This window comes from Moschus berezovskii, chromosome 11 (assembly GCF_049115385.1).
Source record: "Moschus berezovskii isolate FMDL1 chromosome 11, NW_MosBer_1.0, whole genome shotgun sequence".
Lineage (NCBI taxonomy): Eukaryota > Metazoa > Chordata > Mammalia > Artiodactyla > Moschidae > Moschus > Moschus berezovskii.
Window position 1 is genome coordinate 101,211,165 of NC_142470.1, and position 68,355 is coordinate 101,279,519.

The 68,355-nt window shown below is 43.5% G+C and overlaps 1 protein-coding gene across 2 annotated transcripts; it reads right to left on the reverse strand.

The window, feature by feature from the left end:
• Window positions 1-12,268: 12,268 nt before the first annotated feature.
• On the reverse strand, window positions 12,269-60,120 carry TMEM182 (transmembrane protein 182). Of its 2 annotated transcripts, XM_055399758.2 has the most exons (5): window positions 59,792-60,117; window positions 59,456-59,555; window positions 57,708-57,806; window positions 29,914-30,051; window positions 12,269-14,391 (listed from the first exon to the last, which is right to left on the reverse strand). In XM_055399758.2, exons 1-5 carry the CDS (start codon window positions 59,921-59,923, stop codon window positions 14,171-14,173), a joined length of 690 nt encoding a protein of 229 aa, XP_055255733.1. In that variant the 5' UTR covers window positions 59,924-60,117; the 3' UTR covers window positions 12,269-14,170. The 2 variants fall into 2 exon arrangements, with proteins under 2 accessions (XP_055255733.1, XP_088697720.1); XM_088841594.1 differs by lacking the exon at window positions 29,914-30,051 and having other exon boundaries at window positions 59,792-60,120.
• Window positions 60,121-68,355: the final 8,235 nt, after the last annotated feature.

A 68,355-nucleotide genomic window follows, 5' to 3' on the forward strand; every position in this document is an offset into this window, starting at 1 on the left:
GCCTGTCAGGACCAGTTCTCTTACTGTCCCTAAACAGCCATGACCTCCAGGGGGCCCTTCAGAGATCTGGAGTCCATGTCCTTGTAAAAGGGGTCATGGAGGCACACAGCAGCACTCACAAGATGGACTATTTCACATTCTCAGGGAGCTCTTTGGAACACACTCATCATTTATGGGGCCGTGGGCAAATGATGCTTTCTTCTCTGAGCCACTGCTTCCTTCTCTGTGAGGTGGGAAGATGACATCATAGCACTTACTTAATAGGAACTTTGTAAGGATGAAATGAGAGCCTCATTTAGTCCAGTGTCTGCTGCATAGTCAGCCCTCAGAAGCTTCCGGCAGCTTGAGACACCGCTGCACACATGTTTGAAAGTCCAAAGTCCAGAGTGCTGACAACTCCAAGTGCTGGAGAGGATGAGAGCCACGAGAACCCTCCTTCTTGCTGGGGGAGGTATGCAAAGTAGAGCCTGGAGAGGCTTCCCTGGTGGCTCAGTGGTAAAGAATCTCCCTGAGAATGCAGGAGCCACGGGTTCAATCCCTGGGTTGGGAAGATCCCTTAGAGAAGGAAACGGCGACCCACTCCAGTATTCTTCCCATGGAAAGAGGAGCCTGGGGGGGCTACAGTCCATGAGATTACAAAAGAGTCAGACCTAACTTAGTGACTAAACAACAACAATGCAAAGTAAAAGACACTGTGGCTGATACTATGACTGTTTCTTCAAAGGTGAACATTCTCTCACCATACCATCCAGCAACGGCATTCCTTGGTATTTACTCACAGGAGTTGAAAACTTACAGTAACTAAGGAGGACCTGGGCTTCCTGGGTGGCTCAGACAATAAGGAATCTGCCTGCAATGCAGGAGACCCAGGTTCTATCCCTGGGTTGCGAAGATCCCCTGCAGAAGGGCATGGCAACCCACTCCAGTATTCTTGCCTGGAGAATGCCATGGACAGAGAAGCCTAGCGGGGCTGCAATCTGTGGGGCTCCTAAGAGTCAGACATGACTGAGCAACAACAAATCAACAACAAATCAACTAAGCAACAACAAGTCAAGGTGAGAAGACTTAAAAAAAAAAAACCTGCGGTACATCCCACAACAGAATATTATTCAGTGCTAAAAAGAAACTAGCTATCAAGAAAAGATATAGAAGAAACTTAAATGGGTATTGCTAAGTGAAAGAAGCAAATCTGAAAAGGCTTATTGTTGTTCAGTCACTCAGTCATGTCTGACTCTGCGACCCCATGGACTGCAGGCTTCCCTGTCCTTCACCATCTCCCGGAGCTTGCTCAAACCCATGTCCATTGAGTAGGTGATGCCATCCAATCATCTCATCTTCTGTCATCCCTTTCTCCTCCTGCCTTCAGTCTTTGCCAGCATCAGGGTCTTTTCTAATGGGTTGACTCTTCGCATCAGATGGCCAGAGGATTGGAGCTTTAGCTTCAGCATGAAAGTCTGCATGCTGTATAATTGCAACTATGCAACAATGTGACACTCTGGAAAAGGTAAAACTAAGGAGACAGGAAGATGGGTGATTGCCAGGAGTTAAGGGGAGACGGAGATGATCAGGCAGAACACAGGATATTCAGGGCAGTGGCCGGACTCTGTGTGGTACTATAATGGTGGGTCCACAGCATTGCACGTACATCCAGACTCACAGAATGCACAGCGTGAAGCGTGAACTCTAACGCAATCATAGTAATAATGACATGTCAGTGCAGGCTCATCAATTATACCAAGTGTGCCTTTTCAGTGGGGGGGACCCTGTGGGGATCGGGGTGTGAGCTGAGGTTCTGTGGGAAATTTCTGCAGCCATTGTTCAGTATTGCTATGAACCTAAAACTGTTCTTAACAAATTAATCTACTAAAATTTTTTTAGCTGTGGTTATTATATAAAATTGCTCTAGCTTTAGAGTCTGGCCTTCTATGTAGCCAGTACATATGTGTAGGGTGAAGTTCACGTTTATGGAGTATGTGTCATCCTGGCTTCTGGTGGTGAATTTGCAGAGATGCCAGAATTTTTTACTTCTGCGATGAGCATTTCCACTGCACTTCGCCCTGACGCTGGCTTTTCCTGAGCTGTGATCATTTTGCGCCTTTCCCACCCCCTATAATTTCTTTGTGCGCTGCTGATGACTATTATTATCTTTAATTTCTGAAGGAGGAAACATGCACAATAGGTCCTCATCTAGGAGGTGTTATTTGGGCATAAATAACGCCTCAGGTGAAACAGGTGGGGCACAACTTGCATCTTGGCATAAAATTAGAAGTAAACCCCAGGAATATTTTATTCCTGAAATAACAACGAACAAGTGGAAAAGCCAGTGTTATTAACTAACGTTACTTGGCTTTCACAATTACTTGGTAACAAATTCGGAGTAGAAGCCACCTGCTTATGGGCTGGACTGTTGTGGACTGGCGGCAGCCCCAGGCTCTTCGGCTGGAGTGTCCAGGCAGGTCAGTGGACTAAGCACCAGAGAGCCTGGGTCCCATCAGTGACGCGGCACTGCCATGGCATTATAACCCTGGCAAGTACCTGAAATTTCCTCAGCATCAGTTCATCAGTGTTTTAGTTTTGGTTTTTTTCTTTTTTTAATTTGTGGAGTGATGATAAGACTCTCTGATTTTTACACCTCACCAGATTGAGAAGAAAAAAGACAAATGTTAACACATGCAGATAAAAGAAACAACTCCTGAGGTGTCACTAGGGCAGTGCTTCTTCCTTCAAGCAGGCTCTCGTGCCTAAAGCTCATCAACAGATGACCCTTCGGCCCCAGAGTTAAGAGCACAGCAAAGTGGGGTCAGGGCTTGACTCGCCAGTGACCACAAAGAGCCATAGCCTTATCAGAGATGTGTTTAGACGTATATCCATCATGCTGGCCACAAATCACAGAGCACTGACACGGAAAACAGAGGTCCAACCAATGATTCAAGGCACCGAATACTTGTCACAGCACATACATGCAGTGTACACACTGTGTCTTCTAGACTAGCAGTTAACACAGGGTTAGCTCGGTTGCTTTGCTAACTCAGGACCCCGTCACAGAAAGGTGTTGCTGACTTAGCAGATCCCACTCTGATTAAGTTACATCACCTAATGGGACATTAACGTCCTGCACCTCAGGATACAAGGTACCGAGAAGAAGGACAAGGACACCAAGATAGGTGTCCATCATCTCTGTGACATTCTTTCCGCAAAGCCTTGGCTCCAGTTCATCAGGATATCAGACAAAATCAAAATAACAGACACCTGAAAAGATAACTGGTAGGCACACTTCAAAACTGTCAAGGTCATCACTGACAGGGAAAGACTGAGGAAAGGTCACAGGTGGGAGGAGGCCAGGAGACCCTGCAACTAAATGCAGTGTGGGCTGCTGCCCCGGGTCCTGGTACACGGACAGACCCTGGCGGGGAGGCTGGTGAATCCGAAAGAGCGTGCAGTCTTGGAGGTCTTGATTTTGCTGTGATTGTTCAGTCGCTCGGTCATGTCTGACTCTTTGCACCCCCTTGGACTGCAGCACACCAGGCTTCCCTGTCCTTCACTGTCTCCCAGAGTTTGTTCAAACTCATGTCCATCAATTCGGTGATGCCATCCAACCATCACATCCTCTGTCGTCCCCTTCTCCTCCCGCCCTCAATCTTTTCCAGCATCAGGATCTTTTCCAGTGAATTGGGTCTTCGCCTCAGGTGGCCAAAGTATTGGAGTTTCAGCTTCAGCATCAGTCCTTCCAATGAATATTCAGGGTTGGTTTCCTTTAGGATTAACTTGTTTGATCTCCTTGCTGTCCAAGGGACTCTCAAGAGTCTTCTCCAACATCACAGTCCAAAAGCATCAATTCTTTAGCACTCAGCCTTCTTTATGGTCCAACTCTCACATCTGTACATGACTACTGGAAAAACCATGGCTTTGACTACAAAGACCTTTGTTAGCAAAGCGGTATGTCTGCTTTTTATAGCACAGCTAATTTCTCAAGAGTGGCCCTGTGCTTTCTCTGTCTACAGTTAAAACTGCTCTGTAAGTTCAAATTTATTTACAAATAGAAAGTTCTGAAAATATCCTAGTGCTCAGTATCCCAGGCCCCATGCATGACAATTCCGAGGAGATTCTGGAGCCTGGATTGCCTGTGGTGGGGGAAGGGAATGATAGCTACCCAGCTTAGCTCGATGCAAAGGGTCAAAATGAACATGGCTGTTATCTCAGTTAATACAAAGAGTATATTCATAACTAGTTTATGCCAGACTGTGAACAAATAACTGAGGGATTATTTGATAAGCTCCTGCCAGCAGCCCTCTTATTTACTAACACACCGCCCCTCTTCCCACCTCCCACCTGCCTGGAAAAGAGAAAATCTTCCTTGAGATCATCATCTGTCCCGATTCTCAAGTTGACTCTTTTCTCCTTACATCTTTCTCATGAAGGATGCCACGAGGGGCTCGGAATAATGACAACTGCTGTCATAATTAAGCTCTGGGATGGATTTCAAAGACTCCAGGAGGACCCAGCAGGTCATCCAAGCCCATTTCCCTGCCAGTGCATAAGGGCTGTGCAGGATTTGGCAGATCCGTCCCCAGGCTGTAAAAATCCTAAACTAGTCAAAAAATTACCACCGTGTACAAATGATGATAAAAAGTTTACTTTATTCCTGGATGATTCTAGAGGGAAGGGACTGGGGGCAGGGGGAGTAAGTCATGAATAGCTTCCTGAAAACAACTGCTGTTCTATTTGGAGTACATTTTCCAAGGTGAAAATGTGGTTGTTTTCCATTCAGTGTGATAGCGAGGGCTTATTGTTATGCAAGAGTTGCCTCTGCATCAGATAAATTAAAATTTAGCACTGACCCCCAGCTGTCCCTCAAACGATATTATAAATGCGTCTGTCCTAGTTCCAACTTCTTCTGGCTTATACTGAAGTGCTGGACTTGAACACAGTTGTGTATGAGGCTGCCGTTGGCTCAGACATCTTAGCAACAATGTCAACATCGCCTAGGAATGAATGCTGCAGCAAAACCCGGTAAGGGCCACCACTTGCTCAAGTGCCTGTCTGTTGTCAAGTTGAGTGGGCCTTTTCCAGTGAAAATTGTGAAATGTACTCACAGGCATATAAATCCAGCAGAAAAGGGCAACAACATCTATGATGTCAGTGAAAGCAGGAAGTATTTTCAGGGGCTAGAACTTGGAGGAAGATTGAGGAGAACTGTTAAACTGAAGAGCTAATTCAGAAATTGATTATGTACGAAGTGGAAACCTGGCAGCATAAACGACGAAGGCAGGTGAAGCCCAGTGAAAAAGTGACCGCGTGTCTATCCCAACCACTCTTCCATGCTGGGCATAGGGACACAGGAGCACGGAAACACTAAATATGTCCACGTTTTCCATTTTTCTTGAGTTTTCTCTACTTGGCACATACATTCACCTTAATACATACAAAACATAAGAAAATGTAGGTGTGTAGCCTATGGGGAAAAAATCCCCATAGCAAAAACCATGCCTTTCCTTCCAAGTACCGTGTGAGTTGGGCACATCATGTCTGTCATAAGTCACGGTGGAAACTTACAAAAGAGGCCTATCCCAAGGGACTTCCCTGGTGGTCCAGTGGATAAGAATCTGCCTGCCAATTCAGGGGACACAGGTTCCATCCCTGGTCTGGGAAGATTCCACATGCTGCAGGGCAACTAAGCTCCTGTGTCACAACTACTGAGCCCATGCTCTGCAACTGCTGAAGCCCGCACACCTAGAGCCTGTGCTCTGCAACAAGAGAAGCCGCTGCAATGAGAAGTTCGGGCACTGCAAGTAGAGAGAAGCCCCCACTCACCACAACTAGAGAAAGCCCAAGTGCACCAATGAAGATCCAGCACAGACAAAATTAAAGTAATTATTTTTTAAGTCTTAAAGAAAAAAAAAAGCAGCATATCCAAAAAACCACAGTTCTGTGTTTAAAATTCTTAACCACTCATTTTTTAGCACTTCCCCAGTGGCTCAGATGGTAAAGAATCCACCTGCAATGCAGGAAACCTGGGTTCGATCCCTGGGTCAGGAAGATTCCTTGGAGAAGGAAATGGCAACCCACTCAAGTATTCTTGCCCTGGAAATCCCATGGACAAAGAAGCCTGATGGGCTACAGTCCATGGGGTCACACAGAGTCAGACACGGTTGAGCGACTAACACTTTCACTTTTTTAAGAATATTTACTTATTTGGCTGCACTGATTCTTAGTTGCAGCATGGTTGGGATCTAGTTCCTCAACCAGGGATGCCCTCTGTACTGGGAGTGTGGAGTCTGAGCCACTGGACCACCAGGGAAGTGCCTTTATCATTCTTCTTTTAACACGACTGTATGGAAAATGTATGCAGATGAGCTCCTGTTTAGAAAGGGTTAGTTAGCTGGTTGAAACTGAGGATGCACTGTTCCCAAGCTCCAGGGTTGTAAACAATAGCTTCCATCGCAGGGTGGCTCACGAAAGCCTCCGCATCAGAGCTGGGATCCTGGACTTGTCTACCTCTATACACAGAATGCTCTAAACCTCAGAGCCAGTCATTCACACACCACCAGGGCTTAATGCCAGCAATCCAGCACTTTCAAATTTCGAATCCTGGGTCTGTAGGATAAAAAGGTCATTTGTATGAATGGATGTCAAGAGTTTGTTGTTTATGACGTCTGAGGGTCATGGCATTAAAAATAATCAGTACAGTTTCAGACCTATGAAATTAGCAACAGTAATAAGACACCTATACGACTATAACAATGAACGGGGGACAGATTAAAAATCAAATACTCTGCAGAAGACATAGACCCTTAGGCGTGTGTGCTCAGCTGCGTCTGACTCTTTGCAACCCCAAGGACTGTAGCCCACCAGGCTCCTCTGTCCGTGAGATTTCCCAGGCTAGAACACTGGAGTGGGTTGCCATGCCCTCCTCCAGCCATGAGAGCAGCAAGCGAGCTTCTCTCCCACAAATACTAGTGAAACCATGTAACCTGGATTGGACTTGAACCCACAATCTTTAACTGAGAGCATATACCCAATCTCAGGACTTAATGAAGCTCAGGGTCTTGATGTCTCATCACAGAAAGAATTCAGTGAGAGACAAAGTTGAAGGCAAGAAGCAGATTTATTTAGAGAGAAACACACTCCACGGACAGTGTGGGCCACCTCAGAAGGTGAGAGCAGCCCCAGGGTGCGGGGTTGTCAATTTTAATAGGGGTGGTTATTATCTCATAGGCTTATGAGTGCGAGAAGTATTCGAACTGTTTTTGGGAAAGGATGGGGATTTCCAGGAACTGGGTCACCACCCACTTTATGAACTTTATAGTCGGCTTTGGAAATACTCTCCTGGTGGCTCAGATGGTAAAGAATCTGCCTGCAATGTTGGAGACCTGGGTTTGATCCTTGGTTTGGGAAGATCCCTTGGAGAAGGGAATGGCAACCTACTCCAGTGTTCTTGCCTGGTGAATTCCATGAACAGAGGAGCCTGGTGGGGTACAGTCCATGGGGTTGCAAAGAGTCGGACACAGCTGAGTGACTACTTACACCAACTAACCAACTTGGAACTGTCATGGAGTCTGTGGGTGTGTCGTTTAGCTTGCTAATGTGTTCAGTTCAGTTCAGTTCAGTTGCTCAGTCATGTCCGACTCTCCGCGACCCCATGAATCACAGCATGCCAGGCCTCCCTGTCCATCACCAACTCCCGGAGTTCACTCAAACTCATGTCCACAGAGTCAGTGATGCCATCCAGCCATCTCATTCTCGGTCGTCCCCTTCTCCTCCCGCCCCCAACCTTTCCCAGCATCAAAGTCTTTTCCAGTGAGTCAACTCGTCGCATGAGGTGGCCAAAGTATTGTAGTTTCAGCTTTAGCATCAGTCCTTCCAATGAACACCCAGGATCGATCTCCCTCAGAATGGACTGGATGGATCTCCTTGCGGTACAAGGGATTCTCAATAAGTCTTCTCCAACACCACAGTTCAAAAGCATCAATTCTTCTGCGATCAGCTTTCTTCACAGTCCAACTCTCACATCCATACATGTGTTACAATGAGCTAAACTGAGGCTCAAGGTTGACTTGTCTGCCATATTGGACATATTTGGTTCTAATCAACTTCTGTCACGTCCTCGGGCTGTGTCACCCTTTCAAAGGTTATGCCCTGCCCGTTTCACTGGCAGTGTTACCATTTCTTTCCACTAGGGGCCACTTTCTACCATGAGCGGCCTGAGAGGTTAACACCCTTTGATCACCTTTGGGCGGGAACTGGATTTCTCCTTTCTGATTAACAGCTGCACAGAGTGGTGTCTCCTAACCAAATCACATTCCAAAATATTTTTATTTGTCTCATCCTCAAACCACTGGTCACCGCTACCCTGTGTCTGTATCAGCCAAATCTTTTCGAAGTGGTTTGTCTTTCTTGGCCATTCTGTGAAATACACTGCATGATAACGAAGGTGAGGCTTCACACTGCTCCTCTAATGCTCAACACTCCGCCACACACTTCCAAATCTTGTCTGAGGCTTCTCAGGCTGGGGGAAAATGGTTTCTTTTCAAGAAACAAGCTTCCAAGATCCCATGATGCACAAAGCACTTCAGTTTGAAAAGAGAAGAGGAAAGCCAAATAAAAAGGGCTCAGGCTGGAAAGTCTTGAAGCTGAGGGATTCTCTGAAATCATTCACAGATGCTGGATCTACCCTTGACAGGTCACTTCATCCCATTTAGCACTTTTTATCTTTGAGTTCCAAAGCTCTTAAGCAAATGGAGAAGGGAGGAAAGCTAACGTTTCTGATGATACAGTTTATCAGACTGACAATCAAACAGAAGTTCCCCTGTGGTGCAAGTAAGACATGGTTTGAGAAAGAAATAATGCAAAAGAAAGGAAAAAGGGGATCGCAGAGATCACACCTTCACATTTAAGTTCAGAGAAGAAGACCTGAAGTTGATGTCTGTTTAGATCAGTTGTGCCCCAGTTGGAACATGGGTGCCCAGACCTGCAGTGCAGTAACATGAGCTATGCTTTAAATAGCTGCCAAATAGCCGTGTGGGGGTTGGCAGCAGGCTAGGGTTGCGAGGAGACTGATCTGATTCAAAGTGAAGTCACATAACAAGGGGGCAAGTAGGGCTGATGTGCAGGAGAGCCATTTTTCATTATCATTCTGTATATATATATATATATATATAGGCACTAATTCAATTTGTATATATATGTGTGTGTGTGTATTTTTTTCTCCTTTGGTTAGCCAACCAGATATGTAAATGTACCCCAGGAACTTCTGAAATAACTTCTCTTCTTTGGCAGTCCTATTTTCTCTGTTGCTGTTGTTTAGTCACTAAGCTGTGTCCGAATCTTTTGCAACCCATAGACAGTAGCCCGCCAGGCTCTTCTGTCCATGGAATTGTCCAGCTAAGAATACTGGAGTGGGTTGCCACTTTCTACTCCAGGGGACCTTCCCGATCCAGGGATCAAACCTGTATCTCTTGTGTCTCCTGCAGTGGCAGGCTGATTCTTTACCAGCTGAGCCACCGGGGAAGCCCCAACATGAGCAATGGCCTCTAAAGATAAGGCCAGAAGGACACTTCTGTAAGGTGGCATCTGCTTTCTAACTACTGGGCTTTCTAGTTTGCACTCAGGGTGGCATAAACTTCAGATTCCTACAGCCTCACACAGATTTTAGGTCACTGATGTCACCGAGCATGCCCTGGGATCCCTGACCTCTGAACTGCCCTGTTTAATTCCTGGAGCCCAAAGCCTGCAGCAGAGGGGCTGGTCGGTGGAAGATTTGAAAGTAGCTCACTTTGTGCTTCTTGATTCATGCAACAAATCCTACATGTAACCCTAATCATTCACAGATATTTTTCTGTTTTCATTCAGATATGTCCAAGGTATTTTCCTTCTACCATTAGGGAGAAGCCAAGAGATGTCATAGGAAGAGCACGGAGTTCAAACGCCTAGAGAACCATCTCCAATCCTTCCTCACTGTGTGGCTCTAGGTGGCTTCCATGCCTTCTCGATTAATTTCAGTCCCTCAGCTCCCCAAGGGAGTGACACCACCAAATGGCGTCACCATTTGGAATGGGTAGTGGTACCCATGAAGTACTCAAAAATCGGAGTCCACCTGTTGTTAATCTTGTCTGGACTTTCATCCAGTGGAAGTCTAGAAAGTATTAATACAGTTTGCAATTGTCCACAATTATTGAATTCAATAACTTAGGGTATGTGCTCAGTTGCTCAGCTGTGTCCAACTCTCTGAGACCCCACAGACTGTAGCCCACCAGGCTCCTCTGTCCACGGGATTTCCCCTGCAAGAATACTGGAGTGAGTTGTCATTTTCTCCTTCAGGGGAGCTTCCTGACCCAGGGATCATACCCACCTCTTGCATCTCCTACATTGGCAGGCGGATTCTTTACCACTGAGCCACCTGGGAAGCCCATAACCTAGGGTGGACATTCCTTGTTATTTCTCCATTTTAAAATATGTCCACATGAAGAACAGCAAAGTGACTCAGAAACAGCAGGACCTCCAGAATCAGAGACTCTAACACAGACCAGACGGCCCATGTCTGAGATGCATGGGTTTGGCTGCTATTTATTGAGAGTGTAGATAATCTCTGAAATATCTAATGACACAAAATTGTTCAAGCTGTCATAGTAAGTAAAAATCTAAGTTTACAAAGCACTTTCCTTTATGCCTCTAAGTTATCTAATGTCCCCAGGTGGCCCTGCAAATGGAGGAGAAACAGAAGAGAGGTGGGTGGGTTTGATCCCTGGGTGGGGAAGATGCCCTGGAGCAGGGCATGGCAACTCACTCCCGTATTCTTGCCTGGAGAGTCCCTTGGACAGAGGAGCCTGGCGGGTGGTCACAAAGAGCTGGACGTGACTGAGCGACTGAGAACTTTAAGTGACCTACTAGAACTATTTATGTGCTCCTTGACTCTGGTGATGGAATTATGGATGGAATTTATTTCTTTCTATTCTTTTATACTTTCTGAATGGTTTAATGAATATGCATAACTCTTGTAAAGAAAATCAATTTGGAGAAGTAAACAAATTTTAATGTCTTTTTTTTTTCTGTCTTATTGTGTCTGTGAATAGGAAGTAACAGACCTTAGAAATCATATTTTTCTGGAGGTTGGGTAAGTGGTAAACGGTAGGCTTTAGGGTTCACCATTTTATGACTAAAACAGCAACATTATGAAGCTCCTGCATTAATTAGAAACGCCATGCTATCACGTGGACAGGCAAAAGCATTAGAAATCATAAACTGTGCTGATAATGCTATCGACCAATCGATCAAAACCTAAGCATCTACAAGCATATGATGTGGCCCTATTCCCAGCAGCCTCGAGATGGCCTGCCAATTGTATGAGTAGTCAGTCAGGTCAAGTGGAGAGAGACTAGCAGGAAAAAAAACAAAACACAAAAACAAACTTATAAACGTAACACAAACACACACACACAAGTTGATAATCGATAATTACCAAGCATTGACACCTCTTCCATCATATAAATATACTCTTATAAGTGGATTTAATCTTCAAATTCAGTAAATACATTCCATAGATTAGTCATAAAAGCAGTCAGTGTCCAGTAACAGGACACTTAACAGTATTAGCGAACAGCATACCTTCAACCCCAAATTAAACATCATTCAGCATCTTTGTAGGGTTTTCCCAGCAGTTTCCTGTGTTCCCTGTCTCAGGACTGAACTAAACTGCTTGGGCAAAGAGGAGGAGAGAACACAGTCTCCACCAGAGTCCAAGGTCACACCTCACTTTCCTCTTACCTCACTTTTTCTACAAGTGTCACCAAAAAGCTATCTTATTTATTGAACTGAAATTTCAAGATGCAAAATCAGTCCTCTTAAAAAAGATTTTTAAAACTTTGAAAGATTTGGAAATAAATCAATACACTAAATAGAGAAATAAAACAAAGCATACTATACCAAATCAGATATAAGACTGTTACAAGACTGTATCTCTGTTATTTTTAAGTGTATTTTACTCGTTGACATAGTAAATACAATTCACCTTTCCTCCATGGATTGTTGCTTAAACAGATCAGGCAATATGCTTGAATTAATGTGATCGATGCATTACAACTATTACTTCCAAAGTATGGATCTGTGTAAAAGTGTCATGTACATCAGATATTCAGCCAGTTATCCTAAGATAAATATATGGTAGTCACACAAATACTAGAAAGTAAGACTAACCATCTGAAAACTACAAATATTCAAACCTTTACTGAAAAAAACAACAAAACAGCTTGCACATGAAATTCGAATGACTAGAAAAAGGCTCCATCCCAAAGTTCTACCAAAAGGAACTGTTTTTACAGATGCCATGAGTTAATCAAATACATCTAGCATCATCTGGAAAACTTAATAGCATGCCACAACTTAATATCATAGTCAACATGCATAACAGAACCCATAATTATTTTTGCAATAATCAGGCCAAAAGCAAAGAAATAAATGAAGCAATATAAAAATGAAACAGAAGAACACAAAGGAAAGTACCAGGAAAATGTGTATGATAAAATTGAAACCGCCTGAGAAACCAGTGAAGGCCCTGAAGTCTTTTCTTTCTTTTTTTAACAGGAAGGTCCAGTCGGTAGTTCAGTTCAGTTCAGTTCAGTTCAGTTCAGTAGGGAGCCCCTAAAACGCTCTGTGATCCGCACACACCTCAGACCTTCATTCTTCCCCCAGAGCACCCTCCCAGTAAACCAGGTTTAAAGGAAAGTACAAGATGTGCATAGAAGACACAATCTCGGGACTGGGGTAAGGCACCTGGGGACCAGCGCCTCTGCCCCACACCAGGCCCGGCTTCTAAGCGGTCACCCTTTCGTCCGCCTCCGACTCAAGCCCTTGGTGTCCGCAGCAGCTGTGGAGTAAAATGCTGTGTCTGGAACACGTCAGTCCGCACACCACACAGGGCCTCTGTGCCTTCACTAGGCGAGTCCTCCGTCAGGGGGCTTCCAAAATGCAAATTAGACCTAGGCTTCTCAGATGGATGTGATTTCCATCAAAACTAGTGCCAAACAAACATCTTTGATATGCAAAATGTCTACGCTAGTGAATATAATCATTCCTACATGCCCCGCCCCCCGCAAGTTTTCCTCCAAGAGGTTAAAGCAAATAGCTGATCTGTAAATGCTAATGAACTTGCTGTAAAGCTGAAGACAGGGAGGGACAACAGTGAAGGGCATCAAATCATGAGAAGAGCTACAACCCATAAGATCTTGGGGAAAGTTAACATTTCATAGTCTTTAATAAAGCAAGACTATTATCACCCTCATCTGGAAGCATTTTGGACGTTTATAGTGAGTGCATATTAAAAACACATTTCATCAGTAAATCTTCACATGCTGGACAGATTAGCAATATAATTTTTAGCTGGAAATTTTAAAATATCAAATAGAATTATGTACAAAGCACAGGCGCTTGGTTTTTACATACTTTCAACCATATTCCATATACAATTAAGTCATTTTCAGTTCATAAAAAATCCAATCTGCATTATCTATGATTTGGTACAGAGATTTGCTTCTTTTAAATATAGCTTAAGATTTATATAAGCATGCACAATTAAGTGAATAACTTAACATAACCAAACTTAATTTTGGTTAAGAACGCAGAATAAATACAGGTTGGTTTTGTGGGGGCCCATTCTAACCGATGAGTTTGTGTGGCTCCTGCTAAGGGAGTAAATTTGACCTATTTTTAAGTGGTGAATAATCTGCTCACAGGAGCTGGTACCTGTGTACGTGGGTATTTATGCACAGAGAAAAGAGGCAGAGTTAATTCTCTGACAACATTTGTTTGTTGTTCATAATGACTCTCCCAAGAATTTTTCTTAACAGCAGCAGAAGTGAATGCGAAGGAGGCTTAAATCAAATCATGAGATGGTATTCTGCACTCTCAGGCCCTGGTTACCTGCAAACTCCAACAAGTATGGTGAAAGGGATGAGGCCCTTGCTACCCACGGACTAGGTTCCTGAGGGCACTCAGACAAGACTGAAGCACTGGGGAGACTCTAGGACCCTCTTGGGAGAGAAGCCACAGTGGCTAATTCACACAGCAACTAACGAATCACATCAACTCATTCTGTGCCGGGGCCATGGAGACAAAATGGAAACAGAAAATAAGCTCTGTTTTAAAGCCATTCAAGGAGACACTGGAGGCAGCAGTCTGACTAGTGATGCATCTGAATGTGCCGTCCGACCACCAGAAACAGTAACCCAGCTAGCAGGGAGAAAAAAGTCCCTGCCGGGGCCAGGAAAAACGACCAGCCGTACAGCACAGAGGGGCTGAACTCCAAGCAGTCTCTCATCTTCATGTGTCTGTAGCTTTCCATGTCAGCCACCGCCTGGACCCAGATGACGTACAGCATCACCACCAGGGAAAACAGGACGCCTGAGGGGACAGAACAAGACACCTTTAGCCTTTCTGAAGATGTCTGCCCGAGCGTGCTAGCAGACCGATCACACACCCGATGCCAAAACTGTAAGAATGCAGTTCTAGCTAAATCGCCTACTTTGTGTCAGCCCTGCTATTGCATGCTTCCTAGGCACATCACTTACCGTCAACGCTCAGGGCATTGAGGGCGGGAGCTGCAGAAGAACAGGACAGTGGCTGACCTGTACTGGCTGAGCGCTTACCGTGTGCCAGGGGCTGTATCAGGGGCTTGTGAACCTAAGAGTCAAAGATCCCTTCTGCTACTGTGGAAGCCGCTTAGTCGTGTCCGACTCTGGGACCCCGTGGATAGCCCGCCAGGCAAGAATCCCTCTGTCCATGGGATTCTCCAGGCAAGAAAACTGGAGTGGGATGCCATTCCCTTCTCCAGGGAATCTTCAGGGATTGAACCCAGGTCTCCTGAAATGCTGGCAGATTCTTTACCGTCGGAGCCACGAGGGAAGCCCTGCCTAGCAGAATTTACTTTCCAACCTTTATCCGTCTTTATTGTGCATCTCGTTTGTGATGAGCATTGTTGTATGTTACTTCTTTCAACATGCACAACATACTCATGAAACAGGTACTCTGAACCCCCAGTTTCAAGCTTATGCAAATTCAGCTGGTATTTTTCCTAGCTGATTTTCAGTTCAAAGTCTGACTACTGTTGTAACAGTATAACAGTTATAACTACAGCTAACTGGTGCTGTAGTTAAATGTGACAGTGAAAACAGAAGCCAAGTAAGTAAGTACCAGAAAAAAACAGAGATGGGAGCACTGAACTAATATAAAAGAACATACGTGACTCTTTAACAAACTTTCTGTGGATTTGCGATCAAGAGCCTTATTAAATAAAAGAAAGGAAGAAAGAAAGGAGGGAGGGAGGGAGGAAACTACTAAACAAAAGGCAACATAATTTATCAACCATTTCAATATAAAACTGCAATCCACCTGTTCAAAAACACTGATGGGATTATAAGGGCAGAGAAGTATCACAGTGCTGGACCCTTGACTTTGTCAAATAATATGACAGAAGAGCTTTGTAAATGCGGAAATCTGAGACTACTACTAAGCACATGTGTTTCCATGTGACTATTACCGCGACAGCAGAAGGAGGTGGCACCGCTGCACTGAGCTACAGTCTCGAGAGTCTGCCAAGTTGATTCACTACTGAATGAGTGACAGGTCCCCACACACAAATTTATCCCAAAGCAAAACTTAGCTCCAGTAGTCATGTATGGATAGTGAGAGCTGGACCATAAAGAAGGCTGGGCGCTAAGAATCGATGCTTTCAAATCATGGTGCTGGAGAAGACTCTTGAGAGTCCCTTGGGCAGCAAGATCAAACCAGTCAATCCTAAAGGAAACCAATCCTGAATATTCACTGGAAGGGCTGATGCTGAAGCTGAAGCTCCAATCCTTTGCCCACCTGATGCGAAGAGCTGGCTCACTGTAAAAGACCCTCACACCGGGAAAGATTAAGGCCAAGAGGAAAAGGGGGTGGCAGAGGATGAGATGGCTGGATGGCATCATTGACTCAAAGGACATGAGTCTGAGCAAACTCTGGGAGATGGTGAAGGGCAGGGAATCATGACATGCTGCAGCTCATGGGATCGCAAAGAGTCAGACACAACTTAGCGACTGAACAACAAAAGTATACCTGAGGTCACTTGTAATTTGCCCAAAAGTTCAGTCCAAACTTGTTAATGATCTACTGTACTCTTTGAATGAGCGAACTGAACTATCAGGTATAAATGCTCCACAGTCCCATTGCTAATCTGTCTGGAAGGTAAGCACCACCCTGTGATCAGGAGCAGAGGCCGGGAAACATGGAGAGAACGGAGCTTTTAATGTGGGTTACAAGCCTAGCCATCCATCGCTCTTGTGGAGTTAACCAGGTTCCTAAAGCATTTAGGTGTCCTCGCCCTCCTGGGTCATCAATTTCATAAAAAATCTTGAGAAGGGCCCACACGTTATGTCAAAGTATGTCATCATCAGAGCTGAAACTTTACCCTGATTATGATACAAGCTACAGAGTTGTGAAGAGTCAACACAATGGCTTCACTAATAAGAACCATCCTTCACTCTGTTCTGAACATGAATGTAAACATTGCAGCGCAGAACAGAGCAGTCTAATCACTGCATGGACAACTGGATCACAAAGAAACTGTGAAGCCGGATACAGCCCGCAAGCTTCTCGTAGAGCCATGCCTCAGAGAGTGACAACAATATGGTGAGGCCATGTGTTGTCTAGCAACTCTGAGCATCTCAATGCATTTTTTTTCAGCAAATACACAGACACTGTGCTCTGCTAATGTAAAGGTGTGGCTTGGTCATCTGCATACCCTTTGCCTTATGCAAACACATTACAAACCATTTTTTATTATTTGCTTATATATATATATATATAATATAATATAATTATATAATATAATATAATTATATAATAATATATTATATATATATATATAATCTTCCTTGCATCCTGTCAATCTCTTTTGCTTTCAGGTATTTTTATTTTTAAAAATTTCCTTGGTGAATAACTGGTATCTTTATACACCTTTTCTTCAAGAGTTGTAAAACTCTTACTGAATTTAGACTACATTTTTTAAAGTATTGTAGGGGCCTCCCAGGTAGCTCAGTGGTAAAGAATCCACCTGCCAATGCAGGAGACATGGGTTTGATCCCTGGTCCAGGTAGTTTCCACACTCTGTGGAGCAACAAAGCCCGTGCGCCACAGCTACTGAGCCTGTGCTTTAGAGTCTGGGAGCTGCAACTACTGAAGCCTGCCTGCCCTAGAGCCAGTGCTCTGCAACCAGAGAGGACATTAGCAATGAGCTCTTGCATGTGACTAGAGAGCAGCTCCTGCTTGCCGCAACTAGAGAAAAAGTCCAGGCGGCAGTGAAGACCCAGCACAGCCAAGAATAATAAATAAATAAATAAAATTATTAAAAAGCATTGTAGGACATCATGCAGACGATCCATAATAAGGAAGAAATCAGTTACATTTAATTATTGCTGTTCTTTGAAGAGCAATTACATCCTGAAAGCAATGAATAATAGTTTTTTCTATCAATGCAGTCTTGTTCACTGGTTGGAGACATAGTCCATTTACTTCATAACAGATCAGCTTATGATTATACCCCTGGGGTAAAGCAGTGCTTCCCTACTCTTCATAACCCATTACATTGCCAGTGTCTTATGTGTGTGTGTATGTGTGTGTGTGCAGACAGACAGACAAACAGAAGGAAAATGAACTAACAAACATGGGAAACTATCAATATTTACACCAAAGGCCAACAGATTAGCTAATATGGCAGCAAAAATTTATGACGGGGACTGCATGAAGTCAGTAGCCAAAAGAGTCAGGAGACGATTGCTTACAGCAGGACTGATCATACACATACATATATTGAGGCGAACTGGAGTCAAGTTCCTCACTCCTGAAAAGGGAGTCACAAATTTGAAAAAGGCGAAAGCTAGAATGAACTCTCTGGTGTTTTTTCAGAATTGAATGTGTTGGTGTGAATTTATGGTTTTAGATAGATGGATAAATGAATGAATACGGAGGCAAATGTGTGCACACACCTTTGTGAGTGTGCGTACCTAGCTACACTTCCTGGCTGTTCCCTGCTCTGGTGTGGAGCACGCCGGGCATCCAGATCTTGGCTTCTAAACAAGGGATTCAGGGCATCTCTGAGAAACAGTTGAGTCCAGGCTGGGACAGAAAGTACAAGACAAATCTGGAACATCATGTTATACCAAAAAAGTACAGGTGTGCTCAGAGAACAGTGTGGGCATTCAGAAAACACATCTTGGGACTTCTCCTAGCCAGTTCTAAGAACATTTGCCTATTAAAGAAATAATGATAGAAGCCCATCGCATCCCATCAAACAAAAGAGGGACCCAAGAGCCCACAGAGGTATAAATAAGCAAGTGAATAAGTAAGTAGGGAGAAGGGAATGCCTTCCACTCAGAACGCTGACTTACAAACACAGGAGGAAGAGCTGAATCAGAGGTCATCACTAGGTGACCATTTAAGTCAGAACTAATTCAGGCAAGACGCAAAAATGGATACTAAAACTAGTGGATGAAATTTAGATGGGAAGTAAATGTTTACACCGGCTCACAGTCTTTTCCCACAAAACGTGCAATAGTCATAAAGAAAAAACAGCAACTTTGCACTGAAGAAACCTGCAAAACCCACTTTACTCAACGGATCGCAGTTGGTAAAACCAGGGACAGGACAGACTGATGTCACTTACCACTTCAAGAGATTCAGTGAGAACATAACGTAACGGCTGTGCTGCTGCAGTGGAAAGGGGAGAACCTAAATCCAGTACTGAGGAGGCATCAGACAAACCAACTCAGGAACGTCCCAGAAAACCACAGGCCTGTACTCTTTGAAAGAGCCCAGCTCACGAAGGTCAAAGAAGGATTTACTCTGGTTTGATGGACACTCAAATGACACATCTAAACACTGAGCATGTTCCAGGACTTGATTCTTTTGCTTTCTTTAATAGACATTGTTGGGAAAATTAGCAAAATTTGAAGGGAGTCTCTGGGTGAAGGGGCTTACCATTTCTCTGTAAGTTTGAAAATATATCAAAACAAGAAACAAAATGAATGAGAAGAAAAAAAGTGTGGTGGAAGTGTGTGGCTACCTGTGCTGGAAAGTGAATGCGGTGGGCATGGGGTGGGAGGAGAGGATGTGTGTTCACACCCAGAGAGACGCATCTCCTATCAGTGGGATATCGTGACTGTTGCAATATTATTGATCAATAATGTATGGATGTGAGAGGCAGACCATAAAGAAGACTGAGCGATGAAGAACTGATGCTTTCAAACTGGTGCTGCAGAAGATTCTTCAGAGTCCCTTGGACTGAAAGGAGATCAAACCAGTCAATCCTAAAGGAAATCAACCCAGAATACTCATTGGAAGGACTGACGCAGAAGCTGAAGCTCCAATACTCTGGCCACCTGATGCAAAGAACCAACACTTGGGAAAGACCCTGATGCTGGAAACGATTGAGGGCAGGAGGAGAAGGGGGCAACAGAGAATGAAATAGTTGGATGGCGTCACCGACTCAATGGACATGAGTTTTAGTAAACTCCGGGACATAGTGAAAAGACAGGGCAGCCCAGCGTGCTGCAGTCCACAGCGTCACAAAGAGTCAGACATGATTCAGGGATTGAACAACAGTGATTGATCTGGCCCACCCACCAACTGAAGCACTAATACTATGGGAAAATCGTAACTACAAAAAGGAGTTCATAAAAACATAAGCAATAGCTGTCTTGAGAGACAAGTGTGTTATAGTTCAGACCCACTTGCCACAGTGATTGTAGCAGGGATAGAAAGCATTGCCAATATCCAGGTAATAATTTTTTAAATGAAGTTATATTTAAATTAGGTCATACATTTTGAAAGCATGATTTATCTCCGATTGAATTTCATAATTTCTATTTTTTGAAGTCTAACAAAAATTCATAAAATAGCTTACTGGAGGCATAATCAAAATGCGGTCCCAAAGCCCATGAAGCTTTGTGATCATAATAAAACAAATAAATGGACAAGTAATTATGGCCTATCAATAAGGTGGGTTTCTTATTGGCCAAGTGGTGAGGAGTCATTCAAGCTTGTGACTATGCATAGTTTCTGTCACAAATGTCACCAATGCAACCTGGACAGCATTTTTTGTAGAAAGGTCATTTTCTGGTCTCATGTCTTTATTTAGTCAATGAAGCTTATGTATTGGGTATTATCTATCAGATTTTTCGAATACTTACTACTTTTTTGGATTGGCTTTATATTCAATACTCTGTACTCTTTCTCTCTCTCCCTCTTTTGGCCATTTCCCTTGGCATGCAGGATCTTAGTTCCCTGACTAGGGAATGAACCCACATCTCCTGCATTGGAAGCACGGAGTATTAACCACTAGACCACCAGGGAAGTCTCAATACTCTGTACTGTCTTGTGAAACAATGATTGAGAGGTAGAGAATGATTGTTCAGGTATGTCCACATCTACTCATAAGTAGTGAGGGGTTTCATCCGAGAAGCAGTTTCATTTAAGGCCAAGGAAGGGTCTTCTGACGGTAACTGAGTTTCGGGAAGTATTTGGTGGTTGAAGAGCACAGGGCTGCAGTCTGTCTGCCCTGGTTCAGGTTTACTGTTTAGAAAGTTTAAACTTTAGTAGCTGAGTAACACTGAGCGTGTTTCTAACGTCTCTGTGTCTCCGACTCATCACTGGTGAAATACAGATGACACAAGCGCCCACCGGAGAGGTCAATAAGAGGAATGAACAGAGGGAAGCACTCCAGGAGCCAGATGCCCCCGACAGGACAAGCCCACAGCCAACACTGAGCTTTGGCGTGCGCTCCTGCTGTAGCTAGAAATATCATCCTCTGAAACCTTCTGAAGCCTCAGAGCTTCTCATGTGACGGGACTATTTCAGGACGGGCCAAGAGGCACGAGAAGCTTGCCGTGGCTTCTCCTTTCTGAGACTTCATGGAAGCAGAGAGGGAAAGGTGGTTTCACGTGTCTGCCCGGGAATCCTCCACCAGGTGGCGCCCGTCACCTCACAGCCCCCGTCTAGGGGATATTTCAGAAAGCGCATCAGGAGAATCCAAACTGGAGCTTAGTCGTATTAAGGACGTTTTCTGTTTCCACTGTCCAGTCAAGCAAGCCTCCCTCCCCTCCACAGCAGCCCCTTAGTCAGAGGAAGCAGAGATTCTTCCTAGGAAAATCCAGCCCGTGTCGATCTGATCATTCAGACAAATCTACACCTCATGTGCTTCTCTTCTACATAAGACAGTGTGTGTGAAGGGAAAAAAGGCCTCAGAAAACACATAACATAATCTAGTGAAGAAAGCAATATGCCTTGTCCACTCACTACTAGTTATTTTCCAGCAAGTGACAGTTTGGGGAAAGGGTGCGGAATGAAACAGAATATTCGCAAACAAATTAAACGCCTCACTGTACGGAGTAAACAGCGGACGTTGATGATACACGTACTTTGCAAAAGGAAGATGAGGCAGATGGAAACACACTCTGCCCGTCCACCTTGGCAAAACTCACTCCAAACCAGAGATCCTATTTATAGGTCAGAAAGTCTTGTCACCTGACATGTTTAAGACTCCTCAGGGTGGAGGTTAATTATTCAATGCATTCATTTGTCAGGCCTGTTATGCTAGTTCTCAGCTCAGATACATTTTTTAAAAGGGGGTGGGGAGCATTTATTTATCCAAGTTTTAAATTGAAGCTTTTTTCAAAAACGTTCCACCAAAGCTATTACTGAGTAGGCCTCTCACATCCTCGATTCACCTGGGCAGGAGTTGACCACAGTCCAGATGGTCCCCAGCAAGGATGGTGCAACCAGCCAAGGCTGGGGTGGTGGGGGCGGGGGTGACTCCTCTCTCCCCCTCACCCCCGCCTCCCCTCTGCAGCCAGCGTCTGGCTCAGAGGTTAAACTGACTGCGATGCATTCTTTTAGAATTCCCCCTCCGGGGACTTGTCCCTTCACTTTAGTGTCACATACAGGCAGATCTTGTTTTACTGCCCTTCACTTGACTGTGCGTCTCAGATACTGCATTTTTTAGTAAAGTGAAGGTCTGTGGCAACCTGCACCGAGCAAGTCTGTCAGCGCCATTTTTCCACACACCATTTGCTCGCTTTGCGTTTCTGCGTCACATCGTGGCCGTCCTTGCACTATTTAAACCTGTTTTTAGACATAATGGTATTGCACACTAACGGATTACAGCAGAGAAGGGTCTGGAGGCAAACCCACCATCTCTTTGAGGTGTGCTGTGTCTACGTTGACGCCCATTCAAAACCAAGACAAGGCAAGTCTGATTCTAACAGTCTGTGCCACAAGTCTCAGCTAGAAGCCACGTGGAGAAAAGGACACTTTTGCATCTGAGAAAGAAAAGTAGTATGACTTTAAAGTACTTTTGTAAATAACAACTCTTCTAAGCTCTTCCCTATTTAATACTGGCCAAGGCTGACTTACTCTGGTACTTTATATTTATTAAAAAAAGTCAGATTGAGGATATTAAAATTCCACAGGAGAACAGTATCAGAATCCAACACGATGATTTTCCTAGACAAATCCCCAAATGTGACAACTGAAGATGCAAAGCAAGTGTACAAAAACAGGTACTTTTAGAAACATGAGTCACTGGTTCCTCTGTTCCTACTTAGAAGGCAGACCTGTACACCTGAGACTCTGGACTGAGCACAAGGAAAACCTGAGCAACCATTCTGCATTTCCAGAAAATCCGAGACACTAATTCTCCTTCAACAGTACATCCGCCTGACAGATCAGCAATGCCTGGTTATTATTCATCACTATTTCCCTCCACCGCCCACCTCCAACAGACCAGAGCCCTGAATAAAATGCTCAAGTCCTGTACTTTGGTATATATTTGGTTCCATACTGAGAAGGTAAGCTTTCGATTTTCTCTGAAAGCCCACTTCTTGCCTGCTAAGGAGACAGAAGCTTTAGCAAAGCCACCTGGCAAGCCCGTGCAGGCCCTCCAGGTCAGTTTCCCTCATGGGGAGGTCCCCTCAGCTCCCCGCCGGTCAGCAGCTATTTATAGTCTGGGCCTCTCACTACAGGGACTGGAGAGGGCAGGGGCGCTCAGAGAGGTGTGTGTGCCTGTAAGTGGAGAACGCCTGCCTCCAGGCCGTCAGCAGTGCTTCCCTGATCCCTCCTGCTCTTGGTCTGTTTCCTCCACGCTCTCCTCCGCTCTGACCATTTGGCTTTATCTGGAGGAAGATGTGAGGAGCCCGGCATGACCCCCGAGCCTCCTGATCCCCGAGCCTCCTGTGAGCCACGTGTTTGGTCTCAGCCAAAGGAGAGTGAATATCTGACATACATCCCTGGGATTCTATGAGCTACTTTTTCTGGCATTGGGGTAAAAAACGTCTCCTGCAGTGTGCATCCATCACATCTGTGTTTTCTCTAGAAATGAGTGTGGTTCACCATGAACTAATACAAATTCCACTGACCTTTTAAAGGAAATAAGAAAACACAGCACAAATCCCATGTGCTTCTGAGTCAGTTTTACCTTCTTGAAGAAGAGTGTCATGTTCCCTTCACATCCACTTACCCCCTGACCCATGTTTTAAGGGGCTCCCATCCCTACCCTCTTAGCAAGCACTGTCCTCCAGACTAGACGGACATGCTCGGGGTGTCTGCTGCAGGCGGCAGAGGGTTTGTGCAGCTCACCCACTCACTCCACTCATGTCTCCGGTGAGCCACGGCAGCGTGTGAAACAGCTGTCTGGACAGGGAAAGGACGCCCTGTGGTCACTGAATGGGGCAGGAGCCAGGCCACAAAGGGCTCACTGCACTGCCGAGGTGTCCTCCCCTGCGGCTAGCAGACCCTGGGCCTGGAGTGTGGGCTTCGATGGGCCTCTGACTAACAAGACAGGTGTGCAGTCTCAACCAACATGAGATGCTACCAAGGCATTTAGCCAAGATTCAGAAGTTTCCCAGCCCTCTCGACCCAGGTGAGACTCTGTGGAGCTGAAAAAAATATAATCCCAGGTTGTCACTCAGGAAAAGGTGATTTCAACTATGGAAGAGAAATCTGTCTACCCCGTTGTTCAGTCGCTGAGTCATGTCCGACTCTTTGTGATCCCCTGGACTGCAACACAACAGGCTTCCCTGTCCTTCACCATCTCCCGAAGTTTGCTCAAACTCGCGTCCATTGAGTCGATGATGCCTTCCAACCATTTCATGCTCTGCTGCCCTCTTCTCCTCCCGCCCTCAATCTTTCCCAGCATCGGGGTCTTATCTAAATAGGTGGCTTCAGAGGTATTGGAGCTTCAGCTTCAGCATCAGTCCTGCTAATGAATATTCAGGGTTGATTTCTTTAGGATTGACTGGTTTGATCTCCTTGCAATCCAAGGGACTCTAAAGAGTCTTCTCCAGCACCACAATGAAAAACAATCAATTCTTTGGCACTCAGCCTTCTTTATACCATGATAGGCTGATAAAATACTGTTTTTAGCTGTGCTGGATTATCCCCCACTGTCAGTGCTCCAGAACATCCCAAACCCTGTCCTCACTATTTCCTGTCCACTCGGGGATCTTACTCATGCACAGCAATTCCCGCACTGATGTCACTTTGGCTGGCGTTAGCAACACTCAGCCACACAATGATTTTCTCCACATAATTCAAATGCTTTCTAATGGCATGCCTTCCGACATCTTTCCCATCATATCGGGTATCACAGGGTGCGCAGAAGCCGTGAGTCAGCCCTCCACAGCTGAGCCCCACGGAGTTCACATTGGAAGAAAGCTCAGCAACTCTTCAGGCCTTGGAGTGGTGTGGCGGAGACTCACTTAAACAGACTCGGGGGCTGTCACGTCCTGACGATCACCTCGCGCTTGGTCTGGAACTGAACTTCCGTGGGGAACACATGGTTCGGCCGGAGGAGGCATCTGGCCCAGAGCGGGAAGTGACGACCCAGGGCCTTCATACTCTGCCCGAGCCGCTGACAGAGCGCGAGGACGACCGCGGACCCCGCCCCTGCTCACACCGACAGCTGTGACGTCAGCACGCCACGGCGTGCGTGGGATGCGCGGCCTGCGTGCTGAGGCCAGGCCTGCGTGCACACACCAGCAAGGCCAGTCGGAATGTGGTTCCGCCGTCTCAAGCCCATCTGTTCAAATAAAGAGAGAGTGTCCTGTTTGTGGTGTGGATGAAGTAGCTCCGGCAACTGCGGGCCCGGGCCACACCTGTTTCCGACTGCCAGGCCCAGCACGGAGAGTTGGCATGGGGAGACAGCGAGGTCTGGAGTGACCAGCAAGCCCTGAAAAGGAGAGGTTTTGGAATACTTGCCCCCTAGAATGAGAACTCTTCGTTTTGAAAACGTGACCTCTAATCACAGAAAGGTCGATAAATTCGATCCAGTTTAACTCAGTAAATGACTGCATGCATAGTTCCATGTTAAATATAGTACAGAAAAGTCCTGGCTGCCCCCAAAACCTAGTGATCAGAGCACATTTTCCTAATGTCCCTATAGAATAGTCTGTAAGTTTCCATTTCCAACTCTGAGAGTATTAATTGCCTATTAAAATATCTGGGGGTGGAAATATTAGACAACTGAAAGATTTTTAAAATTTGTCTCTCAATAACACTCAGGCTTATGGATGATTTATTAAAGCCCCATAATTGCTTTAAAAGATGTGTCTCATGGTGGAAATTGCTACTAGACAGTAAGTTTCAGGTATTCCTGAGAACATCCAAACTGATAAAATAGTAATTTAAAAAATCTCATCCAATGGAATACCTCCTTGTATTCTTAGGAAATAAATGGCCATACATAAACAGTAAATAATTGGTCTGTGAAGGAAATTAAAAGGCAGATTTGAAGTCTTCTTGTAACTGTCTGGTTGAGTGGCTTTCAGGACTAGGCTCCTGGAACACATTGACTCCTCCCTTTCGCATAAAGTCCTGAGCCAAGAGGACCTCAGCCCCATACCCAATGCAGCCAGAGAGCCACTGAAGAGAGAAAACCTACTGGTCAAATATGAATCAGATGCTTCATCTTTCTTCAGAGTCCTCAGCCAAACTAATTCTTGAGATACACAATTTTCTCAAACAAATTATAAAATGGAAAAAGAATGACCAACAATTTTTTCAAGAGCACTGCATACACACAAACACACAATTCTCTAATAAGATGAAACCCAGGATCACAGTATCTCTGAGTTTAAAACAATCATGTTGCCCATAATGTAAGTACTGGACTACTGCTAGTACATATTCCCTTTATGGAGAAAGGTTTAAAAAGATGGAAAAGCAAAGAAGAAGAAAGAAAGGTTTACACATTTTAGTAGAGGGAGATTATTTCTGGGAAGATCATGGGAAAATATAACCATAACTAGACCTTTGAATGAAGTGAGAATAGAGTGTGATTTGGGTGAGAAAATATATTTGGTGAAGATGCTCAGTTTTAAGGCATATAAGGGATTCCACTTCAGTTCAGCCGCTCAGTCGTGTCCAACTCTTTGCGACCCCATGGACTTCAGCACGCCCAGCTTCCCTCTCTATCACCAACTCCCTGACACTGCTCAAACTCATGTCCATTCAATCAGTGATGCCATCAAACCATCTCATCCTCTGTTGTCCCCTTCTCTTCCTGCCTTCAATCTTTCCCAGCATCAGAGTCTTTTCCAATGAGTCAGTTCTTCCTATCAGATGGCCAAAGTATTGGAGTTTCAGCTTCTACATCAGTCCCTCCAATGAACACCCAGGACTGATCACCTTTAGGATGGACTGGTTGGATCTTCTTATAGTTCAAGGGACTCTCAAGAGTCTTCTCCAGTTCAAAAGCATCAATTCTTCAGCACTCAACTTTCTTTACAGTCAAACTTTCACATCCATACATGACTACTGGAAAAACCATAGGTTTGACTAGACAGATCTTTGTCAGCAAAGAAATGTCTCTGCTTTCTAATATGCTAGGTTGGTCATAATTTTTCTTCCAAGGAGCAAGCGTCTTTTAATGTCATGGCTGCAGTCACCATCTGCAGGGATTTTGGAGCCCAAGAAAATAAAGTCTCTCACTGTTTCCATTGTTTCCCCATCTATTTGCATCCCTATGAAGTGATGGGACCAGATGCCATGATCTTAGTTTCTTGAACATTGAATTTTAAGCCAGCTTTTTTACTCTCACTTTCATCAAGAGGCTCTTTAGTTCCTCTTCCCTTTCTGCCATAAGGGTGGTGTCATCTGCGAATCTGAGGCTATTGGTATTTCTCCCGGCGATCTTGATTCCAGCTTGTGCTTCCTCCACTCCAGCATTTCTCATGATGTACACTCATGTGACCTGTACAGATTTCTCGGGTCAGGTGGTCTGGTATTCCCATCTCTTAAAGAATTTTCCACAGTTTGCTGTGATTCGCATAGTCAAAGGCTTTGGCTTAATCAATAAAGCAGAAGTAGATATTCTTCTGGAATTCTCTTGCTTTCTCTGTGATTCAATGGATGTTGGCAATTTGATCCCTGGTTCTTCTGCCTTTTCTAAATCCAGCTTGAACATATGTAATTTCATGGTTCACGTACTGTTGTAGCCTGGCTTGGAGAATTTTGAGCATTACTTTGCCAGTGTGTGAGATGTGTGCAATTGTGCGGCAGCCCTTCTTTGGGACTGGAATGAAAACTGACCTTTTCCAGTCCTGTAGCCACTGCTAAGTTTTCCAAATATGCTGGCATATTGAGTGAAGCATTTTCACAGCATCATCTTCAAGATTTGAATAAGGGATTTGATCTAATGGAATTATGAAGTATAGAGAGATTATCAGTTGTGAGATCTAAGTTAAAGAAGCCAGGCACAGTGTGATTCCACAGACATGAAATGTCCAGAAGAGGAAACTCACAGGGACAGAAAGTGGACTGGTGGTTACCAGAGCTAGAGGGGAGAGACGAGAAGGGGAGGATGAGGTTTCTTTGTAATAAGATAAGAAAAAAAAATATTCCGGAATCAGATAGTGCTGATCTTTGTCCAGCTCTGGAAATGTACTCAAAACACTGCATGACACACTTCAAAATGGTACATTTTGTGGTTCAGTTCAGTTCAGTCGCTCAGTCGTGTCCGACTCTCCGCAACCCCATGAATCACAGCAAGCCAGGCCTCCCTGTCCATCACCAGCTCCCGGAGTTCACTCAAACTCATGTCCACAGAGTCGGTGATGCCATCCAGCCATCTCATTCTCGGTCGTCCCCTTCTCCTCCCGCCCCCAACCTTTCCCAGCATCAGAGTCTTTTCCAGTGAGTCAACTCGACGCATGAGGTGGCCAAACTATTGCAGTTTCAGCTTTAGCGTCAGTCCTTCCAATGAACACCCAGGATCGATCTTCCTTAGAATGGACTGGTTGGATCTCCTTGCGGTACAAGGGACTCTCAAGAGTCTTCTCCAACACCACAGTTCATTTTGTGGTATGTGAACTATATTTCAAATATTTGAAGTTATTTTTAAAATCATGAGCTCAGATGGGTAAATCTGGGCCCTTGATAAAGACTCCCTGAAGACTCAGTGAAGAGAATAGTTGAAATAAGAGATGAAAAGAAAGACAGAAGAGATTAGATAGGGCTCCTGTCCCCAGGGTGGGCTTTGGTTTCATTTGTTGTTTTGTGGGGTTTTTAAGCTCGTTGAGCAGAGATTACTCTTCTTATTCCCTCTGCAAAATCAAGTATAATTTTTATACAAAAATAATGCTTAAAGAAGCCATTTTGTTAACTGATTCTGGGCAGCAACATGAGTTGTCTTTGCAGCAACTACAAAGGCTGCTGAGCCACGCAGCCTGTCCCGTCCTTCATGGTCACTACAGTCTGAGGTGAGGTACCTGGACCTTCTCATGTGACCCTGCAACACAGCAAAGGTAGGTCCAGTTGGGTCGTGTTAGTGCTCAGTTGTGTCCGACTCTGACCCCATGGACTGTAGCCCACCAGGCCCCTCTGTCCATGGGATTTCCCGGGAAAGAATACTGGAGTGGGTTACCATTTTCTCCTCCACAGTTGGGTCTTAGGCTGAAGTTTGTCTAAATTCCTAGAATTCTTATGTTTACAAAAAGATATCGTGCTTATATGTTTTCAGGTTAGTGCTCTGAATTTTAATTCCCAATGAAGAGAAAAAGTCTTAAAATTCACAAAACTCACCTATTCAGTTATTTTTCTATTTGTACTATGATCATTTCAGTGGGACTTAGAAGGACTGGTGGACTTCCCTGGTGGCTCAGACAGTAAAGTGCCTGCCTACAATGCAGGAGACCCGGGTTTGACCCCTGCATCAGGAAGATGCTCTGGAGAAGGAAATGGCAACCCACTCCAGTACTCTTGCCTGAAAAAATCCCATGGATGGAGGAACCTGGTAGGCTACAGTCCACGGGGTCTCAAAGAGTCAGACACGACTGAGTGACTTCACTTAGAAGGACTAGTTGGAAAGCTGAATTTTAGTTTAAAATAGCTGACTATTTTATTTTAAATGCAGGTTTTACAGAGAAAGTGCTTAGATAACACATATGAACCACAGTCATGAAAATGGAAGGATGATGTTGTAGAAAAAAATTGATTTTCACCTGAGATAAATAAATCATGAGGGTTTGTAATATCGTAATGGGCTATCTTCTTAGGCACACACAAGAGGCTTCACATACATCCAGATGTTATAGACATGTGTCGTGACTCCCATTTTACAGGTGGAACTTTAACAGGACCAGGGAGATTAAAAGGCTCTTCTTACAGCAGAACTTTCCTGCCTATTGTCTCCATTCACAGAACGTGGATACAATGAGCAAATGGAAAACACAAAGTCCTTGGAAAAGTGTGTGCCACCTAGGCAGCACTCAGGAAATACTGTATGTGCATATGAACATATTACTGACTCCTAGAAGTCTCACCTCTGAAACCAGAACTGGAAAATACAAAGACGTATTCCACGGCTAGAAATCACAGCCTTCACACTGGACGTACCTGCGGCGATGTAGGCGCCTCCCCCGGCTTTGTAGAGAAGGTGGCTGGTGAAGGGTGCTGCGCAGATGATCAGAAAGCTTGCAGTCACCACAGCGACCACCCCCAGAAGCATCAGGACGGCCCAGAAGCCACGGTAAACTGCAGGTCCCAGGAGAAAAGGAGAAGAGTAAGGCACACTTAGATTGTGAACACGGCAGACTGTCGCACAGTAAGTTTCTCTCTTCTCCACGTTTCTAATTCCAGCCCCAGCACTGCTGGGCAGCCTCCCAGGCTGTGGTCCTGAGTTATCTTTGAAACGAAGCCTCACCAGATGACTTTGGATTCAATGAGGCCGAACTTCTATCAACACAAGCTTGGTATTTACACCACGCACAAGCTTAATACACTCTGGGAGCTCTTTTTCTGACCAGCTTATCCATTTAGAAATGGGAACACTCAGAGTTCTAGACAGACTCCTCTTGAGCAAGCTCCCAGATGGGTCACACACAGGAGTTTACACCAAATGGACAAAGACATAAAAAGGCATTCACATCCACAAACACTGCCTCTTACTTCCTGCCAAGATGATGCTTGTACTGCAGTGATCCCTGAGAAGCTGGTAACAGCCCCCCCAGTTTCCTAACAAAAAAGTGGGCTCTTATTTAGATAGTGACTCTATTGGAAAATAGTCTTAAGGTAATAAAAATGACAAGCAAAGCCAAAAAAAAGAAAAAGAAAAAGGTTTGTATAGACTGAGGTTTAAAATAAGATATTTTAAAGACTTACTACTTTCTATTAATATTTGTTCTTAGAAAGATTTAAAATGAAAAGTTATAGTGGTCTCTTAGTCAAGGGTCAGTAAGTCTGAATTAATGGATGTAGCTGGTGATAAATAAATAGTGGATTTGGTGACATACAGTAATCAAACAAAGAGGAATTCTAATGATCATTTTTGAGTGGGATAATTACTGATCCACAAATTCATCATTTCCCAAAGGCTAAAACACAAAAGCAAATTCCTACATGTGTAAATGAGGGAAAGCGTAGCACAACATACTGGGGAAATTATACTTTTTTATGAAAATATAGAAACTTCATAAGAAAGTAAAGAATGATTTTTCTCAACAAGCCCACCTGGCAAATATATATATAATATATATATTTCAACTGGAATATATAAATAAATCAATATATATATAAATCAACTGGAATCTTTAAGAGGAAAGAGGATGGGAAGATGGAATATTGAGGAGAGGAGCCACTGCAGTTAAACAGGAAAAGGAAGTTTACATTTTGTGTGAGTAACTGGGTTTTGAAGGCAAGAACACAAAGGCAGGCTTTCACCTCACACGCCAATGTGCCTCGTGGGGCACGGCTGCTGGGTTGACTGTGTAAGGAGGCACTCTGTGGTTGTATCCTAGCTCCTCAGGGCACAGAGTAGGAAAGTACTGACTGACTTGACTGTGGGAAGTAAGAGGGAAGGCTTTGAGACAAACCTTTGCCGTCCCTGTCCGACCAGAGTTACTAGCTAACAGAGGAGCCTCACAGCGTACACTTCCATGCACCTCATTTACCGCACTACTAGGAGGTGGTTCGGTGGCAAGCAGGGTGTAAATGTCAGTAAGAGGTGGTCTGGGGAAAGTGGAGCATGGCAAATTATAAAGCATAGTACAGTAGAGAAACACAGCTTTTGCAATCAGAGTGACCTGAGTATTCACCACTGACAGTCACTTAAACTTAGGTGTTAGTCACCCCACATCCTGTCCAGTGAGCTCAGGAAGTTAGTGACCTGCAGGACACGTTCTGTACACACACAAAAACAATAATTTGTGGACCTAGCTTGACCATGCAGAGACAAGAACACTCGCCTGCTCAACCTCGAGGAGGAACTGATGATGGAAACATGACATCTATTCGAGGAAAACAAAGAAGCTCTTCTGCCCCTCCCCACTTCTCTTTTGACTATGAAACTGTAGCCCAGTAAGTTCCAGGGTATTGCATTTCTCACTTGTCTGCTTATAAACCTCACAACGAACCTATTGTAAGAAATCGCTTCTTATCTGTCACTTTGCCTCTTGCTGAACTCTTTTCTGCACTGAGACTGACAGCTCTGGGTATGGGAGCCCTTTGGAGCCCCTAAAGTGACTCCTAAGGATATCAGAGGGACTGCGAGAGAAACAGAGTACCTGCTGAGGGTAAGCGCAAAAGAGAGCCAGACTGAAATGGGGCGTAAACGCCCCCAAGAACTGCTGACCCTGAGACCTGCTACTTCCTGCCCTGGTTTGCTCTAGCACAACCACCTGACTTTGGATTCTCAGTCCCTGGGAAAACGCAGGAGCAACAGACTGGTCCTTCTTGAGGGGGCCCTGGCTGCCCGGAGAGTTGTGACCATACAGACACAGCTTCCAAGTGAACTTCCGTACGGCAATCACCACAGCCTTTATTTCTGCCCGCGCCTCAGTGTTCCAGAGTGCGCAACTCTCAGCCTATTTCAGAATTCCTTGGAACTTCCTGTTTCTTAGCTAATTATATTACCTAGTTTGCATATGTGGCACACTTCGATTCCAGAATGGGAATGTTCGGTTGTAATGAAGAATCGTCTCGGAATTGGGTAGTTCCTTCACTGTCTGAAGTAAAACTGAGGCGATCCGAGAATTTTCAACATGAAGTGAATTACGCTGCATGTGTTTTGGGATATTACTAAGTGTGTGACTCTGATAGAACAGTTTTATAAATGAGAAAGCGCTATCCTTCAAATAAGTTTATAGGAAGGACTGAAAACATACATGCAGTAACGAATCAAAAATATTTGTTACTACTATTATTTTTACATGCTTTGTAATAAAATGCTCTTGTCAACAATGTAGTTAATATTTAAAAGATATCTATTAACCTCATGGATCTAGGATAGGGCAAGCTTTCAATTCTAGTACATAGACACTAAAAAGTTTAAAGAATGTTCTTGTTTGGTTAGTGATTTATATACTGTTTAAGACTCCTAGAACTTGAATGTATCTCTGAGAATACTCAATCTGTTTCCTTGTTCTTAATATGAGCCCATAAAAACTGCAAGTTCTGTCTCTGAAAGCTCTGAACTGTGCCAAGTGAAAACATCTCTAAAATTCCATTTCTACCATTAAATAAAATTCAAAGCTCAACTTAAATGATACTGAATTTCTATTAATTCCTTAGACCATGAAGCAAGATATACAATATGAATAGATTTACATGTAATCGACATCATCACAATTTGGATTAATTAAAGGAAAGCTTCATCTGAATTAATCTGTGAGAGGCCAGAATTAACTACTGTTTTCAAAGAAATGAAGTTCTGTTAATTCTAGATAAATTGGTGAACTAACCTAACAAAGTGGTCCTTGGCTGGGTGTTGTAATGAGGAGGAGGATGAATGATTAACAGCAGACGTTGTTGTTAAATAACTAACAACAGACGTTATAGAAATGGTTCTCCTGAAGTACGCAGTTTATTTTCCTAAATTGATTAAACTTTCACCCTTACAGTATTACTTTCACGGGATTCCCTGGTGGTTCAGATGGTAAAGAATTCACCTGCTAGTGCAGGAGACTCAGGTATAATCCCTGGGTCGGGAAGATCCCCTTCTCCTTCCCTGGAGAAGGAAATGGTAACCCACTCCAGTGTTCTTGCCTGGACAATCCCATCAACAGAAGAGCCTGATAGGCTACAGTCCATTGGGCCGCAGAGTCGGACACGACTGAGCAACTTAACACACACACATCATTCCTGTAGATGGACAGAGAATGAACTGGCAGAAAGGACAGACCAAGGAAAGCAGACAGACCAAGGAAAGCAAGTGAGGCAGTTACTACAGCCTCCAGGTGGGGGCTGCGGCTGGTGGGAGAGGGGAAGTGAGCTTCAGTGATTCTGTTGTTAGGGGCGGTGAGAATCCAGCAGGAAAAAGGCTGTCTTCATGGCTGTCTGTACGCCAGCACAGGCTGTTCCGTTAAGGTACCAAGACACCGCGACTGGATTTTGTAATATTTTAATTTACACAACAAACCCTCTTTCATACAGAGCGCAGAGAGGGGAACGTCAATCCAAATGATCACGATTCCAAATCTATAGTGTTTTGATTAATTATTCCGTTGTGTCTATAAAAATGTAAATATTGTCTTTGCAGTTTCAAGATAAACTTCAGTGGCGTTCATTTTGCAAAGCTTGCGATCTTGCCTCAGACACCTCACGAAGCTAGTTCAGAAAGCCAGTGTTGTGTTTCGACACATCCTGGAGCACAGTGTGAAGTGCTATAAGCCGTTCTAAAATGAAGCCAAAACAAAGCACTGCCACCCCCTCCCCTATCCCCGTCGGCAAATGAGGGCCCGCGGCATATGCTGCTGTAGCTTCGGGCAAGCCGCGTCTGCTGCTCAGGCCAGCAAGCCGGCCCTGCTTCTCCACTCACCACTTGCCTTGGCGGCGTCGGGCGGGTCTAAAAATACAGAGATGCCGGCACCGCGGCGGAAAGAAGGCTGCCCGGCGGCCGTGTCTGAGCTCCACGCGGAGGAGTGCCAAGTCACGTGCTCTGCCCAGGCCGTGGATTTTCAGGACAAAGAGAACACTGAGAGGCCCGACGGAGTTTATTTACTTTCCTCCTGTGAACCTGGCTGCGAAGGAGCAGCTGAGAGGCAGAGGGTGCCTCGGAGGCGGGCCCCTGCCACCCCGCCGCGGCCGCTGTGACCTTGGGAAAGGCCCCGACACCGAGGAACGAGGCTTCTCTCACCGGCTGGAGCTGGGGCACACCCACGGTCCTTAGTTACTGTCTGGGCTGCCCTTCAGGCATCCTCAAGGTCGCGGTAGGCAGGAAGCCGAGGTTCTCAGAAGCCAGGTGAAGGACATCAGAACAGGCCACCCCCACACATGCCAGGCTGGTACCAGGGTTACTGTGAGCTGGGGTCAAGTGGGAACCAATGCACACAGAATCAACACACACTTGTAGGAGTTCTCCTTGTCTGACCGGAGGAAGGAGAAACTTCGGGGAAATGAGGACCTCCAGAGGAGGAGTTTTATCACTCCTCCTTGTGAAAAAGACAGCAAGTCAGCATAAGGATGGGTCTTCAGACAAACCTACCAAAACAACCCATCTCGTCTGTTAGTTTCTCTCATATATTTCTCCTGGTCACTTTCCCACAATTTTCAACCCAGGCTCAAATTTCTTTTTCCTTTGTCTTGTCACATCTCCATGTTCATCACTTTGCTAAAAGAAATGTTAAGTTCCCCGGCCTATCAGCTTCTTCAGGTCTCGCCTTTCTACAAAGGCCTCCGTGCGCACACATAATCGTTGAGCTTTCCTCTGTCAATCTGTCTTTTCTGTCTCTATAATGTGATAATACTGACAGCCATCCTACCATACCCTTAAGAGCTAATGCAGGTCAGCGTGGAGTGGAGCCTGGCCTCACAATCTGTCCGAGTTCCTGAAGCCTGCCCATCACTGGACAGCCCTCTGCACTGTCTGGCTGGTGCCCTCCTGCGGGGCAAAGACTCAGTCTGGCCCATCTTTCCTACTTAGGGAAAGCTTTATACCTGACATGCAATGGATGCTCAACAAAATGCGAATAAGCGGATGATTGCTAACTTACCACTCAGTCTCCACTGAAATCTCAATATATACAGTAAAGGTTGGTGAGATAGTTAATGACCATGGGAAAGAACGAAGCACACTCACTCGCAATGGAAACCAATAGGTGGTCTTGGCCTCTGATCACGATGACTGGAGGGGGCCATTATCCCTGGAATCACTACTAGGGAGAAGTGGGCACAGGAAGAGAAGAGCTGGGCAATCAGGTGGGGAGACGCGAACACCCAGGTGCTGGGAGCACCAAGGACTGTGTCACTGTCCTTCCTATACTCCTGAATACCCAGTGCACAGGGAGCTTCTGTAGGTGACCCTGCTGAACTCTAACAATGCCAGCAGAGAGACAGATTTCCTCATTAAATGGAGTCCCTCTTAAAAAGTCAGGTCTATTCCTGAGGAGACCTGCTGTCCTTCATATTGAGCCAGAAAAGGAACAATCTTAGGTTCCCTTTATTCACATACTTTTAAAACATTAAATGTGAACCTGTTTGGAGAAGGCAATGGCACCCCACTCCAGTCCTCTTGCCTGGAAAATCCCATGGGCGGAGGAGCCTGGTGGGCTGCAGTCCATGGGGTCGCAAAGAGTTGGACACGGCTGAGCGACTTCACTTTCACTTTTCACTTTCATGCATGGGAGAAAGAAATGGCAACCCACTCCAGTGTTCTTGCCTGGAGAATCCCAGGGATGGGGGAGCCTGGTAGGAGGCCATCTATGGGGTCACACAGAGTCGGACACGACTGAAATGACTTAGCAGCAGCATGAACCTGTTTACCCAAAGCTTTGGGCAGACAACTGAAAATAAGTAAAGCAAATCCTTGCTTACTTGATGGTGAATATTCTGTTGTAAGTTTCTTAGGACCCCTGAGCCCATATCTTTCAGATGATTTGCCTCTAAAAATTTGTAATACCCTAGACACACATTTCTCTGAGGAATTTTATGGTCTTTTGTCACAGCTGTACATCCAGGAAACTCTCTAAGGGAGCTGACTCAAAAGTAGTTTCTCTGCTTCTCTGTCAGAAAAGTTAGCTTAGGAATTGAACAGCACTAAAATGATTTGATATTTCTCCTCTATTTTTATCATAAAACACCAACAAAAGAAGCGATTAACAACTGAATTAAATTCCACTTTTTCCCTCACCCACGCGCAAACACGGACTGAGAAATCTACCGTGTGCCAGGCACTGTGCTAGGTAAGTACATACTGGTGATGTGCCACGGAAAATGCCCAGCATGTGCTACCAAGCAGTCTACTGGGAGTGAAAGCCGCAGTCAGGTGACTGCCGCTATGCCAAGTGCAAGGGCAGGATCCCGTGGTACACCGCCCAGGAATAAAGAAGGGCACGTCACCCAGTCTTGGCATATGAAGTGCTTCTTAAATGGGAGAGCAGGAATACATAAATGGAGGCAGAGAGCAGAAAGAATGAACAAAAATCAAGGAAGAAAGTGGTGTGTGCAGGGAGCTCAGTGGGAAAGCACAGAGAGGGAAAGCTTTGGGGCTGGGGAAGTGGTGAGAGAGAGAGAAGGCAGGAGGGAGGTCACAAGGGTCCTTGTAGAATGCAGTTGTTCACCAGGAGAACACTTCGGCCCACATTACATGAAACTTTCCCTACAAACAATACAAAAAATCATTGATAAACTTGAATTAAAACAGGCGTTTTATCCACATAGAGCTTTAATCTATCAATAATGACACCATTGGCAAAAGGTTTGAGTCTGGTTTGGGGGGGGGGGTTGTTGTTCAGAGAGAAAGAGAAACAAAGGCAGTAAAACACATACTGCCTTCTCTTTATTTTAAAAATTTACATTTTCTTGAATTTTTTTAAAGGGTAAAATACTTAGAGATAAAGGCACCCCAAAAGAGATCTAACAATACATGGAAACTAGCCTATCTTATGAGTAAAATGTAATGGCAAGAGACCTTATCAAGGACTTGTAATAACAAAAGGGAGTTTAAAAGTTTCTAGGAAGAAAATAAAGGAATAGAGTTGAGAGTCTCCACTGGCTACTGCGGTGCGAGGGCGCTGCAGGCAAATAGGGGCCATCCCAGTCAGCGAACACCTTGGAAGTGAGCTAGCCAGCGTGGAACCCAGGCCTGCCTGGTTTGGGATGTGAACCCCCAAGGGAGGAGTGCTAGCTCACGGGTGTGAAATGACTGTCTCCTGGGGACAGATAAGACGGCTTGTGTCCCTGGCAGGGCAAGCCTGCCTCATTCACTCCAAAACAAACTCTCACACTCTGCTTATTCACCAACAGACTGAGAATCACAATTTCTCCACTGGTCTTCGCTGTTCAAAGTCAGCGTTCACCACGACCTAAACCCCTCTCCCCATCTCTCACTGACTAGGCCTCTTCTAGGGCTCAATCTGAAGGAAAGGGGCAGAAATGCCTATTGGCACCCCTGAGTCTTCACCGACTTGTCTTCTATTTGCTGCGTGCTTTGAGAAGTGATCACTATCCAGCCTCCCTGGTTTTCTGTTTGTTTCCTGATAAAATATGTAGACCAGCAGTCTCAGGAGTCACTTCCAACTTCCCTGGTTAGAGTTTCAACAAGTGAATGGTCAATATTTCCCTTTGATAATGAACTGCAGAGACTGAACTTCCAACTCTCCACTAGAGAAGACCAGCCTTCTAAAACTGCACATTTTAGGCAGAAAACCATTGAAAAGATCAAACACAGCATTCCCATAGCTACTCTGTACATGGTGTAGTGGGGGATCTGGTTTTATTTATTTATTTGCAGTGATAAGATACATCTTTGGAAGACTTCCCTCTGGAGCTCCTCAACACAGCAAGTTATTAGAGCAAATGCCCTTCATATTGTGTCACAACAGCTGTTGCTTTGGAACAAGTTAACACTTTGCTTTCCATAAAATGTGTCACTTTCCTGAACAACACTAGGCCACATGCAGTCTTGGAGCAATGAATCTGAATCCTGGAAAAAGCACTTTATAAAAATCAGTCATGTTTTAAAATAACTACATTTAAAAATCACTTGAGTTTTATTTCTATAACCCCAAACTTGTTTGTAAAGAGCAATAAAGAGAAGAAAAAAAAAAACTCATATTGAGTCACCATTCCAAAACTAAATACAGTAGAACTCACCAATTCTCTAAATAACAAATAGATTTTGTTTTAAACTATATATTGCTTGTTAGAAAAATAAGTCATAATTTCCCCTACAATGTTATCAAGAAGGTGACTATGGAAACAGAGGCATTTCACTGCAGAGCTGAACTCTGAGTTGAGAAACCCAAATGCTCTCGGTTTCCTTGGCTTTGAAAAGGCAGCAATGAATTCTACCTGACAGTATGGTCTCAAGATCCAGGGAGGCAGTATTTGTAAAATAAAGTAGGTGGGTTTGTTCAATGACTGCACATAATAGGAGCTTGTCATAGGAAATGGAATAAGTCATTTTGTTGTGATATTAAAGATCTTTATAAAGTAAATAACATTTTCCTTCTTATATATTTGTCAGTAGATTAGTAGGTTTTAATACACAGAAACAAGAAATATGGATATCAGTGAACAACTGTGAAGCAATGATGATGGTGCCTTTGAGCAATTAACAGCTGCAATGATGGATAAACTCACTGGATCTAATTAATCCCTCATGTCAGCACTGAAATTTATCAAGCAAGACTTACATGTATCATTCACATACTCTCATTTAAAGGTGAAAGAAAGAAAAGAGAGATTACACAAAATGTGATGTATGTGTTAAAGGGAATATAGGGGTAGTGGGCCTGAGAAGAAAGAAATCTAGATTGCAAAGCACGAGGTCATGTTATCGTGGACAGCCTGATCAATTAGAGGGTCAGACCTCCATCCTCGCCTCAATCTACTTCCAGGTAGCATTTGGCCAAGCGTGTCACTCCCTTCTCTTAGAAAGCGCTTCCTTTCTGGTTTGCAGAACACCGCCCTCTCCTGGTTTTCTTCCCTCTTCCCTCGCTGCCCATCCCCAGTCTCCTCTGTGGGTCTCTCCTCTTCTTCCTGACTTCTGAACAGCAGATCATCTTAGGGCTCTGACTTCGGACTGACCTCCTTTCTATCTCACTCTCCAAATGGTCTTATTTTCTTCATGGTTTAAATACACCCCCAAGCAATGTCTCCCAAATGTACACTTTCTGCCCAAAGGGCCACTTTAACTCCAAACTCTGGGACCCCAAAGCCTACATAATATCTCCACTATGTGTCCTGAACTCAACATGTCCGAACACTACCCAAGCTTCCTCTTAGCAATCTATCTCAGCCCTCCCCATCACTAAAAATAACAGCTTCATCCCGCCAGTTGCTGAGAAAGTGTCCTCATTCGCTCTGCTCTTTCCCTCACACCTCACACCAGGCCATCAGTGAATCCGGTCAGCTGTGCCTTCGGAATGTAACTAGATAAAGTGAACTTCTGCTTCCAGGAAGATGAGGCACACATACCTTCCCCTATTGCTTCTTTTAGTCACCATGAAAATCCCTGGTGATCATCTATGAAACAAACAGAAGAGGCAGAAAGACAGGAGAGAAGAAGAAGGCCAACTGGGAAACCTGGAGTCCAAGGAATGACGTAATGGTGAGTTCAGGTTTTCTTTGTGCTCATTCATCCAATACTTAGAGCACAGGGAGCCAATAACTGGGAAACAGCAAGGGACACAGCAGCAGACCAGCCCCCTGCTGGGGTCATGTCAAAGAAGGAAGGGAGGTGAGGCTTTTATCACCACCAGGTAGTAATGTTCACTGCATATGGAAAAGCAAGCAACACAGAAATGCCAACAATCACAGTCAAAACAATTTCCAACAAAAACAGTTTGGTTTGATCCCTGGGTCAGGAAGATCCCCTGGAGAAGGAAATGGCAACCCACTCCAGTGTTCTTGCCTAGGAAATCCCATGGACAGAGGAGCCTGGTGGGATACAGTCCATGGGGTCGCTAACAGTGGGACACGACTGAGCAACTGAACCATCACCACCACCAAAGAACCAGGTAAGGGACTGCCTATCAAAGCAAGAAACTTCTAGAACATAACCACTTGACATAAGTCAAATACCACAGAGGACTTCCCTGATGGTTCAGTGGTTAAGAATCCACCTGCCAATGCAGGGGATACAGGTTCAATCCCTGGTCCAGGAAGATTCCACATGATGCCCGTTTACCACAACTACTGAGTCTGCACCCCAGAACCCACACGCCACAAGTACTGACCCCATGTGCTGCAACTATTAAAGCCCATGCACCGTAGAGCCCGTGCTCTGCAACAAGAGAAGTCACCACAATGAGAAGCCTGCACATCACAACTAGAAAACAGCTGTCCACATGAGGCAAGTATCTGTTATTAATCTCTCATTTAAGTGCTTTCTTCTCTGCAGTCACACTGTGTTTTTTCAGTCTTCTAACTTTATTGAGGTTTTCAATGGCTAAGTCAAAGATCTGGCTTCATTTTTAAATGAGGTCATACCAAGAACCAGAAAAATCTCAACTTCAATGGAAAAGATCACTCAGTACATGGCAATTTAGACAGAGATGTTAGAATTATATAAGAAGGACTTTGAACGAGTCATGATAAAAATGTCTCAAAGAGTAAACATGTATATGCTGACCCAAATTGAAGAGAAAACAAAAGTTACTGGCAAATAAAATATATAAAAAAGAACAAAAAGGAAAATTTAGAAATGAAAAAATAGTAGCCCAAAATAAAAATGCAGTGGATGATCTAGACAGTCTAATGGCACAGAAAAGAGAGATACTCTAAAAAAACTTCAGATAATTCAAATGGAATGAAATTTTTAAAAATCCAAGTAGCCCTTAGAAAGGCAGGATAAAGAAAAGAGAAATGAAAAACAGAGAGAACAAACAGAAAACAAAAATTAAAATGGCAGGGCTAAAATCAATAATAATGTTAAGTATAAATAGTATGAAAAAAAGTAGAAGCGTTAGTCGCTCAGTCATTCTAACTCTTGCAGCCCCATGGACTAGCCTGCTAGAATTCTCCAGGCAAGGATACTGGAGTGGGTCGCCATTCCCTTCTCTAGCGGATCTTCCCGATCCAGGGATCAAACCCGGGTCTCCTAAGTTGCAGGCAGATTCTTTACCATCTGAGCCACCAAGGAAGCCCCATACACTAAAAGTGTAGACTTTGCCTTAATGTGTATGTACATAACAACACAGTATTAACTATGTGGGGCAAAAACTGATAGAAGTTAAAAGAGAAGAGGATAAGAAGGATACACTGTTAAATTGGGAGACTTTCAACACTTCTCTATCAGAATGGACAGATCCATCTGGCAGAAAATCAGAAAGAACACAGCCAGGCTCAAAAAGGTCATCAGTCAACTGGATACACAGTTGAAACCCTGGAACGACATGGGTTGGAACTGCATGGGTCCACTGATGTGGAATTTTTCAATAAATATGCAGTTGTCCCTCTTAAGCCATCAGGTCCACATCCATGGATTCAATCCAGATGGGTTTACTGTTCAGTTCTACCAAACATTTAAAGAAGAAATTACACCAGTTCTCTCTCTACAATATCCCAGAGAGAAAGAAAGCAGATATACTTTCTAACTCATTCTATGAGGCCAGTGTTATCCTAATATCAAAACCAGGCATTTATAGGGAAAGAAAAGTACACTCAATATCTCTCATGAATATAGATGCAGAAATCATCAACAAAATATTAGCTAACTGAATCCAACAATGAGTAATGATACATGATGATCAGGTAGACTTTACCCCAGGTATTCAAGGCACCTTCAACATACAGAAATCAGTTAATATAACCCATCACATCACCACATCAACAAGGCTAAAAAAGAAAAATCACACGATCGTATCAGTAGATGTAGAACAAACATTTGACAAAATCCAACACCAATTCATGATAAAAACTCTCTAGGAATGAGGGGGAAATTCCTCAAGTTGATAATGCATGTTTAGGAAACCCTATAAGCACACACAGACAGCTAATATCATTCTTAATGGTGAGAAACTGGAGCGTTTTCCACTAACATTGGAAATAAGACAAGGATGTCTCCCCTCACCACTCATTTCAGCTTCCCTGGAAATCCTAATTATGCTATTAGATAAGAAAAGGAAACGAAAGGTAAACATATGGAGAAGGAAGAAATAAAGCTGTCTTTGTAGATATGATTGTCTATGAAGAAAATCTGAAAGAATCCATAAAAAAAGAAAAAAAAAACTGCTGGAGTGATTATAACAAGGTTTCAGGATACAAGGTTAATTTACAAAAAAAATTTTTTTTCATTCCAGCAATAAACAAGTGGAACTTGAAATTAAAAACTTATAATTTACATTAAAGCCCTGCAAAATAAATATTTAGGTTTAAATCTAACAAAATATATATCAGATTTATATGAATAAAACTATAAATCTGATGAACAAAAGAAAAGATTTAAATAAATGGAGAGATACTCCATGTCTAGAGTAGTAAGATAACATTATCAGGCTGTCGGTTCTTTTTAACTTGATCTAGACATTCAATACAACTCCAGTCAAAATCCCAGCTGGTTATTTTGTAAATATAGACAGTTGATTCTGAAATTTATATGGAGAAGCAACAGACCTAGAATAATACAACACTGAAGAAGAAAATCACCGTGGGAAGACTCACACTACCTGTCTTCAAGATGGACCAGGAAGCTAGAGTAATCAAGGTAGTGTGGTGCTGGCAAAGGAGCAGACACACATGGATCATTGACAGAACAGAGAGCCCAGAAACAGACCCACAGAAGCATAATCAACCGACATTCGACAAAGGGGCAAAGATAATAAAACGGAGCAGAGAAAATGCTGCTGAAACAAGCGGACATCTACATGCAGAAAAAAAGGAATCTAGAATCAGACTTTACACTCTTCACAAAAATTAACTGAAAATGGATCGTAGACCTAAAAGTAAAATGCAAAACTATAAAATCTTTAAAAGCTATTACAGGGAAAACCTTTGGTATGGTGATGACTTTTTAGACGTCCTTGGGTATAAGTTGTGACTTTTTAGATACAACACCAAAGAAACAATCCATGAAAGAAATAATTGATAAGCTGGACTTCATTAAAATTAAAAGCATCTGCTCTGTAAAAGACAATGGCAAGAGAATGAAAAGACAAGCTACAGCTTGGAATAAAATATTTGCACAAGACAACTGATAAAAACACTGATCTGAAGTACATAATGGACTGTTAAAACTCAATAATAAGAAAACAAACACCTTTAAAAAAATGGTCCAGAGATCTTAATAGACACTTCACATAACAGGGCTCATATCTCCCCTACCTCTGCACCCCCAGGCCCCTCGGTCTCCAGGTTCTCTCCCTATCTTATGTTTCTCTGGACACCTGTCATCTTCCAACGTACTATAAAATTGGTTCCCTTTATGCCACTTTTTATGCCTCCCCTCACTAGAATGGCACCCTCATGAGGGCAGGGATTTCCAACTCTTTTGTTCACTGTTGTTTCCCAGAACTTAGAACAGGGAATACACACAGTGTTTGTTGAGTCCATTTTAATCAACACTGTCACATAAATAGTAGCCAATCTTGGCCAGTACATGTGGTAATATTAACTCTCATGTACTAGGATGATGGGGATCGTGACATTAATAATGAGCTTTTTTTAATGAAGTCCTTATTCTTGACCAGAAACTGTACCAAATGCTTGATGTGGTCATACACACACACGCACACACATGCATGCACTCAGATAGCAGACAGCATTCCACTAGGGAGAAGCTAGGATGAACTGACATGCCTTGGGGATGACTTCTTTAGGGTGCTGTAAGTCAGTGCAGCATATTAAGAATGACTGACATTTATTGAATACCAAAGACATGGCAACCGCTATGCTAAGCATTTGTACTATTCTCTCTTTCTATTTTAACCACTGTATGAGGTTGATATTAAGCTTATCTTCCTTTCACAGACAAGTGAGGTGAATCTGGGGGAGACCAGAGACAGGAAGTCATGGCTCCAGACAGTGAATGCAGACATGCTGACTGAGAGCTCAGCTTGCAATGCCCATAGGACCTGTACCAAGAGCTAGTCCCTGTGCTGAGCACTCTGAACAGCATTTATCTAGTTCCCAAAAGAGGGGTCAGGAAACTGTGACAGTTTAGCTGGTGGCAGCCCCATTCAACTCAGAGCTGTCAACTCAAAACACACATCACCTTTTCTGTGCAGACTCCCTGTCACCGAAGTTAATACTGAGGTCCCCTCCACACACACTCCTTCTCCTTTCATTTCTCTCCGAGTATGTGACTGGTTTATTTTTTGCCTCCCACTGCAATGAAAGCCCCACAAGGGCAAGAATTTAGGGCTGGCTCTAGAGCACCCAGAACAGTGCCCAACATACAGCAAACAATAATTTTTTTATTCAAATTTAGTTAATACTGTTTTCTCAAAAAAGGTCTGAAGCCTGAGGCAGAAGCGATGCTGCTGCTGCTGCTGCTGCTGCATCACTTCAGTCGTGTCCGACTCTGTGTGACCCCATAGACAGAAGCCCACCAGGGTCCCCTGTCCCTGGGATTCTCCAGGCAAGAATACTGGAGTGGGTTGCCATTTCCTTCTCCAATGTGTGAAAGTGAAGTTGCTCAGTCGTGTCCAACCCTTAGCAACCCCACAGACTGCAGCCTACCAGGCTCCTCCATCCATGGGATTTTATAAAATCGAGGCCAAGATGGTCTTCTTGCTCCTTTCTGGCTTAAATATCCAATGTAAAAGAAGACAGAGGAAACTAAGCATTATTTGGGGTTCAGACTTGGAGCTGGACACAGAGTGTGGATAATACAGGTATAATTCTGAAGAGGAGCTTGGGCCCTGGGTAGGCAGTCTTGGGGACGAATGTCTAGAGTGTCCTAGTAGTTCTCACTGAGGTGGTTCTGTGCCCATCCAGATACCCCAGGAAATTTGGCAATGGTTGGAGATGTTTTTGATGGTCATACCGAGAGGTACCACTGACATCTAGTGGGTACAGACCAGAGATGCTGCTAAATGTCCTACAACGCACAGGACGGTCCTCCCACCACAGTCATATGGCCCCAGTATCCACATGCCAAGGCTGAGAAACCCTGGTCTACGGTGCCAGGAGGTGTCCTTTCATTAGAGGGGGTTTCCACTTGTGTGTGTAGCTGACAGCATCACAGACGTTACTGACACCCTCTGTCCAGGTGGCATGCAGCCTGTCCTCTGGGAAGGGAAGCCAAGGTACACTATTGTAAATGACCAAACAGTCTTTATAGGGGCTTCCCACGTGGCACAGTGGTAGGAGATGCGGATTCTATCCCTGGGTTTGATCCCTGGGTTGGGAAGATCCCCTGGAGGAGGCCATGGCAACCCACTCCAGGATTCTTGCCTGGAGAATCCCATGGACAGAGGAGCCTGGTGGGCTACAGTCCATCGGGTCGCAGAGAGTCAGACATGACTGAGCAACTGAGCACAGAAGGTATTTCCAAATAACTAGGTACTTGACATTTGTGAACAGAAAAGAAAAATAGAGAGAAAGACTGAATTGTATTTTCTATTAAACTTTGCAGAGCATGCTTTTTTTTCTCTATACAACTAACACAGAGCAGAAGTATTTAAAACTATCTTGCAAATTTACGACAATGTCCAGAATCATCGTGTTCAAACAAAAGAATTGGCAAATAAGATATGCTACACCAGCATACTGGGATTGCAAGTAGAATGCGGGGGGCGGGGGGAGACATTCCAATGAGATTAGTATCCTATGACATGTTGATCTGTCTTCTCAATTGTTTAAGCATTAACCCTAGACTCAAATCTTAATTCAGTTGTTCACTGCTTCAAGCTGTCCAGTACAAGGGCATGCATTTTTATGGTTTAGTCTGCCCTGCAGAGTAAAGCATGGGGCTGTTTCGTGGGGACCTGCAGCTTTCTAAAAGGCTGTACTCTTTGAGTTTCTCTCCCAAGGCCCAGGGTTGGCTAACGGTAAAGGTCTCCACTTCCTTGCTGCCCGGCTCCCCGGACACTTGGTGTGAGGTTTCACGTTCTGTACTTCTGCTTCCCTGCCCCTTGAGGAGGATCACCTTCTGACCTCTCTCGGGAGAAGAGGAGGAGAAGCCTGGGGCAGGGCTTGGCTCCCAGGAGGATCTGCTGTCAGAATGTGCGGGAAAATGACAGAGAAAAAGCACTACCAGGGAGAGAGAGCTGGGCCCTGGGCTCAGCCCCAGGGGATGGCCCATGCACAGAAAGGGGGACACAGATCAGAAGGGCTGGGGTCTCAGGCCAAGCCAGCAGCGCCTGCGGGTCTACATGTCAAAGCAGCTGGCTTCACGGGCCTCCCCTTGGTGGAGAGGGAGCTACCAGGGCTCAGCAGAATCTCTGCATCATCGGGGTATTCAACCCCTCTTGCCTCTTCTCGTCCTCATCCACTCCACGCCTGCACCAAGGACAGCCTCGTTCTTCCCAAGACTCGCGCCTGTGCAGACCCCTCTGACAGAACACCAGCCAGCCATCGCCTCGATTCTCCCTGCTTCTCTCTTTCTCCTTCCTGGACTGTCTTTGCTTCTTTCCTTTTCCTAAGTACAACTGATATTTTACCACCTTCTTTACTATGACCCCTCTTAAAGATCATATTGTATCAAAAACCATCTCTGCAATTCTTGGTATCTGTTATCCTAATTAAAGTCTTTTAAATCACTTGGCAGTCCTACACATCAAGGTACTTGATGAATTATTTCAAACTGGTATTCCACTATCAACCCAAATTTAATGTGTCTAAATCCAAACTAAATCCCCAGTCTTCACTTCAAAACAGGCCCTCTCCTCCTGATTCTCATATTTCCGTCTTCCTACCACATTTTCTTAGTTGAAATATTTCACGGTACAGTACTGGTTGGCAAGCAATTTTGCACCTTGGTAAAATAATAAAAATGCAATTTTATTCCTATCTTTTGATTCACATTTATATAAATATAATCCAAAAAACTAACATAAATTATGACAAATGTTACACACATAAAATTACTTTTAATGTGGAGGTGGCAACTAATATTTAAAATCTGAGAAACTATTAGGCACAAATATGGAGAAATATTAGCTAACTTAAAAGTTAAAAAATGAGATATATGTTTGTATTTATAATGATCAAAACAATGTACAATATGCATGTTAAAAGGACTGGAAAGAAATACACTAAAATAATATTTATTGTCTGGAGGAAAGTGACCATTTTATCTTGACTGTATGTTATTTAGTAGTTATATCTACTACTGTGGGCAGAAATCCCTTAGAAGAAATGGAGTAGCCATCACAGTCAACAAAAGACTCCGAAATGCAGTAGTTGGAGGCAATCTCAAAAATGACAGAATGATCTCCGTTCGTTTAGAAGGCAAACCATTTAATATCACAGTAATCCAGGTATATGCCCCAATCAGTAATGCTAAAGAAGCTGAAGTTGAACGGTTTTATGAAGATCTACAAGACCTTCTAGAACTAACACCCAAAAAAGATGTCCTTTTCATTATAGGGGACTGGAATGCAAAAGTAGGAAGTCAAGAAACACCTGGAATAACAGGCAAATGGGGCCTTGGAATACGGAATGAACAGGGCAAAGGCTAATAGAGTTCTGCCAAGAGAACACACTGGTCATAGCAAACACCCTCTTCCAACAGCACAAGAGAAGACTCTACACATGGACATCACCAGATGGTCAATACCGAAATCAGACTGATTATATTCTTTGCAGCCAAAGATGGAGAAGCTCTATACAATCAGCAAAAGCAAGACTGGGAGCTGACTGTGACTCAGATCATGAACTCCTTATTGCCAAATTCAGACTGAAATTGAAGAAAGTAGGGAAAAACACTAGACCATTCAGATTTGACCTAAATCAAATCGCTAATAATTATACAGTGGAAGTGACAAATAGATTCAAGGGATTAGATCTGATAGACTGAGTGCCTGAAAAACTATGGACAGAGGTTCGTGACATTGTACAGGAGGCAGTGATCAGGACCATCTCCAAGGGAAAAAAAAAAAGGCAAAAAGGCAAAATGGTTGTCTGAGGAGGCCTTACAAATAGCTATAAAAGGAAGAGAAGCAAAAGGGAAAGGAGAAAAGGAAAGATATACCCATTTGAATGCAGAGTTCCAAAGAATAGCAAGGAGAGATAAGAAAGCCTTCCTCAGTGATCAGTGAAAAGAAACAGAGGAAAACAATAGAATGGGAAAGACTAGAGATCTCTTCAAGAAAATTAGAGATACCGAGGGAACATTTCATGCAAAGATGGGCACAATAAAGGACAGAAATGGTGTGGACCTAACAGAAGCAGAAGATATTAAGGAGAGGTGGCAAGAATACACAGAAGAACTATACAAAAAACATCTTCATAACCCAGATAATCAAGATGGTGTGATCACTCACCTAGAGTCAGACATCCTGGAATGCAAAGTCAAATGGGCTTTAGGAAGCATCACTATGAACAAAGATAGTGGAGGTGATGGAATTCCAGCTAAGCTATATCAAATCCTAAAAGATGATGCTGTGAAAGTGCTGCACTCAAGATACCAGCAAATTTGGAAAACTTAGCAGGGGCCACAGGACTGAAAAAGGTCAGTTTTCATTCCAAAAATCCCAAAGAAAGGCAATACCAAAGAATGTACAAACTACCACGCAATTGCACTCATCTCACATGCTAGTAAAGTAATTCTCAAAATTCTCCAAGCTAGGCTTCAACAGTATGTGAACCATGAACTTCCAGATGTTTAAACTGGATTTAGAAGTGGCACAGGAGCCAGAGATCAATTGCCAACATCCGCTGAGTCATTGAAAAAGCAAGAGAGTTCCAGAAAAACATCTATTTCTGCTTTATTGACTATACCAAAGCCTCTGACTGTATGGATCACAACAAACTGTGAAAAATTCTTCAAGAGATAGGAATACCAGACTACCTACCTGCCTCCTGAGAAATCTGTATGCAGGTCAAGAAGCAACAGATAGAACAGACATGGAACAACACACTGGTTCCAAATCGGGAAAGGAGTACAGCAAGGCTGTATACTGTGACCCTGCTTATTTAACTTATATGCAGAGTATATCATGCGAAATGCTGGACTAGATGAAGCACAAGCTGGAATCAAGATTGCTGGGAGAAATGTCAATAACCTCAGATATTCAGATGACATCACTCTTATGGCAGAAAGTAAAGAGGAACTGAAGAGCCTCTTGATGAAAGTGAAAGAGGAGAGTGAAAAAGTTGGCTTAAAGCTCAACATTCAGAAAACTAAGATCATAGCATCTGGTCCCATCACTTCATGCAAATAGATGAGCAAACAGTGGAAACAGTGACAGATTTTATTTTCTTGGGCTCCATAATCACTGCAGATGGTGACTGCAGCCATGAAATTAAAAGATGCTTGCTCCTTGGAAGAAAAGTTATGACCAACCTAAACAGGCATATTAAAAACCAGAGACATTGCCAACAAAGGTCTGTCTAGTCAAAGCTATGGTTTTCCCAGTAGTCATGTATGGATGTGAGTATTGGATTATAAAGAAAGCTGAGCACAGAAGAATTGATGCTTTTGAACCATGGTGTTGGAGAAGACTCTTGAGAGTCCCTTAGACTGCAAGGAGACACAACCAGTCCATCCTAAAGGCAATTCAGTTCAGTTCAGTCGCTCAGTCGTGTCCGACTCTTTGCAACCCCATGAATCACAGCACGCCAGGCCTCCCTGTCCATCACCAACTCCAGGAGTTCACTCAAAGTCACGTCCATCGAGTCAGTGATGCCATCCAGCCATCTCATTCTCTGTCGTCCCCTTCTCCTCCCGGCCCCAATCCCTCCCAGCATCAGAGTCTTTTCCAGTGAGTCAACTCGTCACATGAGGTGGTCAAAGTATTGGAGCTTCAGCTTTAACATCAGTTCTTCCAATGAACACCCAGGATTGATCTCCTTTAGAATGGATTGGTTAGATCTCCTTGCAGTCCAAGGGACTCTCAAGAGTCTTCTCCAGCACCACTGTTCAAAAGCATCAATTCTTCGGCGATCAGCTTTCTTCACAGTCCAACTCTCACATCCATACATGACCATGGAATAAACAACAGCCTTGACTAGACGGACCTTGGTTGGCAAAGTAATGTCTCTGCTTTTTAATATGCTATCTAGGTTGGTCATAACTTTCCTTCCAAGGAGTAAGCATCTTTTAATTTCATGGCTGCAATCAGCATCTGCAGTGATTTTGGAGCCCAAAAAAATAAAGTCTGACACTGTTTCCACTGTTTCCCCATCTATTGGCCATGAAGTGATGGGACCAGATGCATGATCTTTGTTTTCTGAACATTGAGCTTCAAGCCAACCTTTTCACTCTCCTCTTTCACTTTCATCAAGAGGCTTTTTAGTTCCTCTTAGCCCTGAATATTCATTGTAAGGACAGATGCTGAAGCTGAAACGCCAATACTTTAGCCACCTGATGGGACAAACTGACTCAATGGAAAAGACCCTGATGCTGGGAAAGATTGAAGGTGGGAGGAGAAGCGGATGACAGAGGATGAGATGGCTGGAGGGCATCACTGACTCAATGGGCATGAGTTTGAGTAAACTCTGGCCGTTGGTGATGGACAGGGAGGCCTGGGGTGCTGCAGTCCATGGGGTCACAAAGAGTCGAACACAACTGAGGGAATGAACTGAACTGACGTTATATAAACTGAATTACATCTTATTCAGAGAGCAGTTTCTTTATCAGCCTAGATGCCTCTAGATTTCTTCTGTTGGCTCTGAATTTACATGTTAACTCTTTAATATCATTTATGCCCACCAATTCCTCTTGACCTCTGTTGCCCCGTCCCTTGTCCTGGCCTGATAACGTCCAGGGAGGACCGAGATGCTGGTCCGTGAGGAGTATCCTGTAGGTTGGTCCATCAGCCCTCTGAACTCTTCTCCCGCTCCGTCTCCTCTTCCTCTCCTCCCCTGCCACAGGGCCTGGAAAGCAAGCAACTCCAAGCCCAGCCCAGCAAGGCCGTGTGACATGGTTCTGACGAGGGAAGCCTTGGCAGAAATCTACTGGAGAATTCCAGGGACACGCCTGTTCTCCTGAAGATGGGAGAACACGACAGGGGCTGTCCACCTGCCAAGGATGTGGGAGAAAAGACAGAAAGGCCAGGGCCCTGACAGCACCGTGATAGCAGCTGCTTCTGAACTTCTTACTGTGGGACAAAAGTAACGCTCATTCTTCAGTTGCTATTTGTTTTTGGCTCCTTCCAGCTTCATGAGCTGCTGACTAACACCTTGCCTAGTTGCCTTCCTGCTTCTAGTCTTATACCATTCACATCACCCTACCTTTTTTTATAAGACTGAAGAATGAGCAGACCAGAAAAGAATAGTAAATAAATATTGGCAATAAAGGTAAAAGAGAGCTGACACATGAAAACAATGTTGTAGACCTAAAAAGATTACCAGACGTATGAAAAAACAATTTTAAGAGTAAACAAGGTCCACTGACTAGAGGTTTAAAAATTCCAACACACATCAGTAGTTATTCAAGGCATCAGTGTCAGCACCACAGTACAGTCTAGTTAGTGCAGACTCTCAAGAAATATTAATTCTACAAAAATATTCAGTCAAGAGTGGAAACAACGGTGAGTCAAACGTAAAAGACATTACAGTTGTGGAGTGTAGAGTTAAATTGGGAAGGGATATATGAACAAAACAATTCTGCAGTAAATATTTAAAACCTGTGCTGTACATGACGAAAGGAAAGCATGGGTTGTACAAAGGAAAGCCTGGTCTAGCCTCCGTGTTAGAGGGGGAAAGGGCAGCAAGGAAGTCCTCCTTAGGAACTGAAGTCTGAACTGTCTCGGTGGGTGATCCTGACTCATCAAGGAATCGGGGAGGAGGGCGTGGGACGAGGGAGGAGCGCCTGGGGAGAAGGACAGACACCTGTGGGCCCTGCAGTGAGGACAAATGCTGATTCTGAGCAGCTCAAAGAAAGCCGTGTGGCCGGCCTGAGTCCCCATGTTTGTTCCAACTCATCAGGAAAAAAAACAGAAATTATGTTCAATATATTCTACTTCATAAGAAAGCCTTTTCCACTCGGAAGTAATAAAGTTAAAATAGTTTATCGCTGAAATTACAAACTGCAATTTGGCACTGTCCTTTCATACAAACACTGAAGGATCTTCCAAGTATCCGGCTCTATGCTAAGTGCCAGTGATACAAATATGAGTAGGTCACAGTCTGCGCCTTCGGGAACGGCAGTAAACAGTGGCGAGACCGGGGAAATGAGCAGTTGCAGTTAAGTACAAGGAGCACCTTGGTGGGTGTGGTTCAAGGCCAAGGGGACGCCATACAGAAACGACTGATTCACTCAAGGGTTGAGTTACCTTGAAAATTAATCTATGTTCAGTACATCATCACCCGATGTTAGCAAATTAATGGACTATGACTAAATTTAAGCATGACACAAACCAGAAAATCTGAATTCTGACAGATATCGAGAGGTAATGAAACTGTTTAATGGACTTTGAAGTACACAGTCCTACTTCAGAAAACAATTCTGAGAATTAGATCAGCCCCTCTAAGCTTGGGCAACCATCCAAATAACAAGATTTGAACATAACTGGATTTTAGAATATGCGTTTGAGATTAAAACAAAAATAAAGGAAACAGTGAATTAGACCAGACTGTACATACAAGTCAGGATCAAACAGAAAGGTAAAAAAAGCCAACATAAGTTTACTTTGTTCTTTTATTGAGATCCAACTAAAAGCCTTTAAAAGATTTAAGAGTAATAACTAAAATCAGCCTTTTCATTCACTGCAGTTGATAAGATCATCAATAAACAAAACCCAGAGGCTTGGACCTTAGATTAGTTCTGCCAGTGATCAACTGTGTGAAGACAGAAATCACATGGTTTCTGAGTCTCAGCCCCCTTATCGTGAAATAAAATAATTTCAACAGTAATGTCCAATAATTCTAAAATAGTCTTTCCAGAAAACTATCCACCACTGTATCATTTTCACTGATTTCAGTATTAGCTACCTGTAGCTGCTGCTGCTGCTGCTAAGTCACTTCAGTCGTTTCCGACTCTGTGTGACCCCATAGACGGAAGCCCACCAGGCTCCCCCGTCCCTGGGATTCTCCAGGCAAGAACACTGGAGTGGGTTGCCATTTCCTTCTCCAATGTATTAAAGTGAAAAGTGAAAGTGAAGTCGCTCAGCCGTGTCCGACCCTTAGCAACCCCACGGACTGCAGCCTACCAGGCTCCTCCATCCATGGGATTTTCTAGGCAAGAGTACTGGAGTGGCTTGCCATTGCCTTCTCCGTAACTGTAGCTGCTGCTGCTGCTGCTGCTAAGTCACTTCAGTCGTGTCCGACTCTGTGTGACCCCATAGACGGAAGCCCAATCAGGCTCCCCCGTCCCTGGGATTCTCCAGGCAAGAACACTGGAGTGGGTTGCCATCTCCTTCTCCAATGTGTCAAAGTGGAAAGTGAAAAGTGAAAGTGAAGTCACTCAGTCGTGTCCGACCCTTAGCGACCCCACGGACTGCAGCCTACCAGGCTCCTCCATCCATGGGATTTTCTAGGCAAGAGTACTGGAGTGGCTTGCCATTGCCTTCTCCGTAACTGTAGCTAGCTAATGGCAATTTTGCCAATGATTTGCCTGGCCACAATACATCAGATTTCACAAACAATACTTTTAATTTTCCCAAGATAAGTTGACAAATGTATTGTTGTTGTTGCTTAGTTTCTAAGTCATGTCCAACTCCCGGCAACCCATGGACTGTAGCCCACCAGGCTCCTCTGTCCCTGGGGTTTCCCAGGGAAGACTACAGGAGCGCCATTTCCTTCTCCAGAGGATCTTCTCGGTCCAGGTGTCAAACCTGTGACTCCTGCATTGGCAGCGGGATTCTTTACCATCTGAGCCATCAGGAAATCCCAGCAAATGTATAATGCCTGATAATTATGAAGCTATGAAGTTGACAAGTAGTTCTGGAGTCTAGTGAAATCTCATGGCTTTATCAACTAGGAAACACACACTCTCAGCCAGATTGAATCTTTTTGATGAAGTCTGTATCTTTCTCTTGGATTTAAAAGAAACAATAAAATAATCACCCAAATATAATGTCAGGTATCACTGTACCAGTAGTAGGAAGATAAATGGAACTTACATATACTATTTCTGTTGTAGGACATACCTCTTCTCACCTCAGTCATTTTTCCTTAGTGTTTTTGCTTGAAGTGAAGTAAGGAGTTGCAATATGTATGTCAAAGAGGAGTGTGACAACTTAAAAAAATGGAACACGGTTTTGTCACTTGATCCACAAACTGACACAGTAATTACATGTAACGCAGCATAATTCTAAATGTAACTGCAGTGCAATTTCGCTGACATGCACTCACTACCCTTCCCCATCATTATTATGCACAGATAACTTTACCGTGTTTTGCAAGTTCACCACCATCTCCTAAAGGCTTCCCAGGTGGCGCTAATGGTAAAGAATCCACCTGGCAATGCAGAAGACTAAGAGACTTGGGTTCCATCCCTGGGTTAGGAAGATCCCCTGGAAGAGGAAATGGCAACCCACTGCAATATTCTTGCCTGGGAAATCCCATTGACAGAGGAGCCTGGCGGGCTACAATCCATGGGCTCGCAAAGAGTCCGACACACCTGAAGCAACTTAGCACACACACACTATCTCCTCAGGGTGCAAAGTTTTCAAATATGTAGACTCACTTTTAAGTATATGGGGCCTACCGCACCTATCTTATCACAGGACCTCAACATACGAGTATCAGCAACAGCAATAAGCAAATATTTATGCAACTAACTAATGTCCTAGAAAGAATGACAAGGAAGGGACATCATTTGCATAACTTTTTGTAATGTAACTTTTTATAACATAAAGTAGTGTATCTGCCTTTTTCCCATGCCATGTCCTCTGTCGTCAGTGAGAAGGCCCACATCATAAATGATGTAAGAGAAGGTTTGACTTCTCTTACATCAGTCAGTAAGTGTGACTGAGATGACTGTTTTTTAAAACAATTAGGAAATGATTGGGGAACTTTACTTATCTATTTTTGGTTGCACCCAAGCAGATTTTTACAGGAAAGAGCATCTGCACCACACTCATTACCAAGACCAGCAGCCACAGTCCCTCTGAGCACAGGCAAGTCTGGTGGACAAGTACAGCCTCACCGCTTTCCCTACCCGGATCCACACCTGCTCCATAACACGTCATGTTAATAATGTGATATAAGCAGATGCTATACCCTCTAACAAACTCAAAATAAAATTAAAATATATGGAAATTCATATTTTACATAAAGATGAAAAAAAAGGATGATGGATGTAAAAGTTCATTGATTTCTGTGATTGTTAATTTTATGTGTCGGCTTAGTTAGATGATGGTGCCCAGCTGCTTGATCAAACAGTAGCCTAAAAACAGCTATAAAGGCATTTTGATGTGTCAGTATTTACAATCAGCAGACTATCAGTAAGGTAGATTATCCCACTGTATGAGGGGGTGGGCCTCATGCAATCAGCTGAAGGACTTAAGGAACAAAAAAGGGTTTCCTGAAGAAGAAAGAACCCTCCCCTAGACTGCACCATAGAAATTCTACCCGTCTCCAGCACTCAGAGTCAAGACCTCAATATCAGCTGTTATCTGAATCTCCGGCTGCAGGCTTGCCCCACAGATTTCAAACTTAACAGCCTTTCAAACAACAGCATGAGCCAATTCCTTAAAATCTCTCCCTCAATCAATCAATCAATCAATTAACCTCAGTCTCTCTGTACACACACACACATACACACACACACACACAATTCCTACTGATGCTCTGGAGAATCCTGACTAATACACATTTACCCAGAATATTAAATGTTAAGTATTCTGTTTGAAAAACAGATTTTTTTTTTGGCCCTGTTAATGACACCACTAAATTCTGTACCAACCCTTAGTTATAAGCTTAGGGTTAGTTTTCTCTTATGAAAAACTTAATGAAACCGGCTAAGAAAAAAGTTGACATACTGAGCTTATGTACTTTTAAAAATTAGATTTATGCGCTAAATATTGTGTACTTTCTACAGAAACTAAGTTTGTATACTTTCTATAGAAAAAGTGGTATGAAAACATGAAAGAAGCTGGGCAATCATGATTCCCAGTTAACAGCACAGGACTCTCTTTCTTCTGCTGAATATCACACACAACAAAGTTTCATCATTTTGTAGAAATATAGTAACATAATAGCAGCACTAGTGGTCAAGAACCCGCCTGCCAATGCAGGAGACAGAAGAGACATGGGTTCAATCTCTGGGTCAGGAAGATCCCCTGGAGGAGGGCATGGCAACCCACTCCAGTGTTATTGCCTGGAGAATCCCATGGACAGAGGAGCCTGGTGGGCCACAGTCTATAGGGTCACAAAGTCGGACATTACTGAAATGACTTAGCACGCAATCATATTCTTATGTATGACAATGGCAAAAATATTTTAAAATCAGGGTGTATACTACAATGGTTTCCATTGAAGGACTAGTTTTACATCAGTTAAACTCTTACAGAGCAGTTCTGCCTGATGTGTGTGTCTCAATCGTGTCCGACTCTTTGCGACCCCATGGACTGTGGCCTGCAGGCAAGAATACTGAAGTGGATTGCCACGCCCTTCTCCAGGGGATCTCCCCAACCCAGGGATTGAACCTGGGTCTCCCGCATTGCAGGCAGATTCTTTACCATTTGAGCTACCCAGGAAGCCCATCTTCCTGATGAATACCATTATTTTCATATTAGAAAATAAACACACTTGTAAACAGTTATCATGATAAGAAACAAGCAAATGCACTTTGATTTTGGACCAAAGTTGCATTTTATTAAGATTATAAGTGGTATTTTAAAAATGACATCTTGGGAATTCCCTGGCAGTCTGGTGAAGAATACTTTACCTTTCAACGTAGGGAGTGTGATGTGGGTTCAATCCCTGGTTGGGGAACTCAGATCCCACATGGCCCATGGCCAAACAAACATACAACAGAAGCACTACTGCAACAAATTCAATAAAGATTGTAAAAAAAAAAAAAATCCACATCAAAGATAAATAAATAAAAATGACATCTTATTTATTATTTTATACATGACTGATATAAAAAAAACACACTGAAATTATAAATTACTTTTCGATTGCCCACAAAGCTGCTGTGGGGGGAGTGTTTCAGAAAGACCACCCTTCTGGAGGCACCCTGAGGACCAGGTACTTACTGACTGCAGAGTCATAGGAGGTGGTGTTGTGCTCGCCTCTCAGGAAGGGGTATGGCGACAGGTAAGCATGGGTGCAGTTCTTCCACGGGGGCTGATTGGCTGGGAAGGAAGGCAGGACAGAGGTATTTGTTACCAAGAGGCTGCCTGAAGACTTGTTCCCAGTAGAAGAGAAATACGGGTTGTGGGGGGTACACCAGCAAAATAAAACTACAGACCAACAAACTCAGAGAATTATTGAATAGGGAGGAACTTCCTTAGAAGTCTCATATGGAATAGCACAGGAGACTTGGAAAGTGGATTCATCTAAAACATCTAGCTCACGACCTAATCCAGTGGAGAGAATGCCCTTAATATCACCTACAGTTGAAATCACCAGATTTCATTCATTTTCACAACAGTATTCTCCAGTTCCTAACATAATACCTGGCACACACACACAAAAAAAGTTGTTTAAATATCTAATAAATTTAGATCTAACTATGATTGGTTCTAACTAATGCAAAATTTCTTCTATATTCTACGTTCAGGGAAAAGATGTAGATGATAGACCACACGAGTTAATAATTAAAGTTTATTTTTAGCATTTGAAGAAACCACAAGAAAGAACTTTAATGTTGTTTGAAATCTTGATGATTTCATCATACACCCTTTAAGGAGTAAAATAGTTTTTCCTTCTCTAAGTCTTGACAAACTCTTCCTCTTGCAAAGTCTGACTTACTTCACTTTTCCAAAGCCTAGACAATGTTCATCGGCAGATCGCATGCTTATTCTCCTCCCCCAAATGACAATCAGAAACTCTATGAAATATTTCTCTCAAAATGCCACTTCATCATAACTTTGTTCCTTTAACATATGCCAATTTACTATTGGCCTGTCTTCTGTGATCTCAAATTTTTATGATATACTCCATAATCTTGACTTGTTTAAATGCCATACTTTGATTTATCACAGGAGTAGTTTTGATAAGAAGACTAATAATTTCAAACCACAGTAAGTCAGAAGGTAATAAACAGTTCTTTCATTATTGGATGCAATAAGATAAAGGCTAGCTATTTTCAGTGAATTGATTTTCAAAGATTAACAACAATATAGAAAATACAGTTGAAAGAATGCAACCATATTTTTGAGGAGCTATTCTATTTCAAAAAAGAACTTAAAAGTTTCTGTGGGAGAGAATGGAAACATCAAAAGCAAAGCATTTCTTGATATTGCCCACAAACTTGGTTTAAGCCTTAATAGAGCAAGCTTTCATCTGTCACTGCTCATAATTGTTTTGTTATAAAAAAAGATTTTTTTAAAAATTCTGAAGCTGTTACTATAAAATAACACATCTCTAATTCTGAATTTTTAAATTTGTGATTTCAAGGATTTATAGCCCCCAAAATAAAAACATTTATTTGCAACATAGCAATAATAGACACTCCAAAAATACACTATAGATAATATTTGTTTTGCTTGTTAAGGATGATGTATTTTAAATGTGAGCAAGGAAATAGTGGATTGTCCAATTCTGCCATAAATATTGACTCCAATTTTATATTAGAAAATAAAATAGTTATTTGTATAGCCAATTCTGTTTACTGAAAAGGAATCAGTAACCTTTGAAAGGAACCTTCAGATACCCCATTGAGATTCCACAGCTAAGAATCCAATCCTGTTTTGTAAGTGATGTGCACCAAAATAAGAACTGTTCTTTTTTATTGACAAGGGGGTTGGGGTGGGGGGAAATAAAGCTGAATTGTACTTACTGTACCAGAATTGCCAGATATTGGAATCATTCTCTCCCACAATCCCATTGAACCAACATCTCCAGAAGAATCCTTCATGGTGGAAAGTGACGTTTTCTGTCTGCACAGAACACAAATGAAGTAATTGGTATTAACACAGGAATACAATCTGAATAATTACATCTGGGAAATTTTTTAAGCAATGTATTATTTCCCAAATAATGATGATCATTAGCTTTCTACATATCTCTTCTGAGAAGAAATAGACATTCCACTGCTATTTTTGGATTCTCAGAAGAGACCTAAGGCTATCCTCGTTACCACTAAGTACGACAATATTTTGAAGAAGAAACGCACATTTTGTTCACCTGAACACTTTCCCACTTCAGTCGCGAGAAGCCAGTAATCTGATCCAAAAGCCACCAGAAAGAGTAAAACCCCCAAAGCACCAAAGAGAGCCCCAAAGAAGATGGCAATATTTAGTCTCATTTTCAGTTCACTGGTTTCTGTTGAAATAAAATAAGAAAATAAATGAGAGTGGACACCCAGATCCTTAGTTTAAAAAAAAAAAAAAAGAATAAAGACTTCTGAGCAGGCAGGATCTTCTTGAGAAGCGGCTCTTAGTTGGTGTTTCAGTAGAGTCCCACTCACACGGGCAGTGGATTCGTGTTGCCTCTGCGCTCCCCTGGAGGGCCTCCAGTCAGGCAGCTGAGAATGGCAGGCTATTTTAGGACACTGACCGAGGAGTTGCCTCTCTCCCCAGGGGATCAAAAAATAGCTGACCTTCCCCTGATGGTGGAGGGGGTAGTATCAGGAACTGGCCAGAATCATCCTTATTGCTGTGGGGCAATCCAGAGAAGTGGAAAGATGACGGAATGGTGTGAGGTCACTGCCACACTGGCCCAAAGTCTTAAGTGTCTGAACAGGCTCCTCTTGATCCAGAATGACCATGACAACCCTGAAGACACTGAAGACCCTCTACAAGGGTAGATAAATCATAGGTGTAAAAAACCACAAAGACCTCTCTTGGATATAACTGGAAAAGAGGCGTGAGTAGTTCAATCAGTGGAGAAGGCAATGGCACCCCACTCCAGTACTCTTGCCTGGAAAATCCCATGGACGGAGGAGCCTGGTGGGCTGCAGTCCATGGGGTTGCGAACAGTTGGACACGACTGAGTGACTTCACTTTCACTTTTCACTTTCATGCACTGGAGAAGGAAATGACAACCCACTCCAGTGTTCTTGCCTGGAGAATCCCAGGGACGGAGGAGCCTGGTAAGCTGCCGTCTACGGGGTCGCACAGAGTTGGACATGACTGAAGCGACTTAGCAGCAGCAGCAGCAGTTCAATCAGTAAAGAATCCACCTGCAGTGCAGGGGACTGACGGCAGCACAGAAGACCTGGGTTCTATCCCTGGGTCTGGAAGATGTGGAGAAGGAAATGGCAACCCACTTGCCATTCTTGCCTGGAGAATCCCAGGGACAGAGGAGCCTGGTGAGGTCCTTTGAGGATCGCAATTAGTTTCCTTTTGGATATTTTTGGAATATAAAATAGTGGGTAAACTGATCTAACATAACACCAAGTACAGTTCAGGTTCATAATCTATAAATTCATAAGTATATTTAAAAGATTAAGAATATGGTAACATAAACTCTTAAAGCAGAACAAAGTACTTTCATGTAGCACATGCTATAGCATAAACTGTAGTTCCCAGATCCTGTACAAGTTATTCCGAATGATCATCCCCAAAGTAGACTCATGAAAAAGTCTCAAAAGTGTATTATTTTCTAGATTAAAATGAGAAAATACAGCCCACATTTTCCTTTGTTTCCTTCATTTTAAATATTCAACCTCCTTAAAATAGGGAGTCTTACTTGACACCCATACAAGTTACCGAACAGCAATTCATCCACCCACTCTTCATGTCTAGCATCTCTAGCTCATTTCTCTGTTTTCAGTTCAGTTCAGTTCAGTTCAGTCACTCAGTCATGTCCGACTCTCCGAGACCCCATGAATCACAGCACACCAGGCCTCCCTGTCCATCACCAACTCCCAGAATTCACTCAAACTCATGTCCACAGAGTCGGTGATGCCATCCAGCCATCTCATTCTCTGTCGTCCCCTTCTCCTCCCGCCCCCAACCTTTCCTAGCATCAGAGTCTTTTCCAGTGAGTCAACTCATCGCATGAGGTGGCCAAAGTATTGCAGTTTCAGCTTTAGCATCAGTCCTTCCAATGAACACCCAGGATTGATCTCCTTTAGAATGGACTGGTTGGATCTCCTTGCAGTCCAAGGGACTCTCAAGAGTCTTCTCCAACACCACAGTTCAAAAGCATCAATTCTTCGGCGATCAGCTTTCTTCACAGTCCAGCTCTCACATCCATACATGACCACGGGAAAAACCACAGCCTTGACTAGACGCACCTTTGTTGGCAAAGTCATGTCTCTGCTTTTTAATATACTATCAAGGTTGGTCATAACTTTCCTTCCAAGGAGTAAGCATCTTTTAATTTCATGGCTGCAATCAGCATCTGCAGTGATTTTGAAGCCCAAAAAAATAAAGTCTGACACTGTTTCCACTGTTTTTCCATCTATTTCCCATGAAGTGATGGGACCAGATGCCATGATCTTAGTTTTCTGAATGTTGAGCTTCAAGCCAACATTTTCACTCTCCTCTTTCACTTTCATCAAGAGGCTTTTTAGTTCCTCTTCACTTTCTGCCATAAGGGTGGTGTCATCTGCATATCTGAGGTTATTGATATTTCTCCCGGCAATCTTGATTCCAGCTTGTGCTTCTTCCTCATGATGTACTCTGCATATAAGTTAAATAAGCAGGGTGACAATATACAGCCTTGACGTACTCCTTTTCCTATTTGGAACCAGTCTGTTGTTCCATGTCCAGTTCTAACTGTTGCTTCCTGACCTGCATACAGGTTTCTCAAGAGGCAGGTCAGGTGGTCTGGGATTCCCATCTCTTTCAGAATGTTCCACAGTTTATTGTGATCCACACAGTCAAAGGCTTTGGCATAGTCAATGAAGCAGAAATAGATGTTTTTCTGGAACTCTCTTGCTTTCTCCATGATCCAGCGGATGTTGGCAACTTGATCTCCAGTGTTCTTGCCTGGAGAATCCCAGGGACGGGGGAGCCTGGTGGGCTTCCATCTATGGGGTCACACAGAGTCAGATACGACTGAAGTGACTTAGCAGCAGCAGCAGCAGCTTGAACATCTGGGAGTTCACGGTTCACATATTGCTGAAGCCTGGCTTGGAGAATTTTGAGCATGACTTTACTAGCGTGTGAGATGAGTGCAATTGTGCGTTAGTTTGAGCATTCTTTAGCATTGCCTTTCTTTGGGATTGGAATGAAGACTGACCTTTTCCAGTCCTGTGGCCACTGCTGAGTTTTCCAAATTTTCTGGCATATTGAGTGCAGCACTTTCACAGCATCATCTTTCAAGATTTGAAATAGCTCAACTGGAATTCCATCACCTCCATTAGCTTTGTTCGTAGTGATGCTTTCTAAGGCCCACTTGACTTCACATTCCAAGATGTCTGGCTCTAGGTCAGTGATCACGTTATCATGACTATCTTGGTCGTGAAGATCTCTGTTTTCACTCCATGTCTAAATATGCCAGAGAGAATTTTTTAAGTATTTGTGTAATATTTGAAAACCTTCACTGTCCCTAATGATTACTCTTTTGTATTCAGTTGCAACATGGGTCTCTGCATCTTCTGAAGAGGCATCTGACCTCTGTCAGCTTCCTTCACCACTTTTGTTTGACATGGATGGATCCTTAGAAATGAAATTGTGTGAGTGTGTGTCCGCGAGTGTCTGTTTGTGTGCACGTTCAGTCACTCAATTGTGTCTGACTCTTCGCGATCCCACAGACTGTAGCCCACCGGGCTCCTTTGTCCATGGAATTTTTCAGGCATGAATAGTGGAACGGGTAGTCATTTCCTCCCCTAGTCATCTCCTGGCCCAGCGATCAAACCTGCGTCTCCTGTGTCTCCTACATTGGCAGGTGGGTTCTTTACCACTCAGCCACGTGGGAAGCCCCCAACAGGCAGAATAATGGGTTCCCAAAGATGTCCACACCCTAATCCTAAACATAACCACATAATCTATGAATACGTTACCTTAAATAGCAATGACCTAGATTATACAGGTTGGCCCAATCTACACACATGAACCCTTAAAAGAAAAGTAGAGAACCCTTCCTGACAGTAGTCAGAGAAAGAAATGTGACTCCAGAAAGAGTCAGAGACTTTCCAGTTTAAAGACGCGGGAGAGAGGCTACAAGCCAAGGAATGTGGGCAGCTTGTAGAGCATGGAAGGAAAAAAAAAAACAGATTCTCCCCAAGAGCCTTCAGGAAGGAATGCTGCCTACCGACACTTTGACTTTGGGGATTTCTGACCTCTGCAACTGCAGAAAAGTAATTCGTATTGTTTTAAGCCACTAACTTTGTATTGTTACATTTTTACGGCAGCAGTAGGAAAGTATTAAAGATACTGTTCTACAGTTAATGCAATATAAGATCAAATTAAGGAGTTTTTCTTGGGGGATGGGTGGGAAGAATGCATCTTCAAGAAGTGCTTATTGGGAGCTTGCAACTGTCCAGGCATTTTATTAGATACGCAGGCCCTGACAATGTGGGGTTCATGAGCTAGTGGGGAAAAATGATTCATTGGAATGAGGTACATAGAGGCTGTAGTAATAAGCTTCTGGTCACCCCAAACCCCCTCCCAAAATAACAGTAGTTGTGGTCACGCAGTTTTATTGTAGGTGACAATGTTGTTATTTGGAGACAAAGAGGAATCTTTATAGGAAAAGTTTAATTTATTTTATTTATATCATAATGGCTTAGGATAAAAAAACCTATGCATCAATACCAAATCTTTAGCATATGCATTCACAAACACACACATACATACAAACAACTAGATTTTTTAAATAAGTAGAAAAGAGTGTAGGATTTTGTTATTGCTACAATTCATCTGAATCTTGATCTCCGTCACACACAAAATATCACCTTTCTGGAAGAGGTTCATCAACTAATATATTTTTCACCATTTTTGGTTTATCCAAAAGTGAATAAGCATCATTATAAAAATGTATACACGCACACACACACATGTGTATGTATATCAAAGCAGCTACTCATTAGCCAATGTAATTGTTTTCAACCATTCATTCACGGGCAACTATTGAGAAAAATACTAGAGACTAGTTCTGATTTCATAAAACTTAACTCCTTTCACTCGGTTATCATTATTCTCAGTGTTTATCACAGTGCTTGACATGCATGGAGCACTAAAATAAAATAAACTTCTACTCGTATTATGACTCTTGGCTGTGATGTAAGTATACAGCCTGAGCTATTTAACTGGTGATTCATCAGGAAGAAATAGCGCTCACCTTGCCTGTTCTTTGTGAAACCTGTAGAGAAGGACTTTAGCAGGGTCTGTGCTTCCTCTGCAGATAATCACAAACCATCTTTTAAAAAATCCACCGTCGATTCTTCTTTAGAAATAAAATAGAATTTACCGTCCAGGGATCAAAAAGTTTCCTTTTTAGAAAATTAGACTATTTGCCTTTCGTTTGGAACACCTAATTTACCATCATTCCTAAAATAGTCCCAACGATCATTCAGTTATCTCTTCCTTGAGGTCTCTCAGCAGCTTAAAATGTTGTCTAAGCTCCTGCGTAATTGTTAAACAGCTGCTGTGTTCCCGCGATGTCTTCACAAATTCAGACACTGGATATTCTCCCTTTTCATCTCTTTTCTAGTGAAAGACCCAGAGACGTGGGGAGTCAGACACTGACCTCAGTTCAGTTCAGTTCAGTCGCTCAGTCATGTCCGACTCTCCGAGACCCCATGAATCACAGCACGCCAGGCCTCCCTGTCCATCACCAACTCCCGGAGTTCACTCAAACTCATGTCCACAGAGTCGGTGATGCCATCCAGCCATCTCATTCTCCGTCGTCCCCTTCTCCTCCCGCCCCCAACCTTTCCCAGCATCAGAGTCTTTTCCAGTGAGTCAACTCGTCGCATGAGGTGGCCAAAGTATTGTAGTTTCAGCTTTAGCATCAGTCCCTCCAATGAACATGCAGGATTGATCTCCTTTAGAATGGACTGGTTGGATCTCCTTGCAGTATAAGGGACTCTCAAGAGTCTTCTCCAACACCACAGTTCAAAAGCATCGATTCTTCGGCGATCAGCCTTCTTCACAGTCCAACTCTCACATCCATACATGACCACGGGAAAAACCATTGCCTTGACTAGACGGACCTTGGTTGGCAAAGTAATGTCTCTGCTTTTTAATATACTATCCAGGTTGGTCATAACTTTCCTTTCAAGGAGCAAGCGTCTTTTAATTTCATGACACTGACCTCAACTCACGGTAATCCCATAGTAGGATGCACCATCACTACTGTGTGTGCCCGCGCCTTGGTGAATACCGAACCAGTTTCACCTTGATACGGTGATCACAGCGAGCCTGCAAAGGCACAAGCATGGTGTCTCAGGTTTAATCCCTTGGGAGACCTTGACTGTCAGAGACGTAAACAGAGGTGAATGATAGTAACTGACATTAATGAGCATCTGCTCTGTGGCAGTCACCATCCTAAGCATATCAGATGCCTTGAGTACAAACAAGCCTTCAGTTGGTAGAATACAAAATAATCCATTTCCTGGGCAGGAATCTCAGCACCTAAAGGTCTTCTGGGTGGGAGTTAAAGACCTTCCTGGAGGCATACAGAAGGCCAGAGGTAAGCAAGGGGAGCTCTGCATGGGATCCTCCTGACTTCCTGGAAATAATACCCACTGAGAGTCTCCTGTCTCTGAGAGAAATTATGGCGAAAACTATTTTTAAATTAATTTCTCAATCTAAAATGGTTTTTTAATCCACATTTTAAATCTTGAGGATACAAATATGATGAGCTTTCCAAGGTAGTGCGGTAAATTCCTCCCTTGTTTTCTACAAATTAAAATAAAACTTGACAACCAAAGGATAGATGACCATAAACAATGGAAGACTTTGCCTATTTTGATTCAATGTCTTTTTATTTACTTAACTGTGGTTATTTTTTAACTAGCAAACACACTACAACTTAGCAGAAATCCCAAGTCATGTTTAGTTTGTCACCTTGCTTATTTAACTTATATGCAGAGTACATCATGAGGAACGCTGGGCTGGAAGAAGCACAAGCTGGAATCAAGATTGCCGGGAGAAATATCAATAACCTCAGATATGCAGATGACACTACCCTTATGGCAGAAAGTGAAGAGGAACTCAAAAGCCTCTTGATGAAAGTGAAAGAGGAGAGTGAAAAGGTTGGCTTGAAGCTCAACATTCAGAAAACAAAGATCATGGCATCTGGTCCCGTCACTTCATGGGAAATAGATGGAAAAACAGTGGAAACAGTGTCAGACTTCGTTTTTTTGGGCTCCAAAATCACTGCAGATGCTGATTGCAGCCGTGAAATTAAAAGACGCTTGCTCCTTGGAAGGAAAGTTATGACCAACCTTGATAGTATATTAAAAAGCAGAGACATTACTTTGCCAACCAAGGTCCGTCTAGTCAAGGCAATGGTTTTTCCCGTGGTCATGTATGGATGTGAGAGTTGGACTGTGAAGAAGGCTGATCGCCGAAGAATCGATGCTTTTGAACTGTGGTGTTGGAGAAGACTCTTGAGAGTCCCTTATACTGCAAGGAGATCCAACCAGTCCATTCTAGAGGAGATCAATCCTGGATGTTCATTGGAGGGACTGATGCTAAAGCTGAAACTGCAATACTTTGGCCACCTCATGCGACGAGTTGACTCACTGGAAAAGACTCTGATGCTGGGAAAGGTTGGGGGCGGGAGGAGAAGGGGACGACGGAGAATGAGATGGCTGGATGGCATCACCGACTCGATGGACATGAGTTTGAGTGAACTCCGGGAGTTGGTGATGGACAGGGAGGCCTGGCGTGCTGTGATTCATGGGGTCGCGGAGAGTCGGACACGACTGAGCGACTGAACTGAACTGAACTGAAGGAACAAAACATTTTTTCTAAGATCATAATTTCCAATCTTGATATTGCAATAGTCTTAATTATTTCAACATATCTACTGAAGCTTTCTAAACATTCTACAAAAAAAAAATTAATTCTGGTTCACTTTATTCTGAAAAAATACAGGAATGACAATGCTCGACATGCAAGCGTGCTGAACAAATGAGTAAATAAATAAAGAAATCAAACTTTCAGAAACCAAAGTGGTTCTGTGGAGATTTGAGAGTAAATTCTTTTTTGTCTTGGAATACTATGTTATAGATCCACAATCCTTATCTGCCATTCCAACATTCAAAATTTCTGAAAACCAAAAGCTTTCAGCAAACCAAACCTGACTGGCACGAGGATGCAAATAAACTACAGTATGAATTCTTATACATTTGACTGCACAAGCACAGACACGTTTGGTTACAGTGTTCACCAGGTTCCATGGGGGTGGGCGGGTGTTAGGGAATATACAGTACACACATATTGCTACTTTTTCAAAATCCCCCAAATTCTGAGTCCTAAACACACCTGGCCCTAAAGGTTATGCATAAAGGTTTGTGGTCCCCAGTCCTAGACATAGACAATAGGCTGAGTGATGACCCTAAAATCAATCGTTCCCCTTTGATCACTATTGAAACAGAATTTTACTGCCCATGAACCATCACCACAGGTCTCTGTGACTCTAATGACCTTTTTAAGTCTCTGTTTTGTGTCGCGGTTCTTGAGTCTTGTATGTCATCCTCCCTGCTCCCTCCCCATGCAACAATATGACAATAGGACCACAGTCTGTAATTTTACAAGATTATTTTTACAGGCCTTCTCATCCTGCACATAGTATAGGAACAACAAATAAACTCGGGGGGATGATAGAGGTTCT

Coding starts and splice junctions, on each gene's coding strand:
- TMEM182 (XM_055399758.2), bottom strand. CDS start 59,923: ATGAGACTAAATATTGCCATCTTCTTTGGGGCTCTCTTTGGTGCTTTG. Junction 57,807..59,455: donor TATCTGGCAATTCTGGTACA/GTAAGTACAATT, acceptor CTTCCTTCCCAG/CCAATCAGCCCCCGTGGAAG. Junction 30,052..57,707: donor CTCCTATGACTCTGCAGTCA/GTAAGTACCTGG, acceptor TGGGACCTGCAG/TTTACCGTGGCTTCTGGGCC.